This window comes from Furipterus horrens, unplaced genomic scaffold (assembly GCF_987537825.1).
Source record: "Furipterus horrens unplaced genomic scaffold, mFurHor1.1.pri manual_scaffold_13, whole genome shotgun sequence".
Taxonomy (NCBI): domain Eukaryota; kingdom Metazoa; phylum Chordata; class Mammalia; order Chiroptera; family Furipteridae; genus Furipterus; species Furipterus horrens.
In genome coordinates this window covers 148,301-209,568 of record NW_028327183.1, presented here as the reverse complement: position 1 = coordinate 209,568, position 61,268 = coordinate 148,301, and the positions used below count along the sequence as shown (strand labels likewise).

The 61,268-nt window shown below is 58.5% G+C and overlaps 3 protein-coding genes across 4 annotated transcripts; all 3 read left to right on the top strand.

Moving 5' to 3' along the window:
• The first annotated feature begins 597 nt into the window (after window positions 1-597).
• Window positions 598-25,364, top strand: SPIRE2 (spire type actin nucleation factor 2). Its single transcript, XM_090261319.1, has 15 exons — window positions 598-971; window positions 9,319-9,362; window positions 12,954-13,313; window positions 15,741-15,821; window positions 15,920-16,084; window positions 16,700-16,786; window positions 17,027-17,150; window positions 17,256-17,425; window positions 17,999-18,188; window positions 19,335-19,456; window positions 20,472-20,606; window positions 21,116-21,183; window positions 23,425-23,452; window positions 24,118-24,233; window positions 24,483-25,364. Exons 1-15 carry the CDS (start codon window positions 701-703, stop codon window positions 24,703-24,705), a joined length of 2,184 nt encoding a protein of 727 aa, XP_090117445.1. The 5' UTR covers window positions 598-700; the 3' UTR covers window positions 24,706-25,364.
• Window positions 25,365-28,191: 2,827 nt separating this feature from the next.
• On the top strand, window positions 28,192-44,813 carry TCF25 (TCF25 ribosome quality control complex subunit). Of its 2 annotated transcripts, XM_090261414.1 has the most exons (19): window positions 28,192-28,492; window positions 30,790-30,817; window positions 30,851-30,954; window positions 31,878-31,952; window positions 32,574-32,692; window positions 33,184-33,249; window positions 35,688-35,770; window positions 36,629-36,759; window positions 36,980-37,079; window positions 38,117-38,210; window positions 39,434-39,526; window positions 39,646-39,751; window positions 40,406-40,565; window positions 41,617-41,704; window positions 42,180-42,338; window positions 42,494-42,584; window positions 42,886-42,965; window positions 44,196-44,268; window positions 44,559-44,813. In XM_090261414.1, exons 1-19 carry the CDS (start codon window positions 28,304-28,306, stop codon window positions 44,715-44,717), a joined length of 1,998 nt encoding a protein of 665 aa, XP_090117540.1. In that variant the 5' UTR covers window positions 28,192-28,303; the 3' UTR covers window positions 44,718-44,813. The 2 variants fall into 2 exon arrangements, with proteins under 2 accessions (XP_090117540.1, XP_090117539.1); XM_090261413.1 differs by having other exon boundaries at window positions 30,790-30,954.
• A 5,683-nt stretch (window positions 44,814-50,496) lies between these two features.
• Window positions 50,497-57,492, top strand: TUBB3 (tubulin beta 3 class III). Its single transcript, XM_090261397.1, has 4 exons — window positions 50,497-50,618; window positions 54,692-54,800; window positions 55,264-55,374; window positions 56,128-57,492. The coding sequence occupies exons 1-4, from the start codon at window positions 50,562-50,564 to the stop codon at window positions 57,201-57,203; spliced, it is 1,353 nt and encodes a 450-aa protein (XP_090117523.1). The 5' UTR covers window positions 50,497-50,561; the 3' UTR covers window positions 57,204-57,492.
• Window positions 57,493-61,268: the final 3,776 nt, after the last annotated feature.

The window sequence follows — 61,268 nt, the reverse complement described above, 5'->3', positions numbered from 1 at the left end:
AGGGAAGCGCACCTCCCCGCCGAGGGCCTGAGACTCCACTTATTTTCCCTGGGGACAGCAGAGCATTTAACGAAGGCACATGTCCTGCTGCGAAGGGCCGGTTATTACGTGCGTCGCACCGTGAGGTGTCCCTCGCTCCCATCACCCTGCAGTGACCTCCACAGCGGCCGCGGCGGGCATCGCGCGTGTGTGCGCGCGCGTCCCCCCGGCTCCCTCCCGCACTCCGGCGCCCAGCGCGCCCGAGGACCCGCAATCACTGCGGTGTGGTGCTTCGGGCCGGATGCCGGCGTGGGCGCCCGCCGTCTGGCCTTCCCGGGACCGCCGGGGCGGGCAGAACCGCGTCTGGGTGCGCGCCTCCGCTCGGGCCGGCCCTGCGCCCCCCGCTCCGGCACCCCGCATTTCCTCACACGCAACCCCCTCTCGCGGCTCCGCACCCGCAGGCCTCCCCCGTCGGCCCCGCGCCGCTGGCCCCACGCACCGCGGGGCCCCTTTCCCCGCCGGCCCCGCCCAGCGCGGCCCCGCCAACCCCGCCGGCCCCGCCCTCACCTGCGCCGCGCGCCCGGGGCGGGGCCGCCGAGGATGACAAAGCAGCGGCCGGAGGCGCGGGATCCGCCCCCCGCGCTCGGCGGGTGCGTCGGCCGCCCCGGCGCGGCTGTTATGGAAACCGGCCGGGCGCTCCGGAGGCGATGATGGGGCGGCCATGGCCCGGGCCGGCAGCTGCAGCGCGGACGCGGCGGCCGGGGAGCGGGCGGCGGGCGCCGGGCGGCCCGAGCCGTGGGAGCTGTCCCTGGAGGAGGTGCTGAAGGCGTACGAGCAGCCCATCAACGAGGAGCAGGCGTGGGCCGTGTGCTTCCAGTGCTGCCGCGGGCTGCGGGGCGCGCCGGGCGCCGGGCGGCGCATCCGGGACACGGCGGACATCCTCCTGCGCAGAGACGGCTCGGTCAGCGCGCGGCCGGAGCCCGGCGCGGCGGGTGAGGCCGGCGGGGGTGTGGCCGGGCGCCCCGGCGGCGCGGCGTGGGGCGGGGGGGGACACGCTGCGGGGCCGCCCGGCGTCCGTCCTGGGGGTGCAGCTGCGACCCCTTCGCCCTCGCTCCCTCCCTCTCACCGCCCCCCGGCGGGTACGAGCCCCCCCCCCCCCCCCCCGTCTCTGCTGAACCTGGCGCCCCTATCTGCCCGCTCTCTAACCCTCTCTCCGGAAGGCCCGTCTCTGCCCTGTCCCTCTTCGGGCTTGGGAGCCACCGCCCCCACCAAGTCCGCTGAGACTGGGACCTCCGTCCCTGGCCCCTCCCCCAACCCGGGATGGCCCCTCCCTCCCCTGGACCTCTCCCCGCAGTTCCCCCCCTCTTCGCCTCAGGGCCAGGTGCTTCAGGGGGGCTGCCTGCGGCTGGGCATGTTGGCCTCAGAGGACAGGAACTGCCTTCTGGGGAGACAGTTCTCCCGCGGGAGCAGGTGCCCCTGCTCGGGTCTGCAGCCCAGTGGTTCATGGCGGGGCATCCTTCTGGCACGGGTGCCCCGGGCAGCAGAGGGACAAAGGTCCTCCTGGGGTCTTTTTCATGGGCAGGAGAGAAAGAGGAGAAGGGGCCGTGCCCCGCTGAGTTGCCCCCATTTTCTACGTTCAGCAGAGATCAGGGATAATGTGTAGATCTTAGGAGACAACATACTTAGTTTTTCTGCTTTTAATCATCAACCAAGACCAACCATTAAGCCCTTGAAAGGTATTTGAAGTCTATTCAGAATGGTAAGTTTAGGTGACTTTTGCCTCTTTAAGAAAAAAGTTGTTTTCTTCCCTGGGGAACCAGAGTACTGGTATGGAGTATATGATGCTACTACCCCAAAGCTGATACCCCGTGGGGAAGCACAAAGGCGCTGTGTGTGCTGCTGGAGGCTGGACGCGCTCCAGCCCTGAGAGCTGTGGGTTTGCAGAGGTCCTTTCGGGCAGGTGAGGTGGGGCGGTCTGCTGCATCCTGCCCTGGAACATGGCTATCTCACTCCTCATGCCCGTGCCCTGCTTCCACCCCCTTTGCACAGAAAGCACCGATATATTTGGCCGGTGAGAACTGTAAGAGCTGGCACTCGAGTGGTACCCCAACTTTACTCTCGGGGAACTGAGGCTCAGGCTCACCCAGTCCCAGAGAAGGAGGCAGCGCTGTCCTCACAGGCTGGCCTAGGGGCCCTGTCGCCTCACCTCCTGTTGCCTGCAGGGCCCTGGAGTTAGACTTTCACAAAGATCATTTCTCCTGAAGCTGCACTTCCTGGTTAAAACACCACCCCTGTGCCCCACCCCACCCCTGGAGATAATATAACCCAGGGTCTGGCTCCTGGCCCCACAGGACCTGGCTGTAGGGGCCTGCCTGGTCTGACTCTGATTTTAAAGATGGAGAAGCTGAGGCACGGAGTGGTAAGTAGTCTGCCACCAATCCTAGCAGCTGGTTAGAACAGAGGTGCACTCTGCACCTCTCGACAGGGAGGGAGTCACACTGTTTCCTGTCGGTACTCTCCCAGGTGTACCGAGAGGGCTGTGCGTGGTGGTCAGGGACTGTCCGGCTCTTCCACCCCGGGGGCGTATCAGCCCCTTCTTCCCGGTCATTGCAGCAGCATTTCCTGCTGTCTCCATGCTCACAGCTCAACTGGAAATCTAGGCTGGGGTTCAAAGCTCACATGTAGTCACCCTATGTTGACTTTTATGGGGAGGAACCAGCCCATGACATCAGGAAGCCCAATTTTGAGTTTCCAGTTGATATGATCTTCGGTTTCTGTTCACACACATGTCTCATAAACGTGGATGAGGTTAATAATGACTTGCTGCCTTTTCAAGATTAAGGAAAATGGATGACCTGAACTTTCTTTTCTGTCCTTGTTGACCTTTCATGAATCAGCTGGCACTTTGGACCAACTGTCTGCCAGAGGCGGCTCCCAGAGCTCCGAGGGGCCTGCGCGGTGATTAGTCAGCGCACTGGAAGCTGCGTGGGTAGTTCTCGCTGTAAATAGCAATCAGGAAAATGTTCTTTGGATAAGTAAATGTTTACAATACCTTTCAGGAAATCAACCACAGAACTCCACCATGGTTGGGGGAGTGCATAATAGTATCTCAGCTGCGTGGGGAGAGTTGATGAGAAACAGCTTCCTAATCTTTAGTCTGAAGACTTCTTCATAAGGCTTGGGAGCTGCTTTTCTCAAAAGTAGGAAAATGGAAACATGTTAACACGTGAGGTTATTTTCAAGAGGCCATGACTGAGCCTCCAGATGGGAAAGGCTTCCTCGTCTTGGACAGAGACAGGAACTCACCAGGCCCCTGTGCAGACCTGTGCTGAGCTGATGTCAGAGACAGAGACGGGGCTTGGTTCCCGAGTGCAGCTCCGTCGGTGGTCAGGTGGCCCTGGGGTGCATTCAGGAGCAATTGTCCACCTGATACAGGGCTTGGCTGTCCCCCTGATGGAGAGACCCCTCCTTGTTGGCCTGTGTCTACTGGTAAAAGGACTCTTCTCCAGGCCACAGGCTCTCCAGGGCCGGGGACGGGTGCCGACATGGGCGAGTCCCTCCCCTGTCTCTCTTCTCTTCTCCTCCCACTTCTCTTTCTGCTTCTGCTAATTCTCACATTAACATACTTTCCTGGTTTTCCCTGTCAATTTTGATGCGAAAGCTTTTTCTAGGCTCCACTCTTCAGACACCTGAGTGCCTCACGTGACCTGTCTGCCAGGTCACACCGGCCCCTAAGGGCCCTTCCGGTACCTTCCTCTCGGCCTGTGGATGTGAGGCAGCTGACCCTGAAGCACCAGAGTCTCCGGGGTGAAGCTCCTGCAGGCAGCTCCCCTGGCAGACTGTGCCGCATGGATATGGGCTTTCCCAGCCCAGAAACCCAGCCTGCCCGGCGCTGGACTGGGAGTCCGTGTCAGGAGCACCACGGGGCTGCGAATCTCTGGCCCACCTCTTTCCCTGCTGCCCGGCGGCTCGGGACAGAGCGGCGCTGGAGAGCAGGCTGGGCGTCTCCCCGGTCCCCGCACTCCTCCCCCATAAACCGGGGTGATGGTGGCATGTGCAGGGGTTGGGGACGGGTGGAGGAACATCAGTAGGGAGCATCCATCCACCCTGGACCCAGGAAGCACGTATGTGCATACACACAGACACACACACAGACGTGTGCACACAGGCATGTGTGCACAGATAGGTACTCACAGGCACACATGCACACTCATACATGGACACGCACACAGGCGCAGACATACATGCACAGAGACACATGTGCACACACACAGACACACGCGGGTCTCACAGACATGCACACAAGACACGTGTGTGTGCGCGCACAGACGTGCACATTGTCTCACAGACATACATACATATGGATATGCACACAGACAGACATGCATGCACGGGCATGACATGGGTGTCCACACACACAGATACATAGGCACACATACACACACGGATACAGGCTCACATACACGATCCTGCCCAGGACAGGCTGCTGCCCCCCATGCACCTTTCTTGATGTAGACGCCCCCCATCCAGAGGACACCCAGCACCCTCTCAGAAAACAGGCGGCAGGGGGGGCCGCAGGCGTGGTGAGGGCGCTGCTGTGTGTAGGGGAGGGGACAGGTGCTGGGCAGGGCCCCCGTCTGGGTGGGACTGAGCTGGGCGTGTTTGCAGATAGCATTCCTGGTTCAGTCTCACCTCTGAGCAGGGATGACCTCACGGGAAGGCTGTCCCTGGCAGGGCTGCTCTCTGTGGACAGGGCTATGAAGCTGCCTGCACAGCCAACCCCAGGAGACACTGCCCCTGTGGCCCCTCAGCTGGCCTTCTTGCCCACCCACCACATGCAAACTGCCCTGTGCTTTCAAGAGAGCCTTTGACTTTTAAGAAAGGATCCCCGGGGCCCCTGTGTACTCTTGAGATTTGGCTCATGGGAACTACAGCTCAGCCCCTCTGCCCCCTGCTGGGCCCTGCCATCACCCCCCCACCCCCCCGCAGGAGCCAGCAGCCCCACAAAGGCAGAATTGTGACTCTGGTTGGTCTGGCCTGGGATGTGGGCATTTATGCAAACATGCCAGTGAGTGTCGGCCACGGGAAGACACTAGGGCTTCGCTTGGCTCCTGTTGGGCAGCTCAGAGGGAGTCTGGCCTCCAGGAAGCCTGCCTAGAAATAGTGACCTGGTGACCAGGCAAATCAGCCTGCGGGGAGCCAGGGTGCCTGGAGGAAGTGCCCTACACTGTCTGCAGCTCTGTCTGGCACCCCGTCGTTCAATGTCAGCACATCTGTCCCCACTCAAGGGCACTGGCATGGCAGCCCCTGCCCAGGGACCGGACAGTGAGGGGCAGCTGAAAAGCAGAGCGTAAGGGCTTCCCCCGGCTACGGTAACCAATTACACACGTTGACTACTGAACACGGCACAGGTTCCTTCTCTTGCAGTCAGAGGTCAGGGGGTTGGCAACCTTGTTTCCTCTGCTGCCCCAGCCCCCTGGCGGAGTCACCTGTCCTGTGCCCCTGTCCTGGAACCAGGATGCCGGGGAACCAGGGAGGGATGCCATGGGGGATGGGCACTTCCTCCTCAGCAGCGTCAGCAGACCTTGGGGTCTGGAATGGCAGCTCCGATGCTTTCAGGGGCCAGTTTTCACCCTGGTGGGCGTGTTGAACATGATCTAGCCCTGGTGTTTGGCCCACCACAACCCAGGCCTGGAGTGGGCCTGGGAATGTGCATTTCTGACCATGTGCTGATGCTGCGGGTCCCAGACCCCGCTCTGGGACCCCTGGTGTCCCGTGTGTGCATCTCCTGGGCCACACCCTAAGGAGAGGTCCCCCGCTGTTGCTGGAACACCTCCAGTACCGGGATGCCTTGCATGGTCAGGGAAGGGGACGAGTCCTGGAATGGAGGTCCAGGCTAGCTCGGAGACCTGGGTGAGTCTGCCCCGTCTCCGGCTGTATGAAGGGGCAATAGTGAGCTACAGGGAGGGTCCCCGAAAACCACTCAGGAAGCTCCAGTGAACCATCCTTAGCCGAGCGGAATGACAGGCCATTGGAACATCACTTTCTGGGCTGCTGCCCATCTGCTGTGACCATCTGTGGGGTCTCCCTGGGTCTGTCATCAGGACACCCTGGTCGCATTGGGTGCAGAGGGTCCCTTGGAGCCGAGGCGTGGGAACCTTGTGAAGCTGCAGAGACCAAGTGTGTGTTGCTTCGGGTGGGGGGCAGCTCTGGCCCTCACACGACTCCCCGACTTGGCCTCCCCTGGAATCGCCCTGGTTCCTGGTGGGCCTGGGTTCTTGCTGGCAGGGAGGAAACCCTGAGCGAGACGTGTGCGTGCATGATCTCACCCACCCTGAGGCGGCAGCGGAAGTGAAGTGGGGGACGCCTTTGGCCCAAAGAGCTCCCTGTGTTTGCTAAACAAACACGCGTTCCTGGTTTCCCGCGGGCGTCTTCCCTTTCTGCCTGCGCTGGCTCGTTTCAGAGACCAGAGCCTGGTCTGGGCGTTCCTGGACTTACCTTGTCGAGTTTGTTTCTTGATGATGGAACAAGCGTTGATTGACAGCTTACTAGACACCAGACTCGGTGTGTATTTGTTTAATCTTTCCAATAATCTGTTAGGGGTGAAGCCCTGCTGTGAAAGAGGAGGCTCAGAGAAAGTCAGTCAGTTGTCCCCCGACACAGGTTGTCTGACGCCAAGCCGTTTCCCTGCCGACCCCCAGCTCCGGGTGGTGTGTGAGGAGGTGACGTCGCGGCCTCGTTCGCTTCACACGTGCACAGTTCAGAAAGTGCGAGGGGACAGGGTGGCCTCCGCTACTTCCCTCAAAAGTGGGCTCAGCCCATCTCACGGCAGAGGGTCGCCCCTTCTTTTCAGCCCCCCGTGTGTTGGCAGCATTTCGCTGTGAGGAAGGGTGCAGCCGTGAGTGGTCATAGCTGTCCAGCCACGCGGGTATGGAGGCGCTGGCTGTAGCTCTGAGAGGCGTGGTGGGCTCCCATCCTGGGGGTCGCATTCTGCCGGCAGTGAGCGGGGCCCCGGTCCCCACAACCTGCACGGCCCTGGTGCTGGCCCCGGTGGTGTGGCCGCACCGCCGCGCCCAGCCTGAGATGTGTCAGGCAGGAGCCTCCCCGGCTGGAGAGGCCGGTCCCCAGTGACTGTCAATGTTTCAGAGCCCCGGGGGCCGCGCTGGGAAGCCTGGCGTGGTCTCCCCCATGGCCAGTTCGGCCCTGACCCCAGGCCTAGGCAGTCCGTGGCAGGAGGCCCTGGTGGCCCCCTCACCATTGTCACCGTGATGGCCATACTCTCCATGTCCTTGGGGGGCGTTGTGCCTGGAGAAGCGTCTGCTCTCCTTGCCTCCCTTGTTCTTTGAGTTAGGCTGGGCAGCTGCCATCGCGTCTGCAGGCGGGGAGATGAGGTCAGCGAGGCGAGACCCCAGAGTCACAGCCACAGGTGGCAGAGGCGGGTAGGAGCCCGGCCTGAATGATGCCCCACCCCAGGCAGATGGGGACTGAGGCTGCCAGGGGGCCCCCTCCTACTGCCCCCCTGCTGGGCAGGTGGGAACACTTCCACCTGAAGCTGCCCCAGGACACTCCAGGCTGCAGAGTCCTCACAAATAAAATCTGTCGTCTTTTACTGCTACGACAGAAGATCACTTCAAAGAAAACTCTGTAGCTTCTTGATTTCTCTGCATTTGTTATTTCATACAAAAGAAACCGGGGAGACCCCTCCTCTGGTACACCTTGTCCCCTGCAGGGACAGGGGCACTGTCCGGAGGGCACCAGGTGTCCTGGGGCCTGGTTCCAGCCCCACCCCATCCGCACCTGGGTCCCGGCTGCCCTAATCTGCCTCTGTCTGGTCTCTCTGCTCTTCCTGGAGCCGATTTTCTAAGCGAGCAAACGGCACTTTGCACAATGCTCTGTGACCATGTTGGCTGCAAGCTATGGTAGTGCCACTCGGTTATACCTGGGTGTTCCAGGTGGGTTGGGAGGAGGTATTTTGGGGTCTGGCAGCCCAGCCATTGATTAGCTCTATGGTCTTGGGTACATTTTTCAATCTCCCTGAGCCTCAGTTTCCTCATCTGTAATGACAGAGTCATGGCACCAGCTCTATGAGGTGGAGGTGCAGGTTGAAGAAATAATAAGTCATTTCAGAGGGTTCTCTGCAGAGAGCTAGACACAGCCCCTGTCACCCCAAACCTTACTGAGGGGCAGCTTGCTCATCCAAACCCAGAGACTCCCCAAGTTTTGCAACTTGATATGCAGTTAGAGCCACGAACACTTACTTTTGTTAACATGTGGACTATTTCAGCCAGGGACAAATGCATTAAAATTATTCCAACCAAAAAGCTCCCTTCTTGTCATTGGGGTAAGTCGGGGCCCCGGTCTTTCCCTGGAAGCACCTCTGCTCTGACCCTGATTTCTCCCATAGCCCCATGTGGTCGCAGCCATGAACCTTCACAGTGTGCTGGACTGCTCACTCCTCGGACTCCACGGGTCCTGGGATGGAAGTTTTCCATTATCCTAATGGTCATTGCAGCACAAAGTCCCTTTATCTGGGCGATCTTCCTGGAGCCTGGTGGCATTTTGAAAATGTTCATGTAGTGAGCAGGTTCACTTAGCAGACAATTTCATGGGTCGTGTCTTTATACCCCGCCTCATTCCAGAAGGAATTCAAGGCAGCCAAAGCTCACAGCTCTACCTGCTGAGTTCAGGAAAGGCTGTGGGGGCACTGGATTCGTTCCAGCATCTTGGGAGGCCCTGGGGGAAGGCTCAGGAGTGATTGGAGCCTGAGTCTAGGGTCCCCCTGCACCACCACTTACTCCCTGGGACACCCTGGGTCAGATGAGCCCACCTCTCTGGGCCTTTGTTTCCCCATCACTGAAATGGGTACCAGGAGCACCTGCCTCTTGGGTTGTACACGGGTTACGTGCGTGGCCATGCGTCAACATGCTAACTCCATGCCAGTTTAGTAAGAAGCATAATGGAATACACAGAGTCCAGTTTAGCGCCTGGGCTTTAGCTGGGGGCTCGGGCTCTGACAGCGGTGCTGAGCATCTGGGGGAGCCCCCAGATCCAGAGTGGGGGCCAATGCCGGCTCACCCAGCTCAGCTGCTGGGGCTCTGTGTGGGGCTCCACAGCATGAGTGGACAGGGCCCGCACACTGTCCTGGCCCTGCAGCTGGCTCTGTCTGGTAGGCGTCTGTCCGGGTGACCGGTGACTCATTCCACTGTGAGCTTCCCGGTGCTGTGCCGGAGGGTCTGGGGGACATGCTGTCTGTCCCTGAGGGGAGGTGGCTGGGCAGCCCCCTTCCTCAGGTCTGGGGTGTGAGGCGCGTCCAGACTGACCATCTGTTCTCTCTTGTAGAGCCTGCAACCGTGGCGGTGTCACCGGCCAGCTGGGAGGCCCAGGTACTTCTAAAACAATTTTTAAGATTACTTGATACATATTAAAACTTACATGTATTGTTGTACCATTGTTTCTGTGGGGCAGGACAGGATGCAGTTCTCTGAGAGCTTAATTGTAGGGAGCTAGTGAAGAGATCCCCAGAAGGTGGGCGGGCAGGGGAGGGGAGAGCCCACAGGGGTGGCTGGGACCCCAGCGAGCCTCCTGGCCCTAAAGGGGAGAGGGAAGCTATGCTATCTGACTCCCCTCCTTCCACCCCGAGGGAGTGAAGGTGATGTGGTGTGTGGGGTCACCCCCTGGGCACACAGTTTGGGCAAGGTGGGACCATCCCAGTGAGCAGTGCCTGGGACGCCCTTCCCCACCCAGAACTCAGACTCCTGTGTCTCCCACTCACCTGCATTTGATGTTTATCATTCCACCGCCTTTTAAAAACAAGTTGTATGCAAATATACATTTATATATGAAAGACAAGTTATACCAAGTGGGGTAAGCACAGGCCAAAAGAGGCTCTATCATCTGTTGTGGGGAATTTAAAAACAACAGTAAAAGCATCTGAAAGCTGCTGGCAATTCTTAACAAAGTCAGCGGTCAGGCCCCCTGGGCTGAGTGAACAGTGTGGTGCCGGGAGTTCTTCACTGCGCTGGAGACAGGGTGGGCCAAGGTAGGGTTACAGATGTGACTGCGAAGAGTTTATTCTTGATTGTTATTAATTCTGTATTGTATTATTTCCCACACGAACAACTGCAAACCTACTTTTGCCCCACCTTGTGTAGTTTTCTGGAATTTTGGGGAAAAAACATCAATGTGTTTTCAAGACTCATCTTCACTGCTTTGCCTGGCTGTCGGTCCCTTCGCTGCTGCATAGTTTTCTGGGAGCTACTTATCTATGGCCCAGGAGCGTCCCCACGGCTGCCCCTGTGGTCCACACCTACCACTGCAAAGGCGCCCTCCTGCTATCAATTTTGAGGCTTTTACCAGGAACTTCGTGGGTGGGGGTCTAACCTGGACTGTTGTGCCTGGAGGTCCATATATTAACCTAATTGCCTCACCCCAGGAAATGTGATCAGAGACACTTGTCACACAGGCCTAGATCCTTGCTGCAGCTCCAGCCAGCCTACAACTTCAGCTTCTTCTGTCTGAGGCTCCTTCCCAGACGGCCGGGCTGGCCCGCCGCCCAAAGCCAGCCCGAAGGCCGGGCCTCAGGTCCTGGGATTCTGGCTGGCTGCCCAGATTTCTCCTTATGGAAAAGCAAGTGCCTGCCTTCCAGGTGTGTGGGGCACAGAGAGGCTTCTGGGAGCAGCTATCAGATAAGAAGCTTGCATGGAGTTAACCCTTTCGATGATGTGATGCCCGCTGAGGCCAACAGCCTAGACAGAGAGCGGAGGCACGGCCATCGGGTGATGTGCTTTGCTGGAGTTGGGGGCTTTCCTGTTACACCTCCTGTCTGTCCTGCCCCATGTGGCAGGGCGGTCCCACTGGACAGACCTGGTCAGTGCCTCCACTAGGGTCAGCAGGGCCTGCGGGGCAGACCCAGAGTGGGAGTGAAGTGTATTTCCGCCACCGTCTCTTTCCTGGCACTATGTCTGAGCCAAGAAAGACATGACAGAATTTGTGCAGATGGTGGCTCCTGCCCGCCTTGTTGTCCTGAGGAGCAGGAGGGGACTCTTGGCCCCCTGCTCTGGGGCTCCCGGTCGTGTGGCTGCCTGTCAGGTGTCAGCAGCCTTTAGGCCTTGGGCTGTGCCCTTGGACTCAGGATTCCAGAGTGTGACCCCAGCTGGGTCTGCAACCTCTCCTGCCTCCAAGGACAGGCTGGGGCCTTCTCTTCCCACCAGGCCCCCTGAGCTTGCTGACCCCCAGACCCCTCCAGGGCAGGGTGTTTTATAAGGCATGTCTGCAGGACAGAGAGCCCTGTTCCTGTGCCCTGTCCCCTGCCCAGTGCTGGCCCACACCACCTGTCTTCCTTCAGCGTGGCCCGGGCTGGTTCGCACGCCGGAAATGAGAGGAGAGGCCCAGAGTGGGGGGAGTGGAAGGTGCCCTGGGGAGGGCACGGCTCTCCCACCCTCAAGCTGCCTTCCACGCAGGCCACAGACAGACCCAGTCTCTTGGCCGTTGTTAGCTGCACCAAAGGACTGACCTGTGCCTCTGTGCCCTGCCTCTGACAGGAGAGGTTACCTGGAGCCCTGTGGAGACGTTAGGTGGCAGCAAGCTCAGCATCCTGCCCAGCACAGCAGAGCGTGGTCCTCTGTGTGTATTGTCTGTGTCATTGTTGCAAAGGGAGAGCAGGAAAGCTGTTTGGAACACACACACTGTGCCGTGCAGACTGGGAGCAGTGTCCTCGTGGTCCTTCTCGTCCCCTGGTGCTCAGCTGCGCCTCTGGCCACCATCCACCCACCTCCCGTGTGCAGCTTCCCCATCACACAGGCACCGTCAGGGTGCAGACAGTACTGGGCACATAAAGGTGCCCCGCAGAACTCTGGCTCCACAGACATTAATGGTAGCCTGTGACCAAGGGGTTCCCTGTCAAGGAAAAACTGAGGAATGCTGAGTCAGGGCATCTCTCCACTGTACAACTCACAGATTTTTAATGTGCTAATGCACTTTAAAAAACCTATTATGGAGAATTTCAAGCCTATATGAAGCAAACAGAACAGTGTTGTGATTACAACCAGTAACAAGGCTTCTTCCCAGAGAAGCTGCACCCTCCTCTCCCCCAACTCAGGTACAATTACTTCTTAGATTTTTCTTTCTTAGGCTAAATTTACACATTGAAATTTACATGCAGTTCGAAATACTTAAGTGAGGAGGCCACTTTTTTATGAGTTAACTCACATTGTGTCAGGCATAGTTCAGCAATTTGTCCAGCAGCATGAATTGAGTAAGCTTGTCTTTCTTCTCCGATTTACAGTATAGTATTACATTACATTAAAAGATAGCATTTAATCAGGGTGTCCCTGTCTTCTGTAACCAAAGTTATTGGGGTATGCTCCACACTTGAGTTCAGCAGGTCCTGACAAATGGATCTACATTTCACCACATGGACGTTCCGCGGCCACCCAGTCCCCACCCGGACCCGGCGCAGAGCCACTGAGCTGCTTTCTGTGGCCACAGAGGAGACTTACCTTGCCTTGAGTTTTATTTAAATGGAACCGGGCAAGGTGTAGACTTTGGGCTGGTTTGGGCTGCCCCCCCCCCACTGCGTTTAGGGTGTGAGGGGGCAGGCCAGAGGTCCGGGCCTTTGAACAGCTGTCTTGCGTCCGTTGTAAGGTTGGGCTGCGCTTGCCTGCCACCCACCAGTGGGAGATGTTCTGACGTTCCCTGTGTGGGCGCTGGGGGCACTGCAGGGCCAGCCCTGTGCTCGCCTTTCTCTTGGTTTAGTGTGTGGGAGAGGAGTTGCAGTCAAGAGGTAGATGCATGTTCGATGGTCAGAACTGGCCAGTGTGGGGAGCACGCCAGCCATCCTGTGCCTCGCTCTGGGGGCCCCACCCACGGTGGCCCCATGGTGGCGCCCTGCGACCGACAGCTGCCTGTTTCCTTTGCACTGCTGGGGCCTGTCATCCAGGCTCCTGGTGGCACTGTCTGGGTCCCCTGTCCTGCAGATGGTGCAGTCGCTGGGCTTCGCGGTGTACCGCGCGCTGGACTGGGGACTGGACGAGAGCGAGGAGCGGGAGCTCAGCCCGCAGCTGGAGCGGCTCATTGACCTGATGGCCAACAGCGACTGTGACGACGACGCAGGCTGCGGGGCGGCGGACGAGGGCTACGGGGGCCCCGAGGAGGAAGAGGAGGTGGAGGGCGTCCCCCGCGCCGTGCGGACCTTCGCGCAGGCCATGCGGCTGTGCGCCGCGCGCCTGACCGACCCCCGGGGCGCCCAGGCCCACTACCAGGCCGTGTGCCGCGCGCTGTTCGTGGAGACGCTGGAGCTGCGGGCCTTCCTCGCCAGGGTCCGCGAGGCCAAGGAGGTGAGCCCAGGGTGGAGCGCGAGGAGGGGTGCGGCGGGGCAGAGTTCCAAAGTGGGAGGGGTCGCGGGAGGGGGCCGGAGGGACCTGGGTGCGGGTGGGGGGGGCTGGGGAGGGGCGGTCCGTAGCACATGCCCCCTGTTGCCCTTCCGAGGGTGAGTCCGGCAGGGAGTGGAAATCCACTCTGTGGGCGCTGTCCTGACCCCTTGCAGGTTTTACGGTGACCCTCACACCTTACCCACTTTTGCACAGAAGGGAACTGAGGCTCAGAGAGCCACATAGAAGCCCGTCAGCCTCTCGGCCCATGACCCCAGTCCCGCGGCCTCTAAGTTAGTTATTAACCTCCCGGATGCCCATCCTGCCACCAGCCAACCTGCACAGGTGCTGGTCCCTCTGAAGACAGGATACTGACGGCAGCCCAGTCCAGAGCTTTGTGCTCTTGCTAAAGAAGAGCTTCTGTCATGTTGGGGGTCTGGGACAGTGGGAAGTTAGGTGAGGGACACTTGCCCAGGCATTAGCTGCTGGTGACATCCGCTGTTGCTCCCCACACCCCTCAGCTTGTCACCCCTTTTACAGATGAGCAGTTGGAGGCTCTGAGGGGCTGTCCCTCGCCCTAAGTCACAGCTAGAGCAGAGTGGAGCTGGGGCCTAACACTGGCTCTCTGGTGGCATTGTCCCCCAGGATGTCCTGCCTCTGGGTGGTCTCAGTGTTAGGAGCTGACTGTCTGCCCTGCAACTCTCCCGGCCTCACCCTTGGAGGAAACAGGTGTTTCCTTGAAATGGGGGTCTTGGCACACAGGGACCCCTGCCTCCCATCAGCATTTCACAGCTGAGAAGACGGACATTTTAAAGAAGTCAGGGGCACTCGCTTCCCTCTCTTGCACAAGTGGCCAAAGGTATTTCTGGACCTAACGGATGCAGGTCCCTGGTTCCACCCTGACCCAGCACAGGTGCTGTGTCCCATCCTCTAACCAAGAAGTGTTCCGGGCAGCGTCCTGACTCTGTGGGCCTGAGCAGGCTCCCCGGGTTGTTCTGGCTGGTGCCTGCGGCTCAGCACAGACCAGCCGCTTGAGTCCCTCTGCCTAATCTGCAGCCCAGTCGATAGCCCAGGGCGGTTGGCTCCTCAGCCCTGCCCATGCCCCTCCTCGGAGTCTTGGAGGTGTCCTTCTAATGCTCTGGTTAGTGGGTGCTCCGAAGCCTTCTGTTGCTGAGATCAATTCCTGACCAGACTGCAGAAGCTCTTTCTTTAGCAAGAGCACAAAGCTCTAGACTTCAAGCAATTCAAGGAACGGGTGGTCGGGGGGTGCGAGGAGGGTCTCAGTGGGGCACAGGGGGCAGGCACAGTGGCGGGGCAGCATGCTCAAGGGGGCGCACACACCTTCCCCACCTCTGCCCACAGGGACCACCAGGTCACACACAGGTCTATTTTTAGAATCACACCTTGTGCTTCTCAGACACTTGGCAGTGTTTTCCAGAGCTCCCTAAGCAGTTTGGCAAGTGGCTTGGGGCTACAGCCAGGGAAACCGGTTCTGTCTTAGAGGGGGAGGGGCAAAGGCTGTGTGCTAAAGGGCTGATGCTTCTTTGGGTTCAGGGGGGGTCGATGAGAACAGACGCCTCAGATGCTGCCAGATCCAGGACAATGAAGGCAGCAGATCCAGCAGCTTCTTCCCAAATTCCCAGCATAGTAGTTGCCTAGTGACCCCTGATGCCCTTCTTGGGCCCTGACCATAATAGTGGCGTTTTTCCCCAGTTCATACAATACATACCTGTGACTGGTTTCCAGGACTTGCTGAGTAACTCACTCTCTCACTCACCCATCCATCCCCCGCATCTGTCCATTCATTCAACCAACATTGAAGGCCCAGCATGTGCGCCTCTGTGCTAGGAGACAGGGACAGCCACTGAGGCAGAAACACACAGAGCGTGTGGTCTGGCCTCCTGGAGCCAACAGTAGAGACAGCAATCAAAGAGGCAGATAAAGGCAGACCTGAAGCTGGGTTCATATGCAGAGAAGTGGGTGTCCTGAGAGGGAGCGTGTGTGGCCAGGGGAAGAGGCTAAGAAAGGCGTCCCTGATGGAGGGCTGAGAGCTGAGGTCTGGGGGCCAGCCTTCACGGGCCAGGAGAGCGGGGCTCTGAGCTGTGGAGGGTCCCAGGTCTCGCTGGGGGGGTGCAGGTCAAGTGAGGGAAGGTTCTCTGTGGGTGCTACACGTGCCCAGAAGAAGCTGCCAGAGATAGTGATGGGATGTCCCCTGTCCCACGTGGTCCCATGGCCAATGGGTCAGTTTCCCCAGACATCATCCTGAGCACCCAAGCCTAGGTGTTTGTTTCACTGGCGGAACAGTAGCCGCATTGGTAAGGACATGGCCCGGCGGATGGTCCGGCCAGCACCCACACCCTGAGCTGCCATCCGCCACCTTCTCTGCACTGACAGATGCTGCAGAAGCTTCGGGAGGACGAGCGGCAGGCGGAGCAGCCTCTGGCGGAGCTTGACAACCTGGGGCACACGGACTGGGTAAGACACAGCTCCCTCCTGGCGCCCCAAGGACCTGTGCACGGAGGGCCCTGGGAGCCCTGCAGAGGCTAAAGCCACTCTCCCCTCCTGGCACCCAGGCCCGGCTCTGGGTGCAGCTCATGCGGGAGCTTCGCCACGGTGTGAAGCTCAAGAAGGTGCAAGAGCAGGAGTTCAATCCGCTGCCCACGGAGTTCCAGCTCACCCCCTTCGAGATGCTGATGCAGGACATCCGCGCCAGGAACTACAAGCTGCGCAAGGTCATGGTGAGCGGGCCCCTGCTGCCTGTGTGTGGCCCAGTGGGAGTCAGCTGACATTGCCCAGACTCACAGCGTCACCTTGGGGACACCGTGTGTCAAGGGCAGGGAGAGGGGATGTGGCAGGTCCTGGAGAACCAGGGGCAGGAGCTGAGGACACGGGACTGTCCAGTGTAATGGTCCCGTCACCCTTGCCAGGTGCCAGCATCACTCTTAATAATTTTACTTTATTTTTAAAAAGATTTTATCTATTTTTAGAGAGAGGGAAAGGGAGGGAGAGGGAGAGAAACATCAATGTGAGAGAGAAACTGATCGGTTGCCTCTTGTAAGCACCCTGTCCAGGACTGAACCCACTACCCAGGCACGTGCCCTGGCCTGGAATCAAACCCACCCACTGAGCCACAGGGATCAGGGCTCACTCTAAGGATTTTAAATGAGCGAGTGCCTATCAGTCTCATGATGGCCCCAACCCCATTTCACATGAAGCGTCCCAGACGCAGGGGAGCGTCAGAGCGGCCACACTGAGGAGGGTGTGAGGACCAGGCCCTGCTCAGGGCTGAGCCAGCCCCTCCCACAGCCCTGCCTCGAGAGGTCTCAGGCCCAAGTCTCCCCACCCCCCCACAGGTCGATGGGGACATCCCTCCCAGGGTGAAGAAGGACGCCCACGAACTCATCCTGGACTTCATCCGTTCCCGGCCTCCACTGAAGCAGGTGCCAGCTCAGCCCCCACCCCTGCCTCCGGGGCCCCCGCCTCCCACCTCTGACCAGGGAGCCTGGAGTTGTTGCCGAGGGAGGTGCCCCAGGCTTGGTCCCAATGGATGTGTCCCCAGGAGCTCACTAGTCACCCCTCTGCTCCCTGCTGTGAGGTCTCCTGGTGGGTCTCCCTTACTTCTTGTGCCGACCACGCCCCTGTTCTCCTGCTCTCCCACCCTGTGCTGCCACACCCCACAGGTCTCAGAGCGGAGGCTCCGGCCCCTGCCCCAGAAGCAGAGAACCCTGCATGAGAAGATCCTGGAGGAAATCAAGCAGGAGCGGAGGCTGCGCCCCGTGGGGGCTGAGCGCTGGGGTGGCCGGGGTGAGCCAGGATGCCCCCTTCCCTCCCATCCCCTGTGCCACTGTGCCCCTCCCCCCGTCCCCTCCCTCACCTCCTGTCCTGCCCTGTCCGCCCTGCCTCCCTCAGGGTTCGGCTCTCTGCCCTGCATCCTGGACGCCTGCTCTGGGGATGTCAAGTCCACTTCCTGCATCAACCTGTCCCTTACGGAAGCTGGGAGCTGCGCCCAGCGCCCGCGGCCCCGGGTCCTGCTGAAGGCGCCCACGTTGGCAGAGATGGAGGAGATGAACACCTCCGAGGTCGGTTCCCGGTTCCCTGAGACGGTACCCAGTACGGGAGGCGCAGGAGGGATGGGGGAGTGAGAAGTGGCTGAGCAAATCCGGGCACAGCCTCCAGCCTGTGGGGTCCCCTGCTCTGGGCCTCTGGCAGCGCCCTCCGCTGGTGCTGGTGTCCTGCCCTGGGAGCAAGCGTGGCAGGGATCAGAGAGGGTGACAGGGACAGTGGCCTAGAGGCCCCCGTTCCCATAGCACAGAAAGGGCTGGGAGACTGAGCAGCCCCTGGCTGGCATAAGAAGCCACTGTGTCCCAGCGCAGCCCTCAGCCCATCCTCACTGCTTCCAAGCCGGGAAGAACAGGGTGACGGCCCTCGCTGCGGGCTGCACCTGACGCCAGACCTGTCCTCTCCAGGGCTTTCCTGAGGCTGCAAGGAACTGTTTGGTTTGGGGGGGCCCTTGCCTTCTGCTGTCCAGAGAGCAGTTGGACTGGGCAGTGGGAGGGGGCGGCCCCATGGCCTGCGCGGACCCGTTGCAGGAACAGGGAGCAGGTGCCGGGGGCCGAGTGTTGAGGGCAGGGCCGGGTCTGCTGTGCCCACAGGAGGAAGAGTCTCCGTGTGGGGAGGTGACCCTGAAGCGGGACCGCTCCTTCTCAGAGCACGACCTCGCCCAGCTCCGGGGTGAAGGGGCCTCTGGCCTGCAGCCGGCCACTCAGCTCCCCAGAGGCTTGGAGTCAACTCGGGCCCGTGCAGGCAGCGTGCACACCTGCCGGCCGAGCACCCAGGAGCATGGCAAGTGCCGCCTCTGCCTCCCCGTCCCTCGGCCCGTCTGTGGGCCCTGTGTCCCTCGGCCTGGGTCCCCTGAGCAGGCAGCACCTGCAGGGTACGGGAGCCCATCCCGTTTCACACGCTGCGTACCGGGGTATTTAAACGCCTTTTAGAAATGATGAGAATTCTTGCCACCCATACGCAGTGTGTTAATGTCCAAGCCCAGACGACCCGCATTGCCTCAGGTGGGCGCACCCCACCTGTTCATGGTAAAACACTTTTTAAAAACTGTTTAAATGTTCCCACAACCTCATTACCTGGAGATAATTACTGCTAGTGTATATTGTTATATAGAAGAAAAGATGGACAGGTGATGATGGGAGGATGAATGATGGGTGGACAGATGGACAGATGGATGCATAGTGGGTAGGTGAGTGACAGCTCCTTCCAGTTTTGCTTCTCTCCATGGAAGTGTGTCCACAGTGAACCAGACAGGGCACTCTGGAGTGTGACTATCACCTCCGTTTCTCCAGAGCCGCCACCTCCGGGTCAGTTGTCCTGGAGGGCAGATCGAATCCAGGGGTCATGCAGTTAGTTCCACCATCGTAAGGGCCGTGCTGCATGAGATGCCACCAGGACACAGGGTTCTCACCGCACCAGACCTGGCCAGGCCGCTGCTCTGCCCTCCAGGCCACCGTGGCCTAGGGCCACTCTCAGGATGGTCTCATTTGGTAGTGACAACTCACTTTCCGGTGTGAAGAGGCCCAGGCCAGGCCAGTGCCTACCTCTCTGCTCCCACCAAGCATTCTCCAGACTCAGGCTCCCCATGGTAGAGGCTAGTCTGCCTGTTCCTCGCTGCCCCCTGGGTTCCCAGTGTGGATGCAGCAAGTGGGGCGCAGAGCAGGAAGGAGGCTGCCGTGGGACCCCCAACATTGGCTCATTCATGGGGCTCAGATGCCTTCAGGGATCCCTGGGGCCTGCTGCACTTGTGGGCCCATTACATGGGTGACAGGCTCTCTGCTTGACCTGCTCAGTCACTCCTGCCACCCCCGTGAGACACCCGCCCACCGCGTCCCCTGTGTCCTGCAGGCCGTCTGTCATGCCCTGGGCAGCCCTCCCCACCAGGATTTCTGCCAGGTTGTCCTGACGGGGCCCCCGACCTTCCTCCAGGTCCCTTCCCCGTGAGTGTGCCATCCCAGGCTGACCCCAGCTCCTCCCGACACAGTGACCTGAGCTCAGCAGAGGACAGGCCCGAGGCCTCTGCAGCCCGAGACACCAATCACCTGTGGCTGGTGAGTGAGGGGCAGCGCCAGCCAGGGTGGCCGGGGTGGGTGCCTCTTGAGTGCTCAGCTTCTCCTCTGCAGAGGACAAGGCTCCAGAGCCAGGCGTCCAGAGTGCTGGCTGCAGCCTTCAGTGGGTGTGGCTGGTCTGCGGGGCGCTGCGGTGATGGAGGGTGGTCTCTTGTGCGGCGCTGCGGTGATGGAGGGTGGTCTCTGCCGCCGCCTGCTGGGCCTTCTGGGCACTGCGGCCCCTGGAGGGAAGGACCTTGCCCAGGGGACAGCCCCACGAGGAGTCCAGCTCTGTGCCTCGAAGGCTTTGTGATCTGACTGGGGAGCCTCGTACTGGGGTGAGGCGGTCTCGGCCCTCCCTGAGCCTCGGTTTCCTCAGCTGACACTTGCCGATATTCGGCCCTGAGCCTCGTTGTGGGATTTTGTCAAGTGGGCACCTGGCTGGCACATGGAGACGTCAGTGGGTGCTCTGTCATTTCCTTGATGTTGTAACAAGAGGCTCAAGTGAGAACTGATGTTAAAATGCTTTGAAAAGCATAAGTGCCGTGTACATGCAGGGCGGTGTTACTGTTCATACCCCCAAAGGCAGTGCTGGCCCTGAGTTCTGATTTTGTTCTCTTTCGCTGTATGGAAAGCCCCCCCAGGACGCAGAGGCTTAAAACAGCAAACATTTATGGTCTCACACAGTTTCTGAGGGTCTGACCCAGCTCAGGGCTTTGAAGGGAGGGAGCGGCAGCGGGGCTGCCGTCTCGTCTGAAGGCTCAGCCAGCGCTGGAGGAGCCCCTTCCACAGCCGAGTCATGGGGGCGCCTCAGAGAAGCCACGGAGTCTGTGCAGCTTCCCGGTGTGGACGGGCTGAAGGGCCAGGCGTTGTAGGAGTTTCTGGGCTTGGGTGACCGAGGCCGAGAAGACGTGCAGATGCTCAGGGAAGACTTGTGGGAGGCCCCCCCCCCAAAGGCTCTGTGCCAGAGGGCGTGAGTGAGCACCGCCTCCCCCCCCCCCCCGCCCCCCGCCGGCAGGAGTTCCGCCACCCTGCGGAGAGCCTGGCTCTGACCGTGGAGGAGGTGATGGGCGTGCGCCGCGTGCTGGTGAAGGCTGAGATGGAGAAGTTCCTGCAGAACAGAGAGCTCTTCAGCAGCCTGAAGAAGGGGAAGGTGAGGCAGCCTGGAGCCTGGACTGCCCCTCACGGCACAGGAGCCCTGGGTGGGGGGCCTGGGGAGGATGGGACAAAATTGGGCTCTAATGGGGCCTTTTTTAAAAATATATATACTTAATTGATTATGCTGTTACACTTGCCCTAATTTCCCCCCTTTCCCCCCCTCCACCCAGTACCCCCCTTCCCTCTAGCAATCCCCCCTTAGTTCATGTCCATGGGTCGTGCATATAAGTTCTTTGGCTTCACCCTTTCCTATATTATTCTTAACTTTCCCCCGTCTATTTTGTACCAACCAATTATGCTTTTTAGTCCCTGCACCATTTCCCCATTTCTCCCCCTCCCCCCTCCCAGATGATAACCCTGCAAGTGATCCCCACACCTATGATTCCTCTGTTCCTATTCTGGTTGTTCACTTAGTTTGCTTTTTAGATTCAATTGTTGATAGTTGTGAACTTATTACCATCTTAATGTTCATAGTTTTGATTTTCTAGAGGCCTTTTCTTACAGATTTGCTGCTGTTGCCGCACCAAGTTCCCGCTGTTTTCCTGGCCACCCACCTGTCTCTTCTGCAAAAGGTGAGTCTTCTGTAAGCACCTGGGCTGTGAATTAACTTGGGGAGGAGTAAGGATGAAACCTTGAGGTCAGCACTGTCCAACGGAACCCCCTGTGATTTGGGGGTATCCTCTCCTGCACCATGGCTAGTGCAACCAAGGGACAGAATTTAAATTTTTTAATTTAATTTTAATTCTAATAGCAAAGAGGCTGCCACTTTCAGCAAAGGTGGGAGAAACAGACACCTTCTACCTGAAATAACCAAAAAATAAGAACAAAAACAAAAAACATGAAACAATGGTTTTCAAGACATTGGATATCAGGCAACAAATGGGAAGCAGGTGCTGAGCTGAGAACCCAGGAGACCCAGGCACCAGAGTCCCCAAAGAGGAGAGAACTGTCCAGCAAGCCAGCCTCAGAGACTTGCAGATGGTCCCCACTGAGTACTCAACAGAGTACTGATCAACACATACATGCAGGGGTGACTGAAGGCTTTGAAAGGACAGTCCTGAAGCAGGATTGGCAAACTCCAGCCCATGGGCCAGACCTGGCCACTGCCTGTTTTGTATTAATAAATAGAGCTTTATTCATTATCCATTTAGCCACACCTAAAATATTTACTGTATAACCCTTTACAGAAAAAGCTCACTGACCCTCCCCTAAAGGTTTGAAGGAACAGTATCCTAAATAGTCTCTGTTCCCACCTGCCATGGTGGGAATGTCATTCACGGGCCCCCAAGTGGAATCCACAGGACAGTCTTGCATCACTATGGGGAAGTGCCTAGACTGAGCACTTACCTAGACCTAAAAAGTCACAAAAGCAAGACCCGAAAGGACCAGATTATTCTCAGGTACCTTAACTGCTTCCCAGAGCAGAGCTCAAGAAAGGCGAAGGGATTAGGAAGCACAGGCAGTTACAGAATAGTCATGGGGATGTAAAGTACAGCATAGGAAATAGGGTAGCCACAGAACCTACATGCGTGACCCAGGCACATGGACAACAGGGTGGGGACTGCCTGAGGTGGGGAGCTGGGTGGAGGAGGACAAAGGGGGGAAAATTGGGGAAACTGTTATAGCATAATCAATAATAACATGTAATTTAAAATAAAATGAAAAAAAAAAAAAAAGAATAGGAATAAAAAATACCCAGCACCCAGCAAGATAGCATGCTTGGCATCCACTCAAAGATGATCAGGCATGACAAGAAGCAGGAAAACATGGCCTATAATGAAAAAATCAGTCAAAACCCCCTAGAACTGACACAGATGTAAGAATTCGCAGATAAGAACATTAAAAGTTTTGAACTGTATTTCTATATTCAGAAAGTTAGAGATGTGGAAGATAGGTAAATGCAGTTATCGTTAGAGAGTTCGGTGTACTCTCAACAATGGCTAAAGCTTGTAAACAAAAGAACTAAGGCAGTAGAATCTCTGACCCACGCTGTCAACAGAGCACTCCCCGGCAGCAGCGGAACACATTCTCAAGTACACACGGAACAGTCACCAAAATACACCATATTCAGAGCCATAAAACAAGTCTCAAAAATGTAAAAGGACTCAAGTCATACAGAGTATGTTCCCTGACCACAATGAAATAACAAAATTAACCCAGTGGTTTGTTAATGGCAAATTAATTATGGGACATCCATGCAAGAGAACATGGCTGCTTGTTTTAAAAAATGAATTTGGACAATTTGTGCTGCTGTGGGGAAGCCCCTGATACATCTTTGTAGAACACTATGTATAATACCCCACTGCATTTTTATTGTAAATGTTATTTTTGTTGCTGCCGGCTTAAATCGGGAGAATGAAGGCTGTATCTAGCAGGAGTCTCCGAGGATGGGGCTTTAGAGAAGAGGACTCCTGTATCTAAATCACAATTCTAATGTTTGAATTACCAACAACAACCAAAAAAACCTGTTTACTTTTGAAATCAGGTGTGGGGAATAAAAGTTCCTCACTGCTGAACGCTGAGCCCCACCACAGCCCCTCTGGCTCCAGTGGTATCAGTGGCGAGAAGTGCCAGGCACACACAAGTGCTGAGGGTAAGAAAGAACTCTAGACCAGACGTTCTGAAAAAGAGCCAAGAGGGACAGGAGTATCTGGGGCATAGAACTGAGTAGGAAGAAAAGCAAGATCTGAGAGTCACGTGGTAGTAAAACACCAAAGTAACGGGGGGCCCAGTGGAAGGCCAAGGGCAGCCTGACTGGCAGCTCTTTCTTCCTGGGCCTCTTCAGCACTGATGCTTCTCCTCTTTCCTTCCAGAGCTGTCTGCACTTCCTGCAGCGTAAAGGTGAGGCTTCCCTGGGCTCTGAGCAAGGCCCCAGGTGTCCCAGGTACTCTGCTGCCTGCATGGCTTGTCCGTCACAGGGGCTCTGCAGTCTCCCGTTCAATGATATTCCCTTCAACTCTCATCTCTTCCCTCCAGGCAGAATTCAAACACTTTCCAAGGTTGTGCCTTCTTTTTTTTTTTTTTTTTAACATTCCCTGTTAGTAGGGCAGTGCCCAGAAACCCTTCACTACCCCGCCACAAAGTCCTAGCTTCTGACCCTACAACGTCTGTGAGTGTTTTGGGAGGCTCTTCGTAACTGTTCAGGTGCTGCACGCACGTGTGCACCGAGGTGACTGGGTGAGGACTGTAGAAGCGTGTCAGCCCATTTTGCCTTGGCCGGGAAACAAGAATCTGCTACGAGGGATTTCATCAGCAGTGCACTCAGACCCTGACTCGATACCCTGCCGCTCCTGTGCGCAGAGCGCTCTGCTGCTGGGCCCTGCGGGGTGTCAAATGCACAGGCCCGCTCTGTGCGTGTGTGTGAGCAGCTGTGGCTGAGTGTGTGTGCAGGCGGGCACATGCCTTCAGATGCCAGGCTCCGGGGATGGGGGACCCAGAGGGCTGCAGGGGCCGCGCGCCTGGACCGGCTCTGGGGAGCCTGCCCGCCCACATGCCTCTGTTTGCAGATGAAGATGCCTTCTAAGAAGTTTGCACACATTCCTGTCTACACGCTGGGCTTTGAGAGCCCTTGGAGAGTGGCAGCTGCCAAAGCCTCGATGACGCAGAGGAGAGATGCCTTCCAGTATGTGCCTTTGCTCTTTGCTGATGCTGCTGGTAATGCAGGAGCTGGGGTGGGGTGCATGTCCTGTTTGCTGGGACGCCCCAAAGAACCCAGATGCCAAGTGTCTGGGAGGGCTCTGGGGCTGAGGAGCGTGCGGTGGGGACGTGCTGGGTGGTGAGGGCCTGCGACCCCGCGGAAGAGGTTCTGCTGGGATGCACTGGATTCGGGACGTTCACCCCACACCTCTTTGGGGGCCGTGTCCCGCCCCAGGTCCCTGCAGGGTCCCCAGTGGCAGAGCGTGGAGGAGGAGTTCCCGCACATGTACGCCCACGGCCGCGTCCTGAAGGACGTCTGCAGCGACTGCACCAGCTTCGTGGCGGACGTGGTGCGCTCGAGCCGCAAGAGCGTGGACGCCCTCAACACCACCCCGCGCCGTGCGCGCCAGACCCAGTCCCTCTACATCCCCAGCAGCTGGGCTCTCGACTTCAAGTGACAGCCCTCGCCACTGCGGGCCACCTGGCGGGAGGCTTTTCAGGGTGGCCTCTGGGGAGGAGCCCCCGCCGAGGGGCACAGCTGCCCGCAGCCTCCTGAGTGTGCATGTACATATATATATATATATATAGATGCGTTTATATAACATACACAGCCTATATATTTATATACGTGTCCTGGCCCCCGTCCTTGTGGGGTCAGGCTCACTTCCAGGACCCTCCCCCGGGAGGCTGTTTCCTCTCAGGACTGCTTGGGTGGGGTGGGGATGGCACAGGGTCAAAAGGGGGGCAGACTGGAGGTGGGTAGGGGGTGGTGGGGCTGTGGGGAAGACCCTGCCCCTGTGTTCCTTCATCCCTCTTGGGGCAGAACAGATGTCCCAGCAGGGAAGGGCATCTTGGTCCCAGGAGGACTGGAGCACTCTGCTCACATCTGCACTCCCGTGGCAGGGATATGGGCTGCAGAGGCACCTGGGAAGCTGCGTGGGCTGAGATCCTCCCAGGCAGCTGTCCCAGGCCATCCCCTTGGAGGGTCTGAGGCTAAGCTCACTCCCTGCCCAACATCACGCCCCTGGAGTGCTTTCGGTCTGTTTGCCGGGAGGAGCCCTGTAAATGTGTTATATTCATGGCCACTCTTGGCCTAATAAAAGGTGGTCTCACAGTCTCCTGTCTGGGGCATGAACTAAGGATTGCCCAGCTACAGCGGTGGGCGTATTCTCCAAGGGCAGACGCTGGGCTCTGAGGGGCCGCCTGCCCACTGCATTCTGTACACCCCACTTCAGAACCTGGCACCTGGTCCTGTGGCCAGCAGGGCTACTTGTCACCAGCCAGCCTTGGGGACCCTTTGTCCTCATCCCCCAGATGCCTTGGGGTCTTCAGGGTAGGGGACACCTCCACCCTGCTCTTCAGGACAGTGGCTGAAGGGGTGCTTGTGTGTCCTGCCTGCCCACCCACATGTGTCTGGGACATGGTCTCTGTTGTCATCGCACCCTGCAGATGAGGAAACTGAACTCAAAGTGTCAAAAGAATTTTGCTAAAGATATGCTCAGCTTTCCCAGGGCCTCTAGTGCCTGACGTGCGGACGTGGGTCTGCAGGAGCCCGAGGCCCATGACTTGTAGCAGATGGCTTGTGGGAGAAGGTGTAGCATCAGCGGGGGCCCAGGACATCCAGTTACACAAATTAGAGCGGCAAGTAATTCCCAGCCCTTGTTCCGAGCACTTAACAGGTAGGAGCAGTTATTCCCATTTAAAAAAAATGAGAATACAGGACAGAAAGGATCAGAGTTGCTCCCAGACACAACCAGCAACGAGAAAGCCAACATTCGTGTAGCACCTGCACGAAGTGCTCCTGGGGGTGAGCACTGCTGCATCCCAATTCTACATGGGTACACCCGGGTTCTGACCTGCACAGGAAGCCTTGAAAATGCAGGGCCATACAAAAATGAGAAAAACCCGTCCCGCATGGCGGGCTGAGCTGAGAGGGCTTCCCTGGCCCTGCTCTCCCCAGTGGGTGGCTGGACCTGCCTCCCCTCCCCGAACTTAGACCCTGGCAAACAAAGGTCACTTCCTCTAGCACTGTTTACAGACAAGTTCTAGTGGCACAGGGACTCATGCTCAAGCTGCCTGTCCACAGAAGGCGCCACTCAAACTGGGTAGAATGCTGCCTCCCTCGGGGTCACACTGGTCCTGGGAGGGACAAAGCAAAAAGCAGCTCCAAGCTCAGACCCCGGCCCATAGGCGAGGCAGGAAGCCTCCATGAATGGGTCATGCCTCTTGACCAGGACGTGACACAGACTCTGTTCACTGACTGGCCTGTCCCTGCATGATCAGAATGCACAGCAGGGTGGTGTCCTGGAGGGCCCAACTGTACTGAGCATAACCCTTTAGTTAATAGCTGGATTGCAGGCAGGAGGGTTTCTAGGGACTCTGGGGGAGCGGTTGGAGCAGGTAAGAAGGTGGAACCTCATGGCAGCAGCTATATGCCAGCCTGTGTGAACTATTTAAAGATCCAAGTGACCAGTACAGGCTTAGAGACCACACACACACACCCTGTCCTGCCAGTGGCTTTCTGTACCCGGACGCAGGTCTGGCTGCAGGTGCTGATGTAAAGGAAAGTGGTTTATTTGCAGGTACCTGCCATCTAGAGGATGGGGGACACATGTCTCAAAGCCCATCTCCTGGAAGATGGGGACTCAGGTCACAAAGCCCACCTCCACCTCTTATTGGAGGCAAAGGCTTTTTATAAGGAGGGAGAGGAGAACAGAACACAGAGATCAAGAAAGGGAGCTGCAAAGTTCTCTACATGCAGACGAAGAGTCCATTCCGATAAGGCAAGTGATGGTCTGGTGTGCGTCACCCTGGTTTACTCCTCATGGTTTACTCATCCTGGCTCCACAGTTGAAGGTTAGCAAATTTCCCAGAGCTGGGATGCCTGAAGGTCAGGGTCTGTGTTTTTTGAAGTTAGTTCCTAGGATTCTTCTATAGACATGCTGTTCATCTATAAGCTACATATCAGTCAGACTCAGCACTTACAGAAACAATGTCAAAGGAATGCTGGGGTGGGTTACCATTGTCCACTGTTAAACTTCCTCGTATGAACTCTGGAACCACGGACACAAATGTAAATCCAGACTCTAGCTGGGCCGGTTATTCTCCGAGTCCCACTTTCTTTACCTGTAAAAGGGGGATTCCCGGCCTTGAAGGACGAGGTGAGAACTTAGTACAGTGCCTAGCCAGGCTCCACAGTGACAGCCATCCCCACGCTCAAGGTTGCCGGCGCTGCAGTGACTCCACACCACGCCATCTTGCCCTTGCACTTGGATGGCAGTGCGGGGCTCTCAGTCCTGCCTGCACACTTTCATCTCCCAAGAGCTTTTGAAAATATCAGTGGCCCACCTGAAATTTCTAGGACTGGGTCCTTCATCTGTATTATAACAACGTCCCAGGAGGTTACAACGCAGTTCGGGGGGCGAGTCTCCACCTCAGACCACAGTCCCCCCCTACCTAGAGCAGAGAGGGCGCATCAACAGCAACGAACAAGCAGGGCAGATTCGGCTTCCGGCTGCCCCGGCTGGGTGCTGTCCAGAAATGCGCAGTCTGGGGGAGCTACTCGGCTCAGATGCGGTCACTGCTAATGCGGGGACTGTCCCGTCTGCAGCCTTGGGGCCTGGCTGAGGAGTCACAGGCGAGGCGCGCAGAGCGCAGACCAGGGCCCGCCAGGTCCCCCCAGCTGTCACCTGCACACCGCTCCTTCACTTGGCCCCAGCCGCGTGTCTGTCCGCAGAACAGCGCCTAGGTCCCGGGTGCAGGAGCCTGGGAGCCTGTGCGCCCGCTCCCGCATCCCAGCACGGCAGTTGTCGCAGGCACGCCTCCGGAAGACTCAGGCACACCCTCCACCGGCACACAACTCGCGCGAGAACTCGTCCGGGAGGACCGCGCCTTCTTTGATGCCACCCAGAACGGAGCGGAAGTCCCGGGGAGCCGCAGCGCGCAGACGCCGCACGCCAGCCCCGCGCCACCGCGCCGTAAGTGCGCAGGCGCGTCGGCCGCTCTCTTTTGGGCTTGTCTCTCCCAGTCCCCAGACGCCAGCGGCCGTTGGGTCCTATGTCGCGCCGGGCCCTCCGGAGACTGAGGGGGGAACAGCGCGGACAGGAGCCCCTCGGGCCCGGCGCCCTGCCGTTTGGCTTCCGTGATGACGACGATGCGGAAGAAGGACCAAAGCGGGGGCCAGGTGGACGGCGCCTCCCGGGCGCTGGGAAGGAGGGCGTCCAAGTCAACAACCGTTTCGAGCTGGTGAGCTGAGCTGCCTGGGGTAGAGCGGCGGGGACCCCGCGTGTGAGGCGGGTCTGCACTGGGGCGAGTCAGTGCGGGCGGGGCGCGCGGGGGAGAGGGCGAGTCAGTGACGTCACTGGGCGGGGCGACCTGGGGTCCGGGCTGTACTGGGGAGGGCGGGGCGAAGGAGTGGGTGTGGCTGGGGTCATGGGGGTCGGGCAGGGGCAGCGGGCAGGGCTACCTCCGGTTTGGGCCAATGCTATGGGCGGGGCCATAGTGTCCAGGGGCGGGGCAAGTGGGCTTTGAGCTACCCTGGAGTGGGCGTGGCCGTAAGTTGAAGTGGGGTCGTAGCGCGGTGGGCGGGGCTGTGCCGTCGATGGGCGGGGCCTAAACACGGGGGGCGGGGCTTCTCAATTTTCATCTCCACGCCAGGCACTTGCAGGGTCTTTACAAACATTCTCCTTTACTTCTCACACTCCGGACGTGGTCTTTTGCTCATCGCTGCATCTCTGACAGCCAGGGGTCCGGCAGAGAGAAATAACAGTAGATGCGCATTGAAGGGATAAACTCCCACCTGTGTCTCCTTAGCGCTAGCCTCAGTCTGTAATCTTGCTTGTGTGTGTCGTCTGTTTTTTTGTAGATTTAAAGTAAAATCCCCACCTGAGGATATGTTTACTGATTTTAGAGAGAGAGGGAGAGAGAGAGAAACATTGATGTGAGAGAAACACCAACCAACGCCTCTCAAATGCGCCCCGGCTGGAGATCGAACCTACAATCTTTTGGTGTATGGGACGACGCTCCAACCCACTGAGCCCCCCGGCCAGGGCGCATGTTCCCTATCCTGTCCTCGCTTCCCTGAGCTCCTTGTGTGGGCAGGGAACCTGTGTGTGTGTTCACATGTGTCTCCTGCACTGTATGAGTGCTCAGTGTGTGCACAGAAACAGCACTGCTCGTTTCGTTGAAGTTTAGCTTGCCCTAGAGCTTGTCATGAATTTAAATTCTCAAAGGGGGCTAAAAAAGAGGATTTTTTTTTTTTTTTTTAAGGAAAAGGGCATGACTTTATAACAGGAAACCAGCACCAGCTTCACTGAGAGGCACTGGTGGCACCATTAGTTGAACGATGGGGAAAGTGTGGGTGCCAGTCCCTCCATGACCCCTAAAGTTCAGAGGAAATGTCCACAGGCGGCCTCATTCCAGCTTCCTTCCTTTGCTGCAAGACCTTAACCAGGCAGACCACACCTGGGCCCCAGACCTCCTGATGCTGCCACAAATTGGCGTCTGAGGTCGGAATTGCCCTGCTGTTGGGGGCGCTGTCACATACCCCGTTTTGGTAGAATTCCAGCATCTTCAAAGCAGGTGCACTTTTTATCAACAGAGATCTATGGATTTGCTAGACAGACATGCGTGGCACACTCCTGAGTTCTGCCCTTCCACAGGGAAGTCTCCACTGGTAAAGAAAGCAAAACCCGAGCACCCGAAGCTTCGTCCTGCTTTCTTTTCTCTGCTGCTTTCCCGCGGAGGCAGCAGGCCCGCTGAGGACAGCGGTGGGTGCCTCTGCCTTGCATCCTCATCAACGGAAAGTCACAACCACAGTGTGGTCCCAACTGTACTTCAAAGTGAGCTCAGGCTTGTGGGGCTAGAGTAGAATTTTTTTTCTTTTAGCTTTATATTTTTCAGATGTTTTGATTTTAACATGTAATTTTATTTATTTACTTTTTGACTTTACCAGATTGGGTCCATCAGATCTGGTTAGTGTTCCATGGTGGCCTCTTATGTGTTCATTACTTTATTAGCTGAAGGGCCAGAGCTTCTCTAGTAACTTGTACCCACCTCTGCTGCTCCCCTGCCCCTGCCACCACCGCTCCTCCAGGGTGGGTGTATGTTTAGGGTGTGAGTATTCTTGGAGTTTTCCTGTTCAACATTGTGATCCTAGGGTTCATCCGTGTGGGGGGGGGTGCCAGCTCCGCTGCATGACAGCTGCCCTGGGTGGTGCTCAGACTGGGGGATAAGTGGTGACGTTTGGGAGTTCTTCCTTATGCCAGCTCTGGAGATAGGACACCCTGGGACACCTGGGCCCAAGCCCCTTGTGGCTTGTGGACTGGAGGAGCCCTGAACCAGGAGCTGCTCAGATGGTGGCCCTGTGGCCTGCAGGGTACAGCACGCTCGTGTTCCCTCCTCCACAACCCCCATGTGGCCCTGAAGGTGCCACCCAGCAGCTCCTCTCTGCCCCGTTGCTGGCGCACCTCTCAGCAGCACCAGGATGTTCTTGTGACCAGACACACATGTGATGCCCTCTTCTCTCCCCCCTGTTTCTGCAGATTACCAGTGAGGACCTGGAGGAGGGGCCTGTGGTGAATGGGGAGAGGTCTGACGGTCTGCCCACAGACGCCGGGATATCGGGGAGTAAAAGGAGGTCCCAGAGTGGAGGTGCTGAGCCCGAGAAGGATGGAGAGGTGGCTGACAGGGCAGCACCCCTGGAGCAGGTGTGGGGTCGTGTGGGGACAAGAGGAGCCCAGCCACACGCTCTGCTATCACGCCCTGAATTCCGTCTTGTTAGTTGCTCAGTTGCCCCAAACTTTCCTGGGGAGTCCTGATCAGATGTGCATGAAACCTTCAAGACTGGTGGCTGTCAAGGGGGGCTACATTCAGAGTCCCCCAGACAAGTTTCTCCAACATGAGCTCCTTCTCCCTCTTTGTTGGGAGAGTCCCCTGCTCAGCAGGGTGTGTGCCCTTTGGGGATGTGTATCTGGTATGCAGACCGGGTGGACCGGGGCCCTGGCTGGACTCACCTGGAAGAAACGTGTAGTCCCTGTCAGTTTCGTGTTCTCTACCTCACATGGGAACGTCCCTCCAGAGATCTTTTTCCTCATTTACAAGTGCTTTGGGGAGCCTCGTAGGCTCTAGGGACAAGTCTTTGCCCTCCAGAGGCCTCTGGTCGAGAGAGAGACATGGATGGACTGACAAATACAGTTGGGGAGACCTGATGAGTGTTGGGGGGCTTCCCCAAGGAGTCTTCACACACTGATGGGAGGAGAGGGCAGGGTGAAGGTGTGGCAGTTGTTGAGGCTGAGGGACTGTGGTGTGGGACTGGCATCCAGGTGGCTGAGTATGGCGGGGGGAGCAGCTGACAAGTGGAGGGTAAAAGCCGAGGGCCAGCGGGCGGGGGTCCCCGGGTCCCTGGGCTGTGTCGGGGGGCGCAGGAGAGGACGGTGGAGGCAGGGCACAAGGCAGGGAGGCCGGCGGGGGGTGTTCGTTGTCAGAAGTAGGTGAGGTCACAGGGCATTCAGGAAATGGAAGGGGCGCCAAGCTGTGTCCTGTGTCACTGTCCCTCTGCAGCTTCTGCTTTGCTTGTCAGGGTTGACGATCTCGTCTCTTTCTTTCAATTAAGATGTTTTTCTTTTGTTAGTCGAATGCCAGTGGCAAACTCCGAAAGAAGAAAAAGAAACAGAAAAATAAGAAAAATACTGCAGGAGAGACTCTGGTATGTCCAGCCGATGTCCTGTCTGTGGTTCGGGCTGCTCCTCAGGGAGGTGTTGGAAGCAGCTGCTCGTGTGTCTGTCTGAAGCAAACACGCCCTCAGAGTCTTACTGTCACATAATCAAACGTAGCATGAAGCTTGGACCTGGGCCCCTTGGCCCCTTCTCTTCTCATCTGTCCCCACTCCAGAAAGCTCGCACACCCAACGGCGGGCACCTCAGCTCTGCAGCTGCGCCCCATGCGCTCAGGCCCTGAGCTATGTCTGGTGCTGAGGTGCAGGCGCCCCCAGGGGCAGTGCGTCTTTGGAAAGTATGTTTTCAAATTGCCCTTGGACAGAGTTGTCCCTCTTTTAGTCCCCAGAAAGAGGGCAGCTTTGCAGCTGTTCACTCAGAATCTCCGGTCCCAGCACAGTGACCGAGGAAGTGATTGTGCTCTGAGCCCAGGCGTGCAGGGGCCCTTCTGGTTCTGGGGTGCTGCCTGGTCTGAGCTTCCCCTTGGGAAGAATCTCTCCTTTCTCAGTTACGTGCAATAGTTCTTTGTAAAAGTAAATCATGTAGTTATTGGTTGTTGTAACATTTAAAACGAAGTGAGGATCGTGATTAGCATGTGGTCTTGGGGCTTTTAGGAAAATGGGCTGGAAGACATCGACCACCTTTTGGAGAGCATTGAGGACGGCGGGGGCCCGCAGCTCCCCAGCCCACAGCCCCCGAGCACGAAGAAGCCCGTGCTGTATGTGGAGCACAGGTACCGCCTCCCTTCTGGCGTCGCCGCAGACTCCATGGCGAGGAAGAAGCAGGAAGTTTACTCTCCTTTCTCCAAAGTGATATGAGTTCATTATCAAACACTGAGGAACAAGGAGAAAGGGGACAAGGGCCATTCCTCCACTTCCAAGGGCCTTTTGCTCTTAACTTTGTACGTGTGTGGGAACACACTTACTGTAAGAAGTCATCCTGGGATCACTTACCCATCTTACTCCAAAGATGCTGAAGGAAACCCTGTCCCCACTACAGGGACTGCTCCTGAGTCTGGGGACAGACCTGCTGTCCTGACCCATCCTGAGAGTCATAGCCCCTCAGGCTGCCTCCTGGGGTTGGGGGACTGTAGAAACTGCAGGCCTACAGACTGTCTTTGACACCAAAATAGCTGTTTCCTTACTGGGATTTTTATGTGACTTTCTAGAATTCTCAGCATCATTGTAAAAGAACTCAATTTCATTTTTCTTTTAAATTCTCTAGACACCTGAATCCAGACACGGAACTGAAAAGGTATTTCGGTGCCCGAGCTGTACTGGGGGAGCAAAGGTAAGACCAACAAGGGCCGTGTTCTCAAAGCTCAGGCGGGCAGATGAGACCCTGCGGCCGCTGGTTCTGGGGCGTCATCTGAGGGCGGGGCCTGGGGGTTGGCCTTGCGTGTGGCTGCAGGGCCCGCTGCCTTCTGCAGCAAAGGCTCCGCGAGTCTGCAGGTTCTGAGCTTCCGGCCTTGAAACCTTACGCAGCTGGCAGCACAACTAACCTGAAGTTCCGGTCCTGGGACAGCTTTGATCTTTGTCAATGTAACAGTTCTTAGTGGCTGGTGCCCGTGGGAGACACAGTGAGACCTGCTCAGAGCGGGAGGGTCTGGCTCTGGGACTCCCGTGGAGGCTCGGGTGTTCTGGGGGCTTTCATGCCAATAGAAACTTTGTCTTTTCAAGTACTTCTTTTTTTTTAATTATAGAACTAAATGCTTCTCATCAAAAAATCCAAGCAAGTCAGAATTGTCTACTCTGACAACCCCCAAAATGATAACCCTTTAGGACGGGTCACTGGGTCCCCGCACGTCCCCAGGGTAACAGAGGCATGCCGGTCCCCACATACCCTTCCATCCACACCCTGGTACACGGGACTGCACCCCCCCCCCTACAGGGGACAGGCGTTAGGCTGGGTGTTGGCTGCAGCCCGCCCACATCTGTGCCAGCATTTCTAGAGAAATGGCCCAGGATTGGGTTTTCCCAGTGACACGTCACCCCATTTGCCTCCAGAAAAGCTGCACAGCGGTGCGCACCCCGACCTCCGTGAGTCCTCCTGACCCTCACCAGGCACGGGAGGGTCTAACATCTGCCGAATGTCTACACAAAACGTGGTCTTGGTGTTTTGACCTGTCTTTGATTATGTGTGAGGATGAGGATTTTTTCCTATTATTTGTCCACACTTTTCTTGTATTTATAATGGTTGTTACTTTCTATTTGCTTTTATTTTTGGTTTTATTTAAGACACAAGGGTTTCTGACCTTGTCTTCTTTCCGGAATATTAATGAAAAACATTTTTACTTGAAACCATCCCTGCCTGTCCTCTGGGCTGCCCAGGCTGGCCTTCTCCCTGTCCCCACCCTCACTTTCTGTGTTTGCACCTGCTTGGTCTGTCTTTGCCTTTTGTTGACATTTTTGCCTGGTCTTATTTCTGTGTGAGTTAAAGTTAGTAATTAGTTAATAGTAATTACATTTATTGTTTTGTACTTAGGTATGTCTTTAAAGTTTAAGTTCTACTGAAGGGCTTCCTTGAGAAGCCACAGTCCCCTCCTCATCCCTTCTGGCCCTCGTCCCTCACCTGCTCCCGCCTGTGTCTGACAGCGTCGCTGGTGGTCACACAGCATCCCAGCCACTGGTGCCCTGCTCTTTCTCGGGTTCTCCGCTGACGTCCTGCTGTGATGGGCCTGGCTGGCTGGCTCACTCGCTCACTCTCCCCTCTTCTGCCTCCACGGCTCCTCTGCCCACCTCCCAGCACAGCCAGAGCGGCTTCGGTTCTGTACAGATGTCTCTGCGGGGCTGGGCTGTCCCTGGGGTTCCACAGACGGGGCGGTCCCAGCATCCAAGCCATTCTCCCTGGGGCGCCGGCCACTGGCCCAGAATCATCTCGCAGTTTAGTTTCCTTTCGATTTGACCAGGTGTCTCCTGTGCAGCTGTCTCCTCCCTGCAGTTTTTGACTTACTTACTGGGAGCAGAAACACACTTTTATCCTGTTCCTAACACAGTTTACATTTTTTTTCATGGTTTTTTTTAATGATATAGTTCAGATTATTAAAGAAGTATAGAGAATTATATACACACGTCCACACACTTGTCACTCAGCTTAAGAAACAAAATGCACTCGGAGGAAGCCCTCCATTCGACCAGGACTCTGGGAAGGCCTGGCCCCTGCAGAGAGAGTCCAGTGTGCGGGGCCAGGGAGGGAGGACGGTTCATACCGAGGTCCGCGGTGCTGTGCCCTCCACCTCCGGCTGCCCTCGCTGCTCCTCCCAGACACTGAGGCCAGTGCTGATGGTAGCGTGCTGCCCGGTCTCTTCCCTCTGCAGGCTTGTTGCCATGTTGGGCCGTCCCAGGAGAGGGGAGGAGGTGTGACCGCGTCTCCAGAGGGAGGTCCGCCCTGTGTGGCCTGTCCTGCCTGCCCCCAGACGCAGCTCCTGTGTGTCCACAGTGTCCCTGCAGACCCATCTCATTCTTCCCTTCAGTTCAGGGCTTGACTGTCTCCTTCCACCTTCCCTTCCAGTTTGCTGGGCTGCGACTTGCCTGTTTCTTTTCTTTCTCTGATCATCTGGGTATCCAGGTTACCGTTCCCAGCTTCATCAGGCAGTGGTTGCGTGGAGTTACTCCCGCATGTGGAGGTGCGGCCGCTCGCCTGCCCCCCCAGCCCTGAGGTTTGGCTCCCACAGCCGGGCAGAGGTTGGGCAGCGCAGGTGAAGCTGTGCCGTGTCCTGTTCTCCGCAGGCCGCGGCAGAGACAGCGCGTGTACCCCAAGTGTACGTGGCTGACGACCCCTAAGAGTACCTGGCCCCGGTACAGCAAGCCAGGTGAGGGGCTGCGGAGGGGTGGGGCTGTGCCGTGACTGATGTCGGGCACTATTGGGGTCCAAGCCCGTTGGGCCAGGTCACTCCTCTGTGCAAAACCATGTGCAGGTGTATGACCGGGTGCCTGCCGTGGTGCTGGCGGAGAGACACCCAGGCCGGGGCGCAGACCCCCCAACGCCAATGGCATGTCTTCCTGACCGTGTTTTCATGCAGCTTTTTTCTACATTCTTGTTTTTTCCTGTGGATACCATACCATAGGAAGCAATGAAGTTCATTTTTAAAGTGTTATATTTTATATATTTTTAAAATACTTTGTATTTTGTTGCAAACTAGTAAGTCACATAATTTAAAGAAAAACAGCAACAGTGCAGGAAGGCATGGGGTATGAGTGTCTTGTCGGGGCTGCTTGGATGCACGGCCTGGAGGAACCCCTGAGAGCCCTCCGGCGGGGGCGGGGGAAGGAAGCCCTGAGCGCGGGGTGCCCGGTAGCGCGCAGCCGTGGTGCGGCCGTCAGTGGAGTGTGAGCCAGGGGCTACTGGGAACCACCGCCCGAGCTCATGGAAGTGGTGGAGTGAGACGGGACGTTCTAGGTTCATCAGCAGAAACAACCCTGCACCCCAAAAGCTGGGCACGAGCAGGAGAAAAGGGCGCCTGGCCACAGGTTACAGTCCCGCCACCTCCGTGCCTGCCTGGCCCCTGCTGCCCTGGGCCTCAGGCTCTATCCACGCTCCTAGCGGGGAGGCACCTCTGCAGGGAAAGAGCAGAGGCGGGGCCGGCACTCCAGTGTGGCAGCTCAGGCTGAGCGTGCAGAGGGTCCTCACCAAGGGCACCTCGAGGGACCTGCCCTGGCGTTGTCCCCAGGCCTGTCCATGCGGCTGCTGGAGTCCAGGAAGGGACTGTCCTACTTCGCGTTCGAGCACAATGAGGAGTACCAGCAGACGCAGCACAAGTTCCTGGCGGCCGTGCACTCCATGGAGCCCAACAACATCGTGGTGCGTGGGGCCCGGCCGAGCGGCAGGGGCAGGGGGAGGCACCTGGGTACAGGAGTCCCGAGCTGCCTCTGGTCAGGTCAGAGATTTGGCTTCGCCACGTGTCACCGGCGTCTGAGCTGGAGGACCGAGAGTCAGCCCTGGAGGCGTTTCCCTGAGGCTTAGGTGTCCCAGAGATAGCCGGCACCTGCAGCTGTGGGCAGCGCTCCCTCCCGCCTTGCAGGTGCTGCTGCAGACCAGCCCCTATCACGTGGACTCGCTGCTGCAGCTCAGCGACGCCTGCCGGTTCCAGGACGATCAGGAGATGGCGCGCGACCTCGTAGGTGAGAGCCGCCCGCACCCCGCCTGCTGCCACGCCCTCGGGTCCCCGCACACGTGTCTCCGAGGCTGGCTGGCGGCATAGCTGCCGTTTGGTGAAACAGCTGGGGTGCAATGGGTTTGCCGGGATATTATAAAAATAACGGCTTCGGGATATAATCCATAGCACATACAATTAACGCCCCTAAAGTGGCTTTTAATAGGTGCCAGACTGCGCAGCCTCCTAGTTCCTAGACCATTTTCATAGCTTATAAAAGAAACCCCAACTCATCGGTCGCCCGCCTCCACGTCCCCAGCCTCTGGCAACCACTAGTCTGCTTTCTGTCTCTGGGTTTGCCTGTTGGGGACATTTCCGAGTGATGGGGCCGTGTGAACGTGTCGGTCTGGCTTGTTCACTCACCAGCGTCTCCAGGGCTAGATGACATCCTGCTGTGTGATGGCCACACTGTGTGTACCCACTAGCACTTGACAGACACTGGGTCCTTTCCGCGTTTCGGCCCTTGTGAATGAGCTGCTGCGGCCTGTGTGTGTGAGTTTTGTGAGGACATGAGTGCATTTCTTTCTTTTTTTTTTAATCCTCACCTGAGGATTCTTTTTCATTGCTTTTTAGAGAGAGAGGAAGGGAGAGAGCAGGCACAAGAAGCATCAATGTGCGAGGGAAACATCGATCGGGTGCCTCCTGCACGCCCCGACCGGGGGTCGAACCCACAGCCTGGGCACATGCCCCGACCGGGAATCGCACCCACGACCTTTCGGTCTATGGGACGACGCTCCAACCGACTGAGCCACCCGGCCAGGGAAGGATATGTGTGCATTTCTGTCTGGAGTCCGGGTGTTGCCAGCTCAGACCCTGTGGGGGAAGTAACTGCGAAGTGGCCTCAGTGACCTCCAGAGCCACGTCCGTGCTTGGTCACGTCCCCAAATCCTAGTTACCTGACCTCCTTCCTTCCAGAGCTTTCCTTGTGGTGAGCCACAGAGGACGGGGCTGCAGCTACCGCGCGGTGGCTGTGACGCCCTGCCCTGGTGTTTGTGTGGCCCACAGAGAGAGCACTGTGCAGCATGGAGTGTGCTTTCCACCCCCTGTTCAGCCTCACGAGCGGGACCTGCCGGCTGGATTACCGCAGACCCGAGAACAGGTGGGTGCGCACACTCGCTGCTCTGTCTCCTGGGTGGTGATGCTGTCACAGGTGACATGAGACCCAGTGTAGGGGAGTGGGTGCAGGGTCTGTCCACAAGGGGTCCCGCCCGGTGGCTGGGACCAGGCATTTCATTATTTAAACATGAGTGCTGGAGGGCTGGGCGGGACTTGTCCGTGTCAGCAGTGAGTCTGCTTCTGCATAGTGGGGTCTGCCCTCGTGTTCCCTCGTGTCTTTGCACCAGAGGAGCTGTGCCCTGAGAGTTCAGAGAGCTTGGCCATGCTTTGTGCACAGTGTGTGGGCTTCTTCAGTGAGCGGCTAGGATTCAGCCCGATCGTGTACCTGGCAGTGACCAGTCCTGCACCCAGGACCCCCTTGTCTTGCAGAAACTTCTGCCACCCCAAGGCCCCCGCTCAGGCCCTGAGTGGCCTCAGCAGCCCCACTGCTGACCGCAGCCTGGTCTTCAGGGCCCTGGTGGTGTGGGCATGCCGGCATCCTGGGTCCTGCTCACCCTCCTGTGCTCTCCAGCCACCCATGGTTATCCGCAGCGAGAGGCGTTTCCCCAACCCTGGGGGCATGCTGGTCCGGGCGGGCTGACCCCTGCACATCTGCGCTGTGGCGGCAGCTGCATGCCCCATGGGTAGTGTTCGTTAGCCTTGTCTCTCCAGTCACACTCTGAGTGCACTGAGACAGGTTGTAGGTACTAACACTTCCAGCCATTCCCCAGGTGCGGGAGGCTGGTATGCGTGGTACAGAGGGCTGTAGCTGCTGTGTGGAGCCAGGACCGAAACACAGGCCCTTAACCGGCTGGCACATGTGCGCCACACCTGGGCAGTAGGTATTGATGGAAATAATGGTCTGCTGGGATCATTCCAGTCACCGACTTGTCACATCAACAACAGAGCTGCTGCAGCTGTTGAAGTGTGAGGATAAATTAAGGTCATAATGACAGTGGGTTTTAACTCTGTTCTCTTAAATGATTTAAAAAAAATAACCCAAGATAAAGGCTTGAACTAATAGAGAAGCTTGGTTTTCTGTACGTGGAGACAACGTACGACTCAAACAGCAAGCAGAGTGTCGCCTTCTCTGCAGACCGGGGAACGTTCTCCAACACTCATGGCAATTAGGCCCCACAGGAAGTGCCGGCGCAGCCTGCGGGACAGGGCGGCATGGCTTTGCCATCTGTTGTCGCTCTAATCCGCACGGCACTGTCTTGGGTCTAGGAGCTTCTACCTGGCCCTGTACAAGCAGATGAGCTTCCTCGAGAAGCGAGGCTGCCCGCGCACGGCGCTGGAGTACTGCAAGCTCATCCTGAGGTAGGTGTCCCGGCCGCGGCGGTGGTCGCTTCTCAGTAGCCGCAGGCCCGTGACAGCAGCGTGGGCCCACTCTGGGTTTTGTCTCCCTCTGCCCCTTCTGCTGGCGCTGCCTCTGGAAGCCTTGAGCCCGATGAGGACCCCCTGTGCATGCTGCTGCTGGTGGACCACCTGGCCTTACGGGCGCGCACCTACGAGTACTTGACCCGCCTGTTCCAGGAGTGGGAGGTAGGTGTGAGTAGCAGACGTGGCCCTGGCAGGGCCCCTGCAGACCCCAGTGCACCTGGCCCGGTCTGACTGACAGGCCCGGAGAAGCCGTCTCGGTCATGAGAGTGACTGTCAAGGTATCCAGAGCTTGTGCTCAGGCCACCCCGATTTTACATAATAACGCCCCAAAGCACAAGAGTGCCAATGCCAGGGACGTGGCGCTGGCGCGGGAAAGCTGTCAGGCGCCGCATCTATGTGAGAAGAGAAGGGAAACCTTGTCTGAACGGGGAAAGAAACAGCTGTAGGCTGTGGCTGCTGAGGTCTGCGGTGAGAACGACTCTCCCGTCAGTGAAACTTAAAAACAGAAGAGAACTTCCCGCTGCGTTCACTGTTGCGCCTCAAACCGTTGTCCCGTTTCGTCGTTAATTTCTTACTCGGCCGGACGTACAAACAGCCTGGTCACGGGGACACGCGCAGGGAGGGGCGCACTGCCCCACACGCTTCGGTACCAGCCGCAGCGTCAGGCACCCACTGCCGTCTTGGAGCACGTCCCTCGTGGATAAGGGGGGGCTACTGTGTTTGTCATTTCTTCGAAGAGAACCCCCCCGATGTGAGAACGCCACTGTCACAGTGCATCGCTGTCTGAGACTTTGCTTCTGTCTTCGCCCCTTGCAGGCTCATCGCAACCTGTCCCAGCTCCCGAACTTTGCCTTCTCTGTGCCGTTGGCTTATTTCCTGCTGAGTCAGCAGGCGGACCTCCCCGACCAGGAGCTCAGCTCCGCCAGGGAAAAGGCCTCCCACCTGGTGCGCCAGGCGCTCATTATGTTCCCTGGAGGTGGGTGCTCCTCCCCAGCCCCGCCCTCCCCATCAGACCCACCCGAGTGACCCAGCCAAAACTGAGGAGTGGGGACTGAGCTGGGTCTCAGAATGGCTTGGGATTTTAGGATGTCTTTTGATGTTAGCTGTTTGTTTGAAAAAGACTTAGCTTCTGAAGACGCTGTGGCATTTTCTAGGGAGCAGGAAGCAAGGCCCTGGACGGTGGGGGAAGAGGGGGCAGGAGGGCAAGTCAGCCAGCTGGGCCTCACGCTCTGTCCTGCAACCTGCTTCTCTCGGTTTGAGGGACTGAGATATCAGTTGTGCTGGGGCCTCTCGAGCGACCGTCCCATGGGGTCGGTGCAGGCCAAGGCCTGGCTTGGGCCTGGGAAAGGAGCTCGCGCTTGTCCCTCAGGAAGGGAGGCAGACAGCGGGACGGTGTGTGACGTGGCGCTAGAGAGAAGATGGGGGCTCCAGACAGGGACTGTGAGGCCAGGGGGCGGGGCTGGGCAGGGAGGGGGGCGCGGCGCTCAGGCTCCCAGCACCCCACACCCTCAGCCGCCTCCGCCCGGCTGCGCGCCTTGGCCTCGCTCGCTGTGCACACGCTGGGCTGCCCAGCAGGTCTAGGGAACTGACCCTCCCCACCCAGCGGCTGGACTCGCGTGGAGGAGGGAGGTCTGCCACCAGGTTCCTGCCCAGTGGTGTCTGCACACGGCGGGTGGGTTAGAGGTGGGGCTTTGGAGCCCCCTGCCCAGCACAGCTGCCCACCAGTGCAGCCTGCTTGCTGACCCTCAGGGGTGAGTGGCCTTCACCTATTCGGCTGCCTCTGAGTAGAGCCCAGATCAGGAGCCTCACGCTGCGTCTGGACGGAGCTCCCTGGGGAGGCACTGGGAAGAGTGGGGGCACTGCCTAGGGGATGGGCCACGTGGGCTCTGTGATGAGAACGTCCGGTACCTGTGCTCAGAGGGGTCCTGGGTGAGCCCCCTCAGGTGCAGACAGGGCCACTGCGAAGCAGCAGGACAGAGGACGCCTGCGGGCGTGAGTGACGCCCGGGCCTCCGCCTCCTCCCGCAGTGCTGATGCCCTTGCTCGAGCGCTGCAGTGTGCGGCCGGACGCCGCCGTGGCCGGGCACCGCTTCTTTGGACCCAATGCCGAGATAAGGTAGAGACTGGAAGGTGCTCCAAGGGGGCCGAGTGCCTGTGTGTTTGTGGTGGGTACCTGTCTCCCTAGTGGGTGTTGTGCTCACGTGTGCATGGGCCCGGGCCCCGTGTTCATATAGTTGTTGGCCTGACCTGTTGGACGTGGAGCTGGCAGGTGTGTGAGTAACCTGCAGTCCAAAGCACAAGGCTTCCCAACGAGCGGGGAGGGCAGGGCATGGGCGCCCCATGTCCCTTTTGCACTTTATGTCCCCATTAAGGAACTTTTACTTAGTCAGGACGACATACACGTAAAGGAGATAGCACCTGTGTGCCCCGCCTCTGGGTAGCAGCACGTCCCAGGTTGGCAGCCCCCTTGGGGCAGCCTCATTCACTCCAGGCTGTGAGCACACCCTGGACGTGCCCCCACAGGTGCCAGCAGGCTCGTGGAGGCCAGGCACTGGGCAGGGGCTGTGCTGACAGGCCCTACCTTCCCGCAGCCAGCCCCCTGCCCTGACCCAGTTGGTGAGCCTGTACCTCGGGCGGTCACACTTCCTGTGGAAGGAGGCCGCCACCATGAGCTGGCTGGAGGAGAATGTCCGGGAGGTCCTGCAAGCCGTGGATGCTGGGGACCCTGCCGTGGAAGAATGTGAGAGCAGGTGAGCCTGGGGTCTGGGCAGCTGGGCAGCACTCGGCCTGATGGGTCTATGCAAGAAGGCAAGGCCCAAGTGCTCGGGGATCTCGATCATGAAGGTAGGGGTGGGGTAGGGTGGCTCCATCCCATGGGCTGTCCCTTGTTCTCCCCGGGCCCCAGGCGGAAGGTACTCTACCAGCGTGCGCCCAGAAATATCCACCGTCATGTGATCCTCTCCGAGATCAAGGAAGCTATTGCTGCTCTGCCCCCGGTAAGAAGCGGGGCTCCCAGCAGGAGCTGATGTGGGCTGGTCCCTCCCCTCAGGGCCCTGCAGCCTGCTGCTCTGAAGTGACACCCTGACACCCTGGGTGGAGACTGCGGCATGTGTGAGGGTGGTGGTGTGTCCCACCCTCACTTCCAAAGCCTTGGGTACAGTAAACATAGCCGGGCCGCCGGGGTCGACTTCAGCAGGAAGGTCCAATCCAGAGCAGAATTGGCTGACAGGCTTGGGAGAGGGAAGCAGAAGCACAGCGTGGGGTTTGGCTGAGGCTCTGATGTGTCCCTTTCTGCAGGACGTGACCACGCAGTCTGTGATGGGCTTTGACCCTCTGCCTCCTTCAGACACCATCTACTCCTACACTAGGCCCGAGAGGTACCTGTCCCCATGGCGCTTGCTCCTTTGCTTTTCGGCTGAGGTCAGCACTTTGGGCCCTGGAGCTTGCTGCCTCCTCCAGACACAGGCCCTCAGAGCAGAGTATTTCGGGGTCACGGACCAACCCTGTAGGCATAGACCCCTTTTGTTATTTTTGTCTGACACTGAAGCATGGCTTTGTCAGGCTCAGTAGTAGGTATTGCACATACAGCGGGAAGCAAAAGTGAGGCTGCCTCTGCCCTCGTGGTGTGTACAGCGGGGAGAACACGTCAGGTATAGTCCGGAAACTGCCACCAGAAACCTCTGGGAAAGCGTGGTGGGTACACTGGACACAAGGTGCCCTAACCAGGTGATGCGGTGACAGCTGCTGGGCTTTAGCAGAAGAGCCAGCATGTGTGACGGTTCGTGTGGCCGGGCCAGGAGAGCGGGCCAAGTCCACAGCTACAGGGTGTGTGTACGGCTTCTTTTTTCCTTATGACCTTTAAAACTGGACTTGCTTTACCAAGAGTTCGTCGCCACGGATTTGTAGATCTGGAAGAGTCATCAATCAACAACTTGTCTCATTTAAGGGAACATGAGTTTTCAGATCTCAGTAGAACACATTTTGTAGAATGAATTTTTTTTCACTGAATTTCAAAACTTGGATTGCATGTTCATAGGGTAACATTTCCCTGTTAAATCCAATCAAGATAGAAATTATTGTGTCGTGGGTTCAGAAAAAAGCTGACATGCCGGATATCGCAGCCTGGACGAACGGCTGTAGGACTCACTTGCCTGAGCAGCGCTTCCCTCCCCCACCCCAGGCTCCGCAGACTGAGTCGTCAGAGCACAGGGGTCACTGGAAGGCAGCAGCTGTGTGTTTCATAGAGCTGGGCTGCAGTACCTCATTTCACCAGGAGGGGTCTTCACTGAGCACTTGTCCTGGAATCTTTATAGGACCCGTTTATGCTCCTTCAACTCTTAAGTGCTGAAGAACACTTTGAACCACAGCTTTTCTTAAAAGCAAGGCACCTATGCAGTGGCTGGTAGTCATTCTGGCTGTGGTGGGCCCTGCTTTCCACTCTGTTCAATAAGCTAGCCCCCAACTCAGGAACAGTTTCCCCCTTTACATCTGGGTGCTGGTAGCGCACCCCAAGCTGACAGTCAGTTGTGGCTGCTTGCTCCCTGCTCAGCCCCCCTCCAGCTCCTGCCTTCCTGTGCCTGCTTCATGCCCAGACCTTTCTTTTTCAGGCTGAGTCCCGTCAGCCACAGAAACACAATCGCCCTCTTCTTTCGGTCGCTGCTGCCCAGTTACACTGTGGAGGTAAGTGAGCTCGCTGGAGCCCCTCCCTGCTAGCTGGGTGCAGGCAGGTCGTCGGGCACGACTGTCCAGAGACAGCAGAGCCAGCAGCGGGGGCGTCCCATCTGCCCAGGACACTGACGGGCCTGCCTGAGCCTGTAGCTGCCAGCTGGACAGGACGGCCTTCTGTCAGCACGGCTGCTGGGTCCCCTCTGGTGGCCTGGCCACACCAGATGTGTGTGTGTATGGCCTCCTTGCCTCAGTGGGACCCCACGTCCCAGAGAGCCCTGCTCAGACGGGTCTCATTGCCACAGGAGGAGAGGCCAGAGGACGGAGGGGCCGAGGGACTGGACCACAACCAGGGCTTGAACAGGCTGATGCTGGCTGTGCGAGACATGATGGCCACCTTTCACTTCCACGACCCGGAGGCTCCGCACGAGGCCCATGCCGAGGGGGACGGGGAGTGGGACTGAGTGTGCCGTTGCCATGCCCACGCTGTGCATTCTGTTCCTGGTTCATCTGGTCAGAACTGGCCAGCTCTCAAAGTAAAACTGCCGTGTTTGCTCGCCTGTCCTGTCTCCTGTCAGCGTGAATGGTCACGCCTACATGCGTGAGCTCTGCTTTCCCAGGGCTGGGTCGGGGCCCAGTGTGCTGCTCTTGGAACCAGCACGGCTGGCCCAGGGCGGGAAGAGCTGGTGCTGGGTCCTCCGCTGGGCACAGGCACCGGCTCGCCAGTCTGACCAAATGGTTGTGTTGGGAAGCGCCGAGTCCCACGGGCAGCGTGAGCGGGTGGCGCGGGGGAACAGACAGAGATTGGGGGTGTTGGCTCTGCAGGGTGAGCAGAGTGTGGCAGGTGGGTTTGTCAGCTGGGGCAGGTCCTGGCATACTTGATTGGCAACCGAGAACCACACGGGGCTGCCTGGGACTCAGAAGCCTGTCTGGTGCGGAAGGACCCAGGGCACTGAGGTGAGCTGGAGGGATCCTGTCAAGCCCAGCCCTCCCCAAGCTGAAAGGACACTGGACCCCGTGACCCAGCTCTGGGCCAGCCCTTCCTGAGGTTCCTCATGGTGAGAGCCCGGGGCTGGCTGTGTGTCCCCTGGCCCTCGGGCGCCTCTGAGGACAGCAGGGACCTCACCTCGCTGGTGTGGCCATGACTGGGCACAGGCACCCCCTGATTCTTCATTGAGCTTTTTGTGCCTTGGTTTCCCTGTGGAGCTCACTCACACATTGAATGCTTGTGTGTTGCGGGCCTACTGTGTGCCTGGAGCTGTGCTTGGTGCCGGGGAGACAATAGTGAACAAGACCCAGGACCTTCTTGTCCTCTGCACGTGTGGATCAGGCATGCGGTCACTTGGTGGGACATGCTCTGGCGACGCCGGGTCTGTCCATCGCTGCTCCTCATATCGTCTCCCAGGGGCACTGGACGCCAAGGGATGTAACTGGCCTAAGATTATCTGTGATTTCCTTAGACTTTCCCCTGTGACCATAACTAATCACAAAGGGGACTCTTTTCCAGCTCAGCTGTACCTGCTGCCTCCCTTCCATGCACCAAAGCCTGCCCAGTTCTCATGCCCTTTGAAGTTTCGGGGGTGGGGGGTGGGCGCTGGGCACCTCAAAGGCCTCATTTTTAGAGCCATAAACAGTAACATCCCTGAAATGCCGTGACAGGAGCCGGGCCCAGCACTGCTCAGCCAGCAGACCCCTCATGCCGCAGGGCAGAAGGGTGGTCCCTGGGGACGGAGAGCTGTGGTGGGAGCCTGAAGACGTGTGTCAGGGATGGGACCCCTCCCTGCCACGGCGCAGCCTTGTGCTCAGGCCCTGGCTCCCTTTGGGGTTCTCCACCAGGAGGTTGGGAGGGGTGTGCGGTGGGGCCGGAGCGGTGCCTGCTGCCTGTGGAGCCGGGAGAGGCCTGTCCTTTCACCCAGACCCGGGCAGTGGGGGACTTGTGCATGGCCAGGAACAGGCAGGCAGGTCCCCTGGTTTAGAAAATGGAGATGTGCCTCTGACCACGAGATACCCCTCCTTGGTGTCACCCAGTGGGAACACATGACTGCCCACTGAGACACGGGACGGGAGCGGCCAGCAGCTGTTTGCAATGGCCCGGGAGCTACCCCGATGCCCAGCATTTTTCACTCACTCACAGCTGCTCTGAGGGCATCTCAGCGCTCCAGGGACTCAGACCCAGTCCTGAGGCTGCTCTCCTGGCTCTGCAGGCTGTTGTCACAGTGTGCACTGTACCCATGAGGTCCTCAGAAACAAAACAAGGGACAGCTTGGTAAGCAGCGCGGCTGTAAGGAGTGATTAGTATTCGTACGTGGATGTTAAAGTGGGCTCATACACGGGCCTGTCAGGCCGTCTGGCTGCTGGGTGGGTGGGAGAGAATGAACTTGAGCAGGAATGTCACAGGTACACTCCCAACACAGGCCTCCCCATCTCCCTCCCACCTCCACCACCGGCTGCTGGTCTTTTTGGTTGCCTCGTTTTCCCCACCTCCAACGGGAGGAACAAGTCCCTTCCCCTTACCCCTGGGCCTCGGGCGGGAAAGTGCTGGGGTGGAAGGAGCCGCGGTGCCCGGGGCCCTCTTCCCTTATCCCACAGCGGACCACATGGCCGGCACAGAGATCTGTCCTGAGTCAGTTCCTGGCTTGGAGCCTGTGGTGTCCTTCCGCAGAGAGTTTTCGGCCTGCAGCTCTGTCCCAGCCTCTCCGGGATGACCGAGCGTCTACTCCTCTGGCAGCAGTCAGCAAAGGGCCTGGGGTTCCTTGGGGATGGTTGCATTCAGTGAGCATCTAATGTGGGATGGGGGTTAGAGCCGATGACTGTTCCCAAGGCCAAGCAGCATCAGGCCGGAGTTGGGGACAGAGGGCTTCCAGGAGGTGGTGTTTGTCACGGGCCTGAAGGAGGGTTAGAAAGACTTGGGCAGGTGCAGAGGGTACCCCACACAGATGCCTGGAGCAGAGGCCCAACGGGGTGCTGGTTGGGGGAGCACCGGTGGGGCTGGCTGGGCTGCAGTGGCTCTGAGCACAAAAGGGAGACGTCCAGCTCTGCCCACAAGTTCTGGGGGCCATTTGTGTCACCTGGTGGCTGGCTGAGGGCCATGGGTGGCACCCGTCCATCATGCTGCTGCCCTCAGGGAGGGTGGAGTGGACGACCTGAAGGATGTGGAGAAGGGCTCTGCTCTTCCTGGACCTTAGCCCTCCCCGGGCCGCGGGAGGCAGGAGGCACAGAAATGGGAGGGCCTGAGCCACTACACCTCCAGGGGAGGGCGGCAGAGGGCCCAGAGGGCTGGCACTGCGGAGCTCCAGGCGCTGGTTGGGAAGTGACCAGGCTGGTGGAGTGGCAGGGGCATGCCCAGGAAGCACCTGTCCAGCCAGGAGGAGGGCGAATGTGAGAGCGGCTGTGAGGATCCAGATGGTGGCCCCGTGGGCTGAGCAGAATGCTGCTTTCTGGGGAGACTGTGCCCAGACAGGGTCCCCAGAGGAAGCTGCTGGGCATCCTCAACACCACCCCCAGCCACCCCCCACCTCAGCTGACCACCAATCAGACAGGCCCCCGGTGTCCAGAGGTGTGCGTTCCGGGTGGGCTCTCCCTCAGCCTGGGCTGCGGAGCCTGTGGAGAGCGGACTGGGGGTGGCGGTGGCCACGGCCAAGCCCCGCAACCTGCTCTCAGCCGTGTGCTTGTTCATCGGCTGCCCGGCCACCTCTGACCTGCTGCCGGGACAGCTGTCCTGCTGCTGCTGGAGGCAGTGCCCTGGCTGCCCAGGCCACGTGTGGCAGCAGCTGGGGGCGTCCTCAGCCCACTCACCCATGCTCTGTGGTGTCCAGCCTCTGCCTGCTGGCCACCATCCCCACGGACCACTGCCTCTCCATCTCCGTGTGCTGTGATACCACAGTCTTGGGACGCCGCCCTGGGAGAGCTGGGGGCTCTGCCCAGCTGTCTGCCCCACAAGCACTGGCAGGCAGTGCCGGGGCAGAGGCCGTCTGTCGGAATCAGTGAGAGCACCCAGGATCTCAGGGCCGGGAGCGTCTGGTGATAAATGCTGTGCCTGGAGCAGCCGCCTCGTCATCATGTTGGTTCCTTCCAGAAGTCGCTTAAAGCCTGAGGGTCGAGGAGCTGGGGAGGCTTGGGGTCGGAGTGTTGATGGGGGAGATGTGAGTCTCAGAAACCAGCCAGAAACCCCAAAGGACCCAGAGTGCCTGAGGCCCTGCCTCTGGGGAGCGTGTGGTGGGTCCCCATTGCACCTGCTCTGATGCTGCATCTTTGCTTCTGTGTGTGTGTCAGCCCCAGCCCAGAGCAGCTAGGGTGAAGAGCAGCAGCTGCCCTGTGCCCAGTCGCCTCCATGGTGGCAAGGCTGACACTGTCTTGGCTGCCCTCAGCTGCCACAGAAGCAGGACCACCATGACCCATTGTTACCTTAGCAAAGCATGGGCAGGCCCCCCCACCCCAGGGGTCCATGGTGCAGCATGGTTCAGGGGCTGGAGTTTTTGTTCCACCAGCAACATCAGCCCTGGTAGGTGTTGGAAGCAAGGCCTCCCAGAACAGGGTGAAGCTGCCCAATGGCTGTGGGGGTGCCCCTGGGAGCAGCACCCAGGGTGGACCATGCTGCCCGGTGCTGGGGGCCCTTGGGTCCTCGCTCTGCTGCAGCCCTGTGTCTCTTGCTGAGCAGCCGTGTGGGTTCCTCCACAGACACTGAGCACACAGCTGACTCTGTTCCTGGTACAGGCTCAGTGGAAGCCGGAGGGATGGTATCATCTGACTCCAGGTCAGTTCTAGTAACATCTGTAGTCCCCGGGCCAGCCAGCCCGAGCTCTGCCCAGCCATTGCCACCCCGCTCACACTGGCAGCTCCAGCCTTGACTGCTGGTTCCCGGCAGGGCCGGCCTTTGCTGGGAGGCCGGGCTGTGAGTCAGCCTCCAGCTCAGCACCAGAGCCTCTGGGGATGGAGGGGCTGTCCTGGCCCACAGCCATTCTGCAGGGAGGCCAGCCACTGATGGGTCCTGGCAGACAGGAGCTGCAAAGCTTCTTCTTTCGCTCAGACTGGGAGGCACCGCCGGCCCAGGGAAGAGCCAAATGTTCACCAAGGACCCCCTGAACGGGGAGCAGGGAGGGGCCCCAGGTGGCAGGAAGCCAACCACAGAAAGCCACATCATGGACACATTGTGGGGGAGGGGCTACTCGAGAACAAAAGATCCTTTTCTAGACTTGCCAAACTGGGGAGCTTCAGGAGGGGGAGGAGAGGGACCTGGACACAGCCGCCCACGCAGGCCCTTCCGGAGCGCCACCCTGGACATGGGGGCACCCTTGGGCCTGTCCGGCTGACTGGACACTGGTCCTGGAGGATTCGTTACTGAAACATCAGAAGGAGCTGTTACCCGGTGTCTTCACTGTAATGTGTGAGCCCAGGGCAGTGGGAAGCCCGTGGTGTTCGTATGTGTAGTACAGTGTCTATTCATGTGAAGGTCTCCCTCCCTTCTCTTCTGGCCGGGGGACCCCATCCCCAGATTCCCCTGCAGGAACCCGCACGTTATGCACACACCAACTCCCTACACACCCCCCACCCCCCACCGCCTTAGCCTCACTTGGACCAAGAGTCCAGACGTACAGGCGACATCAGGGAGTAAAACAGAAACGACTGCACGCCACCCCGCACCCTGTCCGTCCCTCCCCTGGCTGCGCCCTTATCACACCGGGAGTGGCTGCACACCGGGCTCTGGGCCTGCCGGGGCACAAAGCAAGGCCCGTCGGACTCTGGCAGCAGCCAGCTGGGCAGGGGGAGGTGGCACTCCCACCGCACAGGGGGACGGTGAGACTCGGCTGCATAGGCGCCCCGCCGTCCGCCTGCGTCCACAGCCACTCTGCTCAGCTCAGCCCTGCGCCTGCTTTCGGAGCCTGTCGAGCCTTTTCCTGCGAGATCAGAGAACCTTGCCGGCCCCTTCACGCCGCAGTCAGGGAGCGGTGAGGCGTCCATCTCGCCCTTTGGGGGCCAGGGCGGGGGATGGGAGATGGGGTTGGTCTCTAAGCCGAATTTTAGACTGGAGAGGGGGCGGGGGCGGCGTCCGAGGGCCGAGGGGGCTTCTATTGTCCTCCCTCCTTTCGGGGGAGCGGCCCGCAGACCCTGCGGCGGCGGAGCGGGTTGGCGCGGGGCTGCTGCGGCAGGGCCGTGCCGCATCGCGAGGCTGCGCCCCATTGGCCGCGCGGTGACGCCAGGAGGGCGCGGCGGGCGGGGCCCGGCCTATAAGAGCGGGCGACGGGGCGGCGGACCCTCGCAGCCCGCCCGGCCCATCCGCGCCTCCCGCAGCCGCCGCCACCGCACCGAGAATGAGGGAGATCGTGCACATCCAGGCCGGCCAGTGCGGCAACCAGATCGGCGCCAAGGTGAGGGCCTGCGCTCCGTGCGCCTGCCGCGTCCCCGCCTGAGCTGCACCTGGGGAAGGGAAGCGCGCGCGCCGTGCACCCCAAGCCGCAGTCGCCCCTGAGATCCAAGAACAAAGCGATGGGCCCGCCCCACCGCCCCGGCCGCCTCTCTGCCCCCGCGCGCTCCAGGGCCTCGCCGAGCGCAGTGCCGTCTTCGGCCACGCTGCCTCCTCCGCCGGCCACCGGCGTGCTGGGCGTGGCCCTCACGGGGTCGCATCTCAGCCTGAGCGGGATGGGTGGGGCGCCCCCTCAAAGTCCTAGTGATTCCCGCGGCCTCCCCTGCGGCCTCCCCTGCGGCCTCCCCTGCCTACGGGTACGGAAGGTCCTCCCAGCGCGCTGCCCCTCACCTCGCTGTGGCAACTGCCGGCTGCGGGGCCCCACCCTGTTCCTTTGTGGGGGCAGGTGACCTTGGTTCAGGACGGCCACCCCTCCCCGCTGCGCCAGCGCAGCCCCACCCGGGCAAGCCCCTCTCCGAGTCTGGGGGTTGGGTGTGGGAACAAAGCCGGCCCGGGCAGCTCCTCACGGCCATTGTTAGCCCACCTCTCAGACGTCGGGGTGGAGGCAGGAGGAAGACGTGGCCAGTACCCAGGAGGAGAGCACCCTGTCCCTAAGTCCGGAGGCTGTCCCTTGCCCAAGGTCACACAGCGGCTCAGCGCCTGCCAGTGCCCCGGGCGGGGCCCTGGCACGTGGGTGCGGCCCGCCGGCTTCTGGGGACCCTGTGCGGCGCGAGTGTGGCTTTGTCAGGACCTCGGCCAGGGACCCGGCGCAGAGACGGCGTCCAGCTGAACCCAAAGGGGGCGCGGGTAGGAGACATGTCCTGGAGGAGAAGGGGCGGAAGAAAGGCTTCCTCTGGAGGCTGTTGCCATGGAAACAGCGAGAACAAAAAGCTAATTACGCCGGGGCCGGGCAGCCACTTGGCGAACGTGTAAATTGCAACTTGGGCTTAGGGTGGAGGCCCTCGGACGGGGTCACCGAGGCGGTAGCGGGAGACTCCCAATCACGGAGGAGACAGCTGTGCCTGCCCGAGGCTGGGGGGCGGGGGGGCCACGGCCTCAAATCAAATCAGGCCTCCTGGGGCGCCCGCCGACAGCTGCCCTGGCCAGGTGGGAGGGGCCAGGGCTCATGTATGTGGTTGGATGGCCCGGCCTGCCCTGGACATCTGCTCCTCAGAGGGTCGAGGGTCGTGGGGGGGAGGCAGCCTCGAGTCCCGCCTGGGCCTGGGGGGTGGTGGTCCGTTTATGCCCCTCCTTCCACAGCCGACACAGCCTTGTTTCTGGCAAAGGGTCCCCTGCTTCTCAGTCCTCTGACCCTTGCGTTTGCTCATTACTTTTTATTCCTTTTGTGTTGGTTTTCTTAATTTATGTTCATTTTAAAGATTAATATCTGATCCTTGTAAACACTCCAAACAGGAGAGAGGTGGCTTTGGGGAGGAATTATTTCTTCTTTTCCCAGCCGCCGCCTTTGCTGTGGCCTGGACTCGGAGAGCGTGCCAGAGCCCCCGCGCCCGCTGGCCCAACACCGGCAGCAGCTGAAGGACGGGGTGGGCGCTGCGCGGATCCGCTGCCGGCTCTGGGGTTGGGGGAGCGGGGGCAAGTCAGGGCGATCCGGGACTAGGGGAGGAAACGCCTCTCCCGAGAGGTGGTAGGACGGCATTAACGACTCAGGACACTGGCCGCCACCGCCTTGGGCACTGGGTCAGCCACTTTGCTCGAATCTCCTCACCAGGGTGCAGTGAGACGGGGTTTGGCCCTGGGTACTTCGGGATGCACGGGTACCCGACACCCCGCCCCCCCCCCCCCGCCCCACTCCCTAGGGAAGCAGGGCCCTTCTGGAGCCTTTGTCTGGGCCCCTCCTCTAGGCCACAGGGCGGGGCCGCGGCGGGGAGGGGCCCTGACACCCAGCATAGCCGCCCTCTCAGCTCCTCCTTGGTAGGTCATGTTGGCTCTCGCTGTGGGGGTGGAAGGCATGAGGTTTTAGGGGGACTTAAGGCCACGAGGGTGCCAGTCATCTCTCTGGGGTGCGCTGGACCCTACTTGCCGTGGCATCCTGTGCCCACCCCAGCGCGACGGCAAAGGATCAGCACCGCGGACAGCGCCGCGGGCCCACAAACACCCGGTGGAAAAGGGGGGTCTGGATCCTGGCTGACAGTTTTCTCATCTGTAGTCACGACCATAATTATTTCTTACTTAATTTACAAAATTGTTTTTTATTCTTTATTAACTTACATAATCTAGTTTACTAATAATATCTAATTAATATTTTAAATTACAATCATTCTTAGTTTTAACTACAAAAGTAGTTATCAGCATATTCCCCCTTTAATAATGGAAATGTTTCAGGCAAGGCTATGCCCATGGCGGGTGCCCCTCTGGCCAGACAGCTGTCACCGCTGCAGCACCTATGTCTTCCTGGGGAGATACAGTGTCTGTCCTGAGGGGCCCCTTCTTCCGCTGTCACTGCTGAATGTGCCTTTTCCCTCAAGGGTGTCTCTTGCAGGTCTACTACCAGCGGTGGCCTTTTACTGTGCCACAGCCTTCCAAAGCATACGGACATTTTAAAACTATGTTTTATTTTTATTTAAGTCATCCGTGCATATGACTTCACCAATTTAAGCAACAAAGCCAACATTTTCTGAACACTGTTAAGTGTCAGACCTTGTGCTAACTGCTTGGTGTGGGGCTGTTGTCCTGTCTGCCCCACAGGTGAGGAAGCGGTGGGAGGACTGTCCCACTCTGGCCAGTACTGGGACCTGCACCCACTCTGCCCCATCACCTCCTGGGAGACAATGCTTCCCACAGATGTATCAGTGGCCCAGCGACTGAATGACTCTCTCCTGGACCCACACTTCCCTCCTGAGATCACCCTTCTCTCCAGAGGGTGTGGGTGTCCCTGAATCCAGAGGTGTGGGGTGTCCTAGGGGTGGGGACCGAGGCCCCTGTCTCAGCCTCTGGGTAAAGGAGAGTGCAGGGAGCCAAGAAGGGGTAGGAAGTTCTGATCAGTCTCTGGATGTCTCAGTGAAATTTCTGTGTTAATTTTTTTCTTATTACAAAATTAACCCACACAATGGACAAAGAAGAGAACTTATCAGTGATACAAATGCACAAAGGCATGGGAGGGTGGGGGTCCCACCCCATGTCCCTGGGAGGTAAGCTCTGACCTCTGGTAACAGTCTCTCTGGTGAAGGGCCAAGACACTGCTGTGCATTTTATCATAATGATGCTGCTCATAGTTTCCAGGTTTTGAAACAATTTTATCTTTAATCTTTTTTTGTGTGTGAAGTTAACATGTGCACATGACGAAGAATTCCAAAAGAACCAAAGGGCATGCTGGGAAAAAGGGTCTCTTCCCCCAACCCAGGACCACATGCCCTTCCCAGCTGCACACAGATAAGTTCCGGAAGCCTGTTTGGTAATTGACTTTTTAACTAGGCACATGACTTTGCTGTAGGGGCCCATTTTCCCTGAGACTTCATACCCTTCATACCTTTCATCTTCTGAAAGCCACATCATCTGACCTTTGACCCCCTACCTGCATGGATCTGGGTGGAGGGCAGAGCTCTGTGTAGCCAGGCATGTGCCAGCCTGGCAGGGACAGGCGGGGTGACCCCAGGAGGGTCAGTCCCGCCTCAGGGGCCCTGTAGTTCCCATGGCTAAGGCTGCCAATGTTCTGGACGCTGCTGGACCCTGTCCCGGGATGTCCTGTGCCTCAGTCTCCTTGTCTGAAAGGGAAGCAGTGAGAACCACCCAAGAGTGTGTTTGTTACTAACTGGGCAGCAAGTGCTCAGCTGGTCTGGTCAGCTGAGCCTTGAGCTGCCCCGGGGGCTCCAGTAACCATGAATGTGCAGATGGCAAATGTGGTATTTATGACAATTCTATGACAGATCCCAGAGCTTGGGGACCTTCCCAGAGTCTCTCTTGGGGCTAATGTAGGCTTTGGGTCCAAGCCCCAAGTTTACGCCCAGGGCTTTGCAGCCACACGAGGAAAGGGCCCGGTGGGGGCCACACCCACCTGCTGACCCTCTGTGCCCCCTGCAGTTCTGGGAGGTCATCAGCGACGAACACGGCATAGACCCCAGCGGCAACTACGTGGGCGACTCGGACCTTCAGCTAGAGCGCATCAGCGTCTACTACAACGAGGCCTCCTGTGAGCACCCCGACCCTTCCCGGGGGGCTGGGGGGGCAGCTGAGCTGGGCCTGGAAACCTGCCCTGCTCCTGGGGGGCCAGCAGGTATAACCTAAGAGTCTCACTGCAGTGAGATTCAAACATGTTCTTAACCACGAGACAGGGGACAGACAGGCCTGGGCTGGGTCCTGAAGGTCCCCTCAGAGTCCCATGGGCAGGCCCAGAGCAGGGGTCACCTGGAGAGCTCGGGCAGGGGCTATTTAGCATCTGGGGGAGAATGATGTCCATGTTGAACTGGAGAACTACTAACGTACCTGTGTGGACACAGGGTCTGGTCCTGGCTCACGTGGGTCCAGCCTCCCCACCCAGAGTCTTAAGTTCTTGGGGTCAGAGCACAAGGCTGGGAGGCTGGGGCAGGATTTTGAGGGCAGGGGAAGTCCCAGAGTCTCTAGGACACACGTGAGTCCCCCTCCTCTCCCCCCAGCTCATAAATATGTACCTCGGGCCATCCTGGTGGACTTGGAGCCGGGCACCATGGACAGCGTCCGGTCTGGGGCCTTTGGGCACCTCTTCAGGCCTGACAACTTCATCTTCGGTGAGTTTCCCCTGTCTGTCCCGCAGAGAGAGCAGACCCTGTCCCAGGCAAACCCAGATCAACAGGAACAGAAGGGCCATGACCTCACAGGGCAGGTCTGACCTCCCCCCATCCCTTCTGCAGTGGACAGTGGGGACTCAGAGGAAGGACTCTGTGCAGGGAGCAGACACCACTGAGTATTGCAAGGGGAACTATGTGTAAAATGGAGCGCTGAGCCCACAGGCTTGTTAGAGAGTGGGTGGCTGGTGGGCCTCCAGAGGACTGGCATTCACAAGCACAGTGTCACTGTGACCCCAGAGCTCAGGTGACCCTTGTGCCCAGGATGGTGGTGGCAGGACTTCCCCCACTTCTGCTTTTTGAAGCTCAGCAGCCCAACTGACGGGCGCCAACACACGTCCAGACCCCGAGCTGCGAGGTACTCTGGGGTTGTAGCGGGTGATCCCAGCATGGCTGGCCCACATGAGGTGGGGGGAGGGGAGGGCCGAGCCACTCACTCAGGACTCGCGAGCAAGGCAAAGTAGGAGCTGCGTCTCCGGTTCCTCGATTTCTGACCAGAGCCCCTCCCGTGGTGCTGGGCAGCAGGGACCCCAACACACAGCATGGCTGGCGTGGAAAGCCACGTGGCGGGAAGGTACGGGCCCCCTGCCTTGTGGGCAGAAGCAGGCACAGTGCTCCCACAGCTGCTCTCTGAGTCGGGGTGCTGAGGCGCAGGGGGCCTGACCCAGTCTGTGCTCCCTCCTGACCCCCACACAGGTCAGAGCGGGGCCGGCAACAACTGGGCGAAGGGCCACTACACGGAGGGCGCCGAGCTGGTGGACTCGGTCCTGGACGTGGTGCGCAAGGAGTGTGAGAACTGCGACTGCCTGCAGGGCTTCCAGCTGACGCACTCGCTGGGCGGCGGCACCGGGTCCGGGATGGGCACGCTGCTCATCAGCAAGGTGCGCGAGGAGTACCCCGACCGCATCATGAACACCTTCAGCGTGGTGCCCTCGCCCAAGGTGTCGGACACGGTGGTGGAGCCCTACAACGCCACGCTGTCCATCCACCAGCTGGTGGAGAACACGGATGAGACCTACTGCATCGACAACGAGGCGCTTTACGACATCTGCTTCCGCACACTCAAGCTGGCCACGCCCACCTACGGGGACCTCAACCACCTGGTGTCGGCCACCATGAGCGGCGTCACCACCTCCCTCCGCTTCCCGGGCCAGCTGAACGCAGACCTGCGCAAGCTGGCCGTGAACATGGTGCCCTTCCCCCGCCTGCACTTCTTCATGCCCGGCTTCGCCCCCCTCACCGCCCGCGGCAGCCAGCAGTACCGGGCCCTGACGGTGCCTGAGCTCACCCAGCAGATGTTCGACGCCAAGAACATGATGGCTGCCTGCGACCCCCGGCATGGCCGCTATCTGACTGTGGCCACTGTCTTCCGCGGTCGCATGTCCATGAAGGAGGTGGATGAACAGATGCTGGCCATCCAGAGCAAGAACAGCAGCTACTTCGTGGAGTGGATCCCCAACAACGTGAAGGTGGCCGTCTGTGACATCCCGCCCCGGGGGCTGAAGATGTCCTCCACCTTCATCGGCAACAGCACGGCCATCCAGGAGCTGTTCAAGCGCATCTCGGAGCAGTTCACGGCCATGTTCCGGCGCAAGGCCTTCCTGCACTGGTACACGGGCGAGGGCATGGACGAGATGGAGTTCACCGAGGCCGAGAGCAACATGAACGACCTGGTGTCTGAGTACCAGCAGTACCAGGACGCCACGGCCGAGGAGGAGGGAGAGATGTATGAAGACGATGAGGAGGAATCCGAGGCCCAGGGCCCCAAGTGAAGTGCTGGGGGGCCAGGCCATGGCCGAGAGGTCTGTCCCGGAGCCATGCAGCCCCTGATGGCACCCAGCCGTGCCCCACCAGCTCCTGCCACGCCACCCTAGAGCTCCCAAGTGTCGGTCCTTCGGTATTCACGACACTCAGCTGTCTTCCCACATAGGTCCTTCCCATTTGTGTCACTCATTTGTCTGCTTTTTCAGCTCTAGGCCTGAAGTTTTATTTTATTTATTTTTTACTGGTTTGTGTTCATATGGGGGGGGGGATACTTAATAAATTTATTGCTGTCAGATACCCCTTCCTGATGCTGGAAATTTCTTTTTGTTCTGGAAAGTTGGGCCCAGAGGGGTGAGGAGGGGCAGACGGAGCCCAGGTGGTGGCTGGGCAGGAGGCTACTGTCTCCTGGGCTGGCGGCTGAGACAGGCCTACTTGGGGCCTGCAGCTGTGTCAAGGCACAGCCCTCGAGGGGCTCCTGGATGAAGTGTCACTGGAGAACCCCAGACAGGCTCCCCTTCCCTAGCTGTACACAGCGTGGCTCACATTTCGGAGCTTTCCTTGGGCGTACCTGTGTGCTGGGTGTTAGAGGCAGGAAACCCAAGACCTGAGCTAGAGGGAGGGAGGGAGGACCTCGCACACCCCCTGCAAGTGTGTGTGGAAGGGCTGACATTGTCAGGGAGCTGTTGCCACAGCCCTCAGGCACTGGCAGGCAGAGAGCAATGTTGGCTCCTCTGCCCCCTGATGGTCATTTCCTGCGGCCACAGGGCGCCTGGTGTTCCCGGGTGGGCACCTGAAAGGTGCTACCTCAGCCACCCACTTCCTTCTACAGGGAAAGACGTGGAAGCCCAGCAAGGCCCATGGTGAGTGTGTACAGAGCTGGGCTGGGCCCAGATCCCTGTCACTCAGCTGATGGTGTCATCAAACCTAGCTCCCCTTGACAGAAAAGTGGCTTTTCTACGTGGTATGTGTGTGGAAGAAGGGGACCACGGGGACACAGGGCCCTGACTAGACAAGGGAACTGAGCCCCAGAAGGGCCAAGTTGCAAGCTGCCCTGAGCCACAAAGGAACTCATTCTTGGAGCGGCTGCCTTTGGACACCTGCTCTGCCAGGAGGCCGTGAGCAGCTCCCAGCTGCTGCGCACCCTGCACCCCAGCAGCTGAGCAACAAGGTGCGGAGGCCTCACGGCAGGAGGGGACTTGAGCCCTGTGCTGGGTTCTCACCACCATAAGGTGAAGGTGGCTGGGCAGTAGCAGAGTTCCCCTTAACATTCAGGGAGCTTTGCAAGGCTGATGTCTACCGCTCAGATTCCCAAAGGGTTCTGTGGCCCAAAAAGAGTTGAGATGCCTGTCGGCAGAGGTCCTCCCAGCTCCTAACATCCACAGGTGCTCATGCTGGGCCACAGTCCCCCAATTCACTGCACCCCCTTCTCATTTAACATTTACATTATTATTATTATCCATGTTCACAGCAAAGCAACAGGGGCACAGAGGGAGGGTGTGTGCCAGCCAGCCGGCAGGCAGCAGCGCCTGGTGTTCCGCCCACAGCTGTGGCCTCCCCCACTTTGCTTTAAATGGCCCCACACCCCCCTTTCCTCCCATGCACCTGTGCCCACAAGAACTTCATCTGTGCTCTCGTCACTCACACAAGTCCGGCCTCCTTCAGCCACCCTGCCTTGGGGAGCTGGCTTTGAGGCCAATGGCTCCATCCTCTCTTCCCCAGGCCCACCGTGGACCCCAGCAGGGTGCACTGTGCAGACTCCACTGCTGGGGGTGTAGGAGGGAGGGAGGGAGCAGGAACCTGGCACTTCAGCCCCCTGACGTCAGAGCTGCTGTTCCTCACGAGGAGCCATTGAACTCTCCCCTCGCCCCCACATCGCAGACTCGGGAGCAGAGACAGGCCTGATCCACGACCACCCAGAGCATCCGCTTTATGCCACTGAGCTTCTGAGTGGTCGTGTGCAGCTGCAGAAGCAGGAGCACACGTGGAAAGCGGCTAGAGCAGCACGTGTCCCTGGGAGAGCTGTGGCAGCTCTTCTATGTATCTGTTGTTATCAGGGAGGGGAGTGAGCTCCTGGGGACTCGAGGACCGGAGGGGTGGGAGGAGCCAGCCCAGTGGCTGCTCTGACTCACAGAACCTCCTAGAACACCCGGCACTATCCAGTGTGGTTGACCCTATTGGATGTGGTTTGGGTCAGCCACCTCATTGGCTGCTTTGCCCATGCCCACTTGTCCATTCGGTCTGTGTAAAGGGCCAAGGTGTCCTTCCCTGGGCACACTGCAGCCTCAACCCTCCCTGCACCCTCTTCCTGGCTGTGTGCAGGGGGGGACTTGGGGGGTAGGAGATGTCCTCACTCCCCACGGGGGTACCACCAGAGCAATTACAGGGTGCCCCGTGAAACTGTGTCAACAGTGAACAATGCTGCACTTGGGGCATGTTAATACTAATAATTGTTCCTGAGTTGTTAACTCTGATAATCCTACCACAGCAGTGCCACTGGGACAGGCAGTCCCAAATGCTTCACTCCACCACCACCATGACCTGTCACACAGATAGTTACAGGTAACGGAACTGAAACATGCAGGCAGGAGAAAAAGCCCCAGGGCGCCCAGCTGAGGGTGCAGGGCCATGATTTGTGGCCGGGCCACTTCCCCTCTCTGGGTATCTTTGCCAGCCGCAAAGAACAAGTCTCTACTTGTATATTAGGAGGTGGGGTTCCATATAAATAAATTCATTTGAAATGAAAGAGGTTTACACTTCTTTGAGAACTCCCGGCTTAAATCATAACAAATGAGAGCTCACATACAGCAGGTCCTGGCAACCCTCAGCCTTTGGAGACCAGCGGTCACTGCAGAGTGAGAAGAGTGGTTGTGGGGTCCTCCCAAAACAGAAGTTGAAGTCGGGGGAATGCTGGGGTCAGGCAGACTGAAAAGAAGTGGAGTCACAGTGGGCTGGATGTAAAGGTGTCCACTTCAGACCTGGACTTGGAAGCTGCCCAGGATCCCATTCCCTGGGGACCTATGGACTTAAAGTAGATGCAGAGGTTGGTGTGGAAACCCCCTACCTGAGGCTTACACCTTCTCTGGTCAAGTGACCACATGACTGAGAGAATCCAGGCAGGAGCCAGACACCGACTGCCACCAGCATGTTGCAAAGGATGCGCCTCACAGTCTGTCACTTTCAAAAACAGGGTTTCTCAACATTGTACCAGCTTGAGACTGAATGTTTGTCCCCCCCCCCCCAATTCTTAAGTTGAGATCCTAACACTCAATGTGATGCTATTAGGAGGTGGGCCTATGGATGGAGCCCGCATGAATGGAGTTAGCACCTTATAAAAGAGACCCCAGGGAGCTCCCTGCCCATCCACCATGTGAGGACACAGGGAGAAGATGTCCCTGACCACACTGGGACCCTGATCTCATATTTCCAGCCTCCAAACTGTGAGAACTACATTCCTGTTGTTTGTTAGTCACCAAGTCTTTGGAAGTTTGTTAAAGACCACCCTTCATGCTGATTTACAAAAGCTGTTTGACAGGCTCACCGTGCGTGGTCTGTGCACGTGTTCAGCTGAGGAGGCCGTGCTCCCGTGGGCGCACATTCAGAAGCATCAGGATTTGAACTCACGCTCTGCCCCAGCACACTGAGGTAGATGCTGGAAACAGCCCAGATGCCCATCAGTGCTAAATGAATAAACCAGCTCTGTTCTCCACACGAAGGAATAAACTGCCGACACCTGCTCCAGCATGTGCGCCTCAGAATAATTTTGCTGGGTGAAAAAGCCAGTCAGCCCTGGCCAGTGTGGCTCAGTTGGTTGGAGCATCACGGGTTTGATTCCCGGTCAGGGCACATGCCTAGGTTGTGGGTTCAGTTCCTGTCGGGCCACGTGCAAGAGGCAACCAATCGATGATTCTCTCTCACATTCATGTTTCTCTCCCTCTCTCTCAGCCTTCCCCTCTTTCTAAAAATAATTTAATTAATTTTTTAAAAGAAGGCAGTCAACATAAGAGGACATAAAAATAAGGGGACATCCACCTCTATAAAATTCTAGAAAATGCAAAGTGGTGACAGAAAGCTCA

What these genes read in the sequence shown, in the direction of transcription:
- SPIRE2 (XM_090261319.1), top strand. Translation starts at nt 701, where the DNA reads ATGGCCCGGGCCGGCAGCTGCAGCGCGGACGCGGCGGCCGGGGAGCGG. An exon ending in ACAAGCTGCGCAAGGTCATG is followed by an intron (nt 16,085 to 16,699) that starts GTGAGCGGGCCC and finishes ACCCCCCCACAG; the next exon opens with GTCGATGGGGACATCCCTCC. An exon ending in AGGAGATGAACACCTCCGAG is followed by an intron (nt 17,426 to 17,998) that starts GTCGGTTCCCGG and finishes CTGTGCCCACAG; the next exon opens with GAGGAAGAGTCTCCGTGTGG.
- TCF25 (XM_090261413.1), top strand. Translation starts at nt 28,304, where the DNA reads ATGTCGCGCCGGGCCCTCCGGAGACTGAGGGGGGAACAGCGCGGACAG. An exon ending in TACTGCAAGCTCATCCTGAG is followed by an intron (nt 39,527 to 39,645) that starts GTAGGTGTCCCG and finishes TGCCTCTGGAAG; the next exon opens with CCTTGAGCCCGATGAGGACC. An exon ending in GCCTGTTCCAGGAGTGGGAG is followed by an intron (nt 39,752 to 40,405) that starts GTAGGTGTGAGT and finishes CGCCCCTTGCAG; the next exon opens with GCTCATCGCAACCTGTCCCA.
- TUBB3 (XM_090261397.1), top strand. Translation starts at nt 50,562, where the DNA reads ATGAGGGAGATCGTGCACATCCAGGCCGGCCAGTGCGGCAACCAGATC. An exon ending in CTACTACAACGAGGCCTCCT is followed by an intron (nt 54,801 to 55,263) that starts GTGAGCACCCCG and finishes CTCTCCCCCCAG; the next exon opens with CTCATAAATATGTACCTCGG. An exon ending in GCCTGACAACTTCATCTTCG is followed by an intron (nt 55,375 to 56,127) that starts GTGAGTTTCCCC and finishes ACCCCCACACAG; the next exon opens with GTCAGAGCGGGGCCGGCAAC.